General features: G+C 43.4%; 2 long non-coding RNA genes across 2 annotated transcripts; both read left to right on the forward strand.

Annotated features, from left to right (window-relative positions):
* Positions 1 to 2,997: 2,997 nt before the first annotated feature.
* On the forward strand, positions 2,998 to 18,764 carry LOC123726640 (uncharacterized). The gene is made up of 5 exons (XR_006758698.2): positions 2,998 to 3,092; positions 3,268 to 3,306; positions 10,653 to 10,827; positions 16,826 to 17,046; positions 17,627 to 18,764. It is a non-coding gene; the product is annotated as an uncharacterized LOC123726640 (long non-coding RNA).
* A 30,895-nt stretch (positions 18,765 to 49,659) lies between these two features.
* On the forward strand, positions 49,660 to 50,077 carry LOC145860306 (uncharacterized). Its single transcript, XR_014380277.1, has 2 exons — positions 49,660 to 49,866; positions 49,985 to 50,077. It is a non-coding gene; the product is annotated as an uncharacterized LOC145860306 (long non-coding RNA).
* Positions 50,078 to 72,089: the final 22,012 nt, after the last annotated feature.

Below are 72,089 nucleotides of genomic sequence, written 5' to 3' on the forward strand. Positions count from 1 at the left end.
ATTATCTGGAGTGGTGTTCACATTTCATTAAAGATGACCACATTATCTTTCTATTGTCCTTACAGGGGGCTCAGGCCGCACAAGGAAATACTCTAGAACCGGTAAATAGAACACACCAATAACATCACAGTATTTGTTTCCTGAATAACGACACATGAAAGCACAATTCGGTTCAGCTGATTTAAAACCTGATTGTACTGTCCTTATGGTAGTTAGGCTTCTGTCAATTCACTTTAGGAGACATCTACAGAACATGACTACCAGTAATTCAGCATAGATTCACTTTAGGAGACATCTACAGGACATGACTACCAGTAATTCAGCATAGATTCACTTTAGGAGACATCTACAGGACATGACTACCAGTAATTCAGCATAGATTCACTTTAGGAGACATCTACAGGACATGACTACCAGTAATTCAGCATAGATTTTTACTGAAAGTCATTGAGAAGTTACTTTTTTATTATGAATATAAAACAAACTTGATAAACCAATATGTCAATTACTTTCAGTAGGTGTACATTGTCTACCAGTGAAATAATTTCCTGGCCTAATTTGACATCTTTATCCATATTGTATCCATATTTTAATCAATCAATACAATTTATTTATAAAGCTCTTACATCAGCTGATGTCACAAAATGCTGTACAGAAACCCAGCCTGAAACCCCAAACAGCAAGCTATGCAGGTGTAGAAGCACAGTGGCCTTGTGAAAAAGGTTTGAAAGAAATAAGCTTTTTGTGCATATGGAACATTTCTGGGATCTTTAATTTCAGCTCATGAAACATGGGAGCAACACTTTTCATGTTGCGTTTATATTTCTGTTCAATGTATATACCAGAAAAACAACTTTCATTTAGATATTTTTTTTTCCCAAAATAATTTATCACAATTTCTTTATTTAATCCCTTGAATGAAACTTGAAACATGTCCAATTATACAGAATGTGAAAGACTAATGTCACCATATTAATGACAAGAAGTATAATTCCTAAAGAGATACATTATTACATGTTCTATTGTGATTGCAGTCCAAGACTTTGACAACATATATTCTTTATTAGACTGCACCATCATGTCTCTCTCCCTCTGTACCTCCACCTGCACCATCATGTCTCTCTCCACCTGGGCCTCCACCTGCACCATCATGTCTCTCTCCACCTGGGCCTCCCCCTGCACCATCATGTCTCTCTCCCCCTGCACCTCTACCATCATGTCTCTCTCCACCTGGGCCTCCACCTGTACCATCATGTCTCTCTCCACCTGGGCCTCCACCTGCACCATCATGTCTCTCTCCACCTGGGCCTCCACCTGCACCATCATGTCTCTCTCCACCTGGGCCTCCACCTGCACCATCATGTCTCTCTCAACCTAGGCCTCCACCTGCACCATCATGTCTCTCTCCACCTGGGCCTCCACCTGCATCATCATGTCTCTCTCCACCTGGACCTCCACCTGCACCATCATGTCTCTCTCCACCTGGGCCTAATATCAGAACATATTCAAAGCAGCTGATAACTAGTTCACGTGCTACAATTGTTAGGGTTAGAGCAGGTGGAGTGAGACTGAGGCTGGTCAGAACAGTATTTAAAGCGTCACCTCTCCCAGCTTCAGTAGGCTCTGACCATCACAAAGAAGATCCTTCACTCACCTCTCAACAGGGAAGACCCTTCACTCTCACCTCTCAACAAAGACCCTTCACTCTCACCTCTCAACTCAAGGTCCACTTGTCTGACTCTCCGGTGGTAAGTGATAGTTCATGTCTTATCAGAAGAGAGTCGTCTCTTCATCTGGCTGTCTCAGCTGCAGACCTGGGAAGAAATACCTGCTTATTTAAGTATTTAGTATTTGTTTGAGTATTTTCAAATAATGTGGCTGAATTCAATTACTTCAATTTGAAGGTATTCAAATGTATTTTCAAAAAACATAATATAAATGCTAGGCAATTTGTAACATTACAAATACCTCTAGTACCAAACAAACCTGGGTCCAAATACATGGAGTATTAAAGTACTTGTATGAAAGTTTATAAAAACATTTTAGAACGTTCTTCTCTGTTTTTACAAACAATCTATTTACACGTATTGCTTTTGGAGGTTGTGTTGTATTACTGTGATGAACTTAAATATTCTATTCCTGTTTTAGTCACTGTCTGTCTGACAGTTAACAAATCTGCTACAGTTGATCTCTCAGCTAACCAACTCCAGTGAAAGCTACCCGATAGTTAGAATACGAGTGTTTGAACACTGAAATTGCTTCTTGAGATAAGAATGTCATATAGAAGAGATAGCAGTAGAGATATACATTAGCCTAAATGAATGCTAGGACATTTGGTCCTCATCAGTGGGCTTTCAAGAATAAAATGTTCATGACTCCTCTGTGTATTTTGGGATGTTGTTATGGCTTTGAAGTCGGAATTCAATCATAAAATATGTTTTTCCGCACTATACATTCAGAGGTGTGTTTGATTTGAAAAGCAGTGTTTCTGGGATGTTTACACTTGATTTAGAAATAAACAGTCCTGTGGTGTGACCAGTTCAGTACTGACAGAAAGTTAGGCCAATTATTAAATCATATGTCAATTCTGTCACGCCTGCTCCCAATGTCCCTCCCATGCGCTCAAAAGCGCCAGGCTCCCCAGCATTACTCACTCCTGCCACCATCATTACGCACACCTGCCTTCCCCCGTCACGCGCATCAGCAAATTATTGGACTCAATCACCTGTTTATTACCTCCGCTATATTTGTCAGTTCCCCAGCTCTGTTCCCCACTGCTGCATTGATTGTCGTTTGTGGTTGTGTATCCATGTGCTGATGCTGGTTCTGGCTTGCTCTTTGTCTGTTCTTAATTAAACGTCAACTCCCCATAACTGCTTCTCGACTCCAGCGTCGGTCCTTACAAATTCACACAATCTGTAAAAGAATTGGTGAAAACCAAGCACACTTCGGAAGGAACAGTGCAGCAGAGTCACATTAACTGATATTTTTCTTTCCAGCATTTCCCCTGGACTGCCATGATGATGAGAATGAAGCTGACCTTCCTTTTGGCCATCTTACTTTTTCAACTGACCATCTCCGTTAAAGGAGGGGTAAGTGACTTAAAATAAATGCTTTTAAAACACACAATTCAGCGGTTAATCTTCTACTCTACCAGTATGATATTTACCATCTTGTTAGTATGTGTCAACAAAAGTGATCTTTTTTTATTGCAAGCCATTGAAATAGTTTGTTTTGTTCTGAAACAATTCTCTGTTATACTAACAGGGATCTGCTTCTAAGCCAGCTCAACAGGCAGATAAACAGGTAAAAATAAAACATTACACACATTGTAAACTTTAGTTATGTGATTTGTGTCTGGTTATATTGTCCGTATGATATTTGACCTACTATATTGCTAACATTGGTGGGCACCAATATTGATAATAATATTATATTGATATGAGGAAGACGTATCGTGATATCGGTTTATTCTTCCTATTAATGTAAAAAAGGATACATGACTGTTCCTGCATGCACAAAACCCACTCAGACCTTCTCACAGGCTTCCTATTGTTTTCAAACTGTATGAAAGATATGATTGGGTAGGTTATGGCTTCCAGGGCCAGTAACCACATCTATGGCCCGGGGCACCTACCTGTTTTGTTATGAAATAATTGTCTCTGTGTACTCGTGGTCCGTGTACCTCACGGCCATTCCCTATCCCAATCTGTCTGGTAATAGGAAAGACAAGAAGTGTGATGTAATTATATATAAATAAAGCATTTTATTTTCAATGTATGTTCCAATTGAAGTTTAACCTGGAAGTTTATATGAACCAGGAAGTTCAGTTAACTGTGCTGAAACAGCTGCAGGATCTATAGGATCTATACACGTAGTCCCGTGTAGCTCAGTTGGTAGAGCGTGGTGTTTGCATTGCCAGGGTTGTGGGTTTGATTCCCACGGGGGACCAGTACAGAGAAAAAACATTTTGAAATGTATGCATTCACTACTGTAAGTCGCTCTGGATAAGAGTGTCTGCTAAATGTAAAAATGTATAGCAGCAGCAGGAGGGAAACATCTTAATATTGGAAGGTTAAACATAAGCTTCAGCTAAAATATTGTACTTATCATGAAGGTAACTTGCTACCAGAGTGAATTCATCAACTGGACAACTAAACTCTAGTTAGCTAGCTAGTGCTTAAACCTGCTTACTGCCAATGCCATTCTCTGCAGCAGTAGTGATGGAGGCTTGCCACAAACTTACAAGGTTGTGGGGCTCTGTTCAGAAACAACCCCTAGACACTTGTGGAGATCTTAGAGGATTGGGAAGGTTTAAGCAATAGGGCCAGAATTCCATCTAGCATATTAGAGGGTAGGTATCACTACATCATCACCCATCAAACCCTCTCAGATTACCATGTAACTAGAGGTTAGGGGCTGAGTTTTTTTTCTGGACAGAGCCTGGGTTGTAAATGTATATTATATTTCACAGCAAATCTTAAATGATTATTTCATCCTATATCCTTTACCTTTGTGAAATTGATGAATCTAACAGCAAATGTAATGTCCTAAATGTAATATGACTCTGCGTCTGCAATTCTCTCAATGCAATGACGGATACTTTGGATGTAAAATGCTGCCATTCACTCAATATTGACAGTTGACAGGTTAATAATTTTGATACCTACAGAAAGCTGAGACTCTCCTCTCTTCAACTGTAATATCATTAATTGCTTTCAAAACTGTTTTATTCTGTGATTGCATTTTAAAATGTCGCACAAACTGTATCTTTAGCGCACAGATTATTATCATGCAATGAACGTATGTAAAGTTCTTTACAGCCTTGTACATCTATTTTCTAATCTATATTCTTTATTCATAGCAGAATCCTCCTTTTCCCCTCCGGAATTCTGCTACTGCCGACCAATCGAGCGCTGTTTTGTTCAATACCTGTCTTGTTATCTGATACTGTACGTCAAATAACACTAAAGACCAATTGAAGTGTCAAAAAAGCCTTTTGACCAATCAGGACTAGATTATCACTTAACAATTTAACACGTACATAATTTTTTCACATTGTGATTACACTATCACCAACTATTACTAGTAATTCATTTAAAAAAAAAATTTTTTAACCTTTATTTAACCAGGTAGGCCAGTTGAGAACAAAGGATGCAAAGGAGCAAGATAAATAAATAAATACAGTATGGGGATGAGGTAGTTGGATGGGCTGTTTACAGATGGGCCATGTACTTGTGCAGTGATATGTGAGCTGCTCTGACAGCTGGTGTTTAAAGCTAGTGAGGGAGATATGAGTCTCCAGCTTCAGTGATTTTTGTAGTTCGTTCCAGTCATTGGCAGCAGAGAACTGGAAGGAAAGGCGGCCAAATGAGGTATTGGCTTTGGGGGTGACCAGTGAGATATACCTGCTGAAGCAGGTGCTACGGGTGGGTGCTGCTATGGTGACCAGCGAGCTGAGATAAGGCGGGGCTTTACCTAGCAGAGACTTGTAGATGACCTGGAGCCAGTGGGTTTGGGGACGAGTATGAAGCGATGGCCAGCCAACGAGAGCGTACAGGTCGCAGTGGTGGGTAGTATGTGGGGCATTGGTGACAAAACGGATGGCATTGTGATAGACTGCATCCAATTTGCTGAGTAGAGTGTTGGAGGCTATTTTGTAAATGACATCGCCGAAGTCAAGGTTCAGTAGGATAGGCAGTTCTACGAGGGTATGTTTGCAAAATAGGAAGCGGATTCTAGATTTAATTTTGGATTGGAGATGGATTGGAGATGCTTAATGTGATTTAATTATTATTTTTTTTTTACCTTTATTTAGCTAGGCAAGTCCCCTGTTGGGGATCTTATCCCGGTATAGGGATTCATTGTCAAGAGACCATGGCGGGAAATTCAAAACTGCAAGAATCTAATAATTTCAATTTCTCAAACAATCAACTATTTCTCACAATTTGAAAGATAAACATCTCCTAAATCCAACCACATTGTCCGATTTCAAAGAGGCTTTACGGCGAAAGCATAAAGTTAGGTTATGTTAGGAGAGTACATTGAAAATAGCTGTGTGTAATGTTTTGTCAATTCAAAGACAGGCGTCACCAAAAGCGGATAACCAGCTAGAATTACGCACTAACCTTTGACAATCCTCCTCAGATGACACTCCTAAGACATTATGTTATACAATACATGCATTTTTTGTTCCATCAAGTTCATATTTATATCCAAAAACAGCATTTTACAGTAGCGGTGAAATTCAGATTTTTTTTTTCTCTCAAATGCTTCCGGTGAACAACGTTACAAATTACAAAATTACTATTCGATAACATTGGTAAATTATAATATTGTCATTCTAATATTCATAGTTTAACATTTCGTAAATGCTACTGCATTGCCAGATTTCAAAATAACTTTACTGGGAAATCACAATTTGCAATAAACCGGGTGCTGTGCTAAGAACAATAGGCTAGGCTATACAGGTTAGCACCATCTTGTAACCATGTAATATCAAAATTACTATTGTCAATATTCCCTTACCTTTGATTATCTTCATCCATTGGCACTTCCAGGAATCCCATGTTCACAACAAATGTGGTTTCTTTCAACAAAGTTCATAATTGATGTCCAAATAACTCCAAGTTGTTAGCGCTTCGGTAGGCTACTAAAAAGTAGCGCGGGGGGGGAAGTCACGGCGAAAAGTAAAAAAAATTATCTATTTACGTTCGTTCAAACATGTCAAACGTTGTTTAGCATCAATCTTTAGAGCCATTTTTAACGTGAAACATCAGTAATGTTTCAACCCGACCTCTCCTGTGTCTTGAAAAACGTATTTGAAAAATGTATCGCATCACATGATTGCGCAGGTGCAGCAAATAATGAAGTGACGACATCCCAGGGAGGTCAACTTCTCTTCCTTGTCATCCGGTCTCTGTTCATCATAGACGCATCAAACAACTTTATAAAGATCGTTGACATCTAGTGGAAGCCGTAGGAAGTGCAAAATGAATCCTTTCTCACTGTGGTATCTAATAACAATGACAACAACAAAAAATAGTACAGCCACAATTTTTTTTTTCCTCAGGTTTTTGCCTGCCATATGAGTTTTGTTATACTTACAGACACCATTCAAACAGTTTTAGAAAATTCAGAGTGTTTTCTATCCAAATCTGGTAATAATATGCATATCCTAGCTTCTGAGTTGGTGTAAGAGGCAGTTAAAAATGGGCACATCTTTTTTTCAAAATTCTCAATACTGCCCCCTAGCCCCAACAGGTTTAAGAACAAATTCTTATTTTCAATGACACCCTAGGAACAGTGGGTTAACTGCCTTGTTCAGGGGCAGAAAGACCGATTTTTACCTTGTCAGCTCGAGGATTTGATCTTGCTAGTCCAATGCTCTAACCACTAGGCTACCTGCCGCCTTTTGAAGGAGAGTTTACAGTCTAACGAGACACCTAGCTATTTGTAGTTGTCCACATATTCTAAGATCCGTCCAGAGTAGTGATGCTAGTCGGGCGGGCGGGTGCGGGCAGAAATTGGTTGAAGAGCATGCATTTAGTTTTACTAGCATTTAAAGTAGTTGGAGGCCATGGAAGGAGTTTTGTATGGCTTTGAAGGTCGTTCGGAGATTTGTTAACACCCTGTCCAAAGAAGGGCCAGATGTATACAGAATGGTGTCATCTGCGTAGAGGTGGATCAGAGAATCACCAGCAGCAAGAGCGACATCATAGATATATAGAGAGAAAAGAGTCGGCCCGAGAATTGAACCCTGTGGCACCCCCCATAGAGACTGCCAGAGGTCCGGACAACAGGCCCTCCGATTTGACACACTGAATTCTGCCTAGCCTGGTTCACCAACTACTTTTCAGATAGTAATTTGAGAAACCGAGGCTATTGAGTATGCCGATAAGAGAGCGGTGATTGACGGTGTCGAAAGCCTTGGCCAGGTCAATGAAGACAGCTACACAGTACTGTCTTTTATCGATGGAGTTTATATCGTTTAGGACCTTGAGCATGAGTATAGACTGTTTCCCACTTTGAAGAGGGGCATGACCGTGGCAGCTTTCCAATCTTTGGGGATCTCAGACGATATGAAAGAGAGGTTGAACAGGCTAGTAATGGGGTTTGCAACAATTTTGGCGGAGAATTTTAGAGAGGGTCCAGATTGTCTAGCCCAGCTGATTTGTAGTGATCCAGATTTTGTAGCTCTTTCAGAACATCAGCTGTCTGGATTTGGGTGAAAGAGAAGTGGGGGTGACTTTGGAAACTTGCTGTGGGGGTGCAGAGCTGTTGGCCTGGGTAGTGGTAGCCAGGTGGAAAGCATGGCCAGCCGTAGAAAAATGCTTATTGAAATGATCGATTATTGTAGATTTATCAGTGGTGACAGTGTTTCCTAGCCTCAGTGCAGTGGGCAGCTGGGAGGAGGTGCTCTTATTCTCCATGGACTTTAGTGTCCCAGAACTTTTTGGAATTAGTGCTACAGGATGCAAAAGCTTTCCTAACTGACTGTATATTTGTTCCTGACTTCCCTGAAAAGTTGCATATCGCTGGGGCTATTCGATGCTAATGCAGAACGCCACATTATGTTTTTGTGCTAGTCAAGGGCAGTCAAGTCTGGGGTGAACCAAGGGCTATATCTGTTCTACATTTTTTTAATGGGGCATGCTTATTTAAGATGGTGAGGAAATTACTTTTAAAGAACAACAAGACATCCTCTACTGACGGGATGAGGTCAATATACTTCCAGGATACCCGGGCTAGGTCGATTAGAAAGGCCTGCTCGCTGAAGTGTTTTAGGGAGCGTTTGACAGTGATGAGGTGTGGTCGTTTGACCGCAGACCCATTACGGACACAGGCAATGAGGCAGTGATCACTGAGATCCTGTTTGAAGACAGCAGAGGTGTATTTAGAGGGCAAGTTGGTCAGGATGATATCTAAGAGGGTGCCCATGGTTAAGGTTTTAGGGTTGTACCTGGTAGGTTCCTTGATAATTTGTGTGAGATTGAGGGAATCTAGCTTAGATTGTAGGATGGCCTGGGTGTTAAGCATATCCCAGTTTAGGTCACCTAACAGTACGAACTCTGAAGATAGATGGGGGGGGCAATCAATTCACATATGGTGTCCAGGGCACAGCTGGGGCCTGAGGGGGGTCTTTAAACAAGCAGCAACAGCGAGAGACTTGTTTCTGGAAAGGTGGATTTTTAAAAGTAGAAGCTTGAATTGTTTGGGCACAGACCTGGATAGTATGACAGAACTCTGCAGGCTATCTCTGCAGTAGATTTCAACTCTGCCCCCTTTGTCAGTTCAATATTGTTGGAAAATGTTGTAGTTGGGGATGGAAATTTCCGAATTTTTGGTGGCCTTCCTAAGCCAGGATTCAGATACGGCTAGGACATCAGGGTTGGCGGAGTGTGCTACAGCAGCGAATAAAACAACCTTAGGGAGGAGGCTTCTAATGTTAACATGCATGAAACCAAGGCTTTTACGGTTACAGAAGTCAACAAATGAGAGCACTTGGGGAATGGTGCTGGGGACTGCAGGGCCTGGGTTAACCTCTACATCACCAGAAGAGGAGTAGGATAAGGGTACGGCTAAAGGCTATAAGAACTGGTCATCCAGTGTGTTCAGAACAGAGAGTAAAAGGAGCAGATTTCTGGGCGTGAAAGAATAGATTCAAGGCATAATGTACAGACAAGGGTGTGGTAGGATGTGAGTACAGTGGAGGTAAACCTAGGCATTGAGTGACGATGAGAGGTTTTGTCTCTAGAGGCACCAGATAAGCCAGGTGAGGCCACTGCATGTGTGGGGGTGGAACAAAAGGGCTATGTAAGGCATTTTGGGCAGGGTTGGGGGCTCTACAGTGAAATGAGACAATAATCACTAACCAAAACAGCAGTAGACAAGGCATATTGACATTAGGGAGAGGCATGTGTAGCCGAGTGATCATAGGGTCCAATGAGTAGCAATAGATGAGTCAGGGAGCCAATTCAGTAGTCGCTACTACGCTAGGCGAGCTGGAGACACGGCGATTCAGACAGCTAGCGGGCCGGGGATAGCAGATGGGAACGCAACGGAAGAGCCTGTTCTGACATTATTCTGACATTTCACATTTTTAAAGTGGTGAGCCTAACTGACCTAAGACTGTGAATTTTTACTAGGATTAAATGTCAGGAAATGTGAAAAACTGAGTTTAAATGTATTTGGCTAAGGTGTATGTAAACTTCTGACTTCAACTGTAGCTAGTTAGTTTGTTACTTTTTATGTGTCCTCTGGAATACCCCAATTTGATTGTTGGTCGGACCCGGTCCCCCGTGTGGTAGTATGTTGACTAATCTAAATGCACTAAAACTAAATATAAACTGCTTCATAACCCGCACTCATATTACATAAAGTGTACGTAAAGTGTATATGTGAGCGTTATACTGTCTACACCCTAAGGCCCAGCCTAATGTCCATTAGAATCTCAGTTCTGCACTGAACTAAGGTCTGAGTCCCAGTTGCAGCTCTCACTCCATTATTATTTAATTACAAAGCCAATGTGAAAGTGCATGTCACAGCATTTACAGCATGTTAATTAACACAATGTCATTACTAACTACAGCATTATTACACAGCAACTTAATGTGTGACCTCACTATTTCCCTATATGCATTTTTTTACAGTTTAGATTTGGAGATATCATTCGAACCAAAATGAAGTGGAAAGATATGACCTATCTGTCCGAATACAAAAAGAGGGGGATCCCTCCAGGATATCACTTTGCAATCTGGGTTGATAACCCACCAACGAACGTTGTGATGTCTAATCAAAACAATCGCACCATTTTTCACTTTGATGGTAAGTCAACATAACATTCTTTACTTTCCCATAATTAATTAAGTAATAACATTCCCTATCCAGTAGGGTTGTGTCAATTCAACAAATTCAGCACCCCAAAAAATTATATTGTAATTCAGACTGAATTGAATTCCTCTCAAATCCAATGTTAGAGAAATGTAAAACAATTAAAACTCACAATTCAATATTACCACCAGCAATTCCACAAAGTGCAATTCAAATCCAATTCCCTCTGGCTTTCAGGGTGATCATGTCACTGTTGAGACAGCATAGCTATACTGGAAATTCAAAATTACATATACAATATGTAAGCTAGTGTGTACTTATTACTATGAAATTATTAACGGGTCACCACCTTTCTCGGAGAAAGCCTGACTTATGAGTTATTTACAATAACTCTATAAGACTGAAATGTGAATACTAGTAATAAATTGTTTAATCTGAAGGTATGAATTATTTGAGAATCAATTGGAGTTCTTTCACAGAATAACAAGACAAACACAAGTTCTAACGCCAACCAAAGTATTTACACACATAATGAGAGTGATCATGAAAAGGCAGGAAATAGAATGAAAGACAAGAAGAGAAACAAGATATCTGAATATTAAAAATATGATACTCAGTCTGTGAACAAAGTCTGTTGGCCCTGGCTCTGGTTAGGCCACATAGAGGTGAACAAAGGCAAGAGGGAGATATGTCCTCCTTTGTCCTGAGTTGAGAGGTTCCTTGGTGGTGGTTTCTTTCTCCTTTCCTCTGAGTTTGGAAGGTCCCTCGTGGGCTTATCTTCTGGGTTGTGACCCTGGTTGCTCTGTCTGCTGGCTCTTCCTTTGAGTTGCAGAGGGTGTGCTCTAAATTGTATTCTCCTTCTATCAGGCTACACTTGCTCTTTAAAGATTGTCTCCTTCTGAGACTGTTTAGTGTATGGACTCTCCCGTCCCAATTTCTGTACTGGATTACAGGTACTATTCCCTAAAAGGTGCTTTCCTTAACTTATCAGTTCACTAGTTCTTGCCATTAAAGGCAAAGGTCCGGGCCCTATGGTCAGCCTACTGAGGATGGAGGTTCTTCTCCCTCGAGAGGTCCAGCTTGAGAGGTCCAGCTTGAGAGATCCAGCTTGAGAGGTCCAGCAGGATCAGTGAGCTAAGAGAGGAGCAGTACTTTTATAGTTCTGCTAGGTCACATTATATCACACCTAGGTTTGAAGAGCCACTTTTATGACCCTTTGTCTTGGAAAGCTTGGAGGAACTCAGTAGTCCAGTTCAGCATTATAGACAGACAGGAAAAGGATGTTCAACATATGACATTAAAACAACACGTCGGTACACATAGTATAAATTATTTAAAACAATTCCTGCAGTCAATTGTCATACTAAAGCCATTATTTCCATTACCTGGAGAAAAAAAATGTGGGATGTCGAAATTCAATTCCATTCTTTTTAAAGAACAACAGTAACAATAACAGTATTACTAACTATAACAAAAACATCAAAATGTTCACAATCTGTCAATCAATGGTGGTTACATTTTGTGTGTTCTCATGCACTTGTTGGACAATACGTGGTAGTTGTTGCATGTGCCTTGCAAATATATGCACTGCATTTATGGAACATCATGGTCGTTTTGACATCTCTTGGTGCACACAGATTGCACCTCTTCCTTAAGTCTCTTCTGTCTGTGGCGGCCGTAGATCTTGCTTCTGGCCCTTGTATATCTCTCACCAATCCAGCAGAGGATGGTATTTGAGGAAGGTGTTGGCGCCTTTGAATGAGGGGTGCCACCATGGCTTGCCCCAACTCTTCTAGGGATAGTCTCCTCTTGAAGAATTTCCCCTGCTTCCAGCCTTGATTCACCTCCATCCACACCACAAACGCGTTGTAGGCCGACACGTCTAGGATGTTGAAGAACACCACCATGGTCCAACGTGCCGTCATCCTCTTACAAGACTATGTGACAGTAACCTGCAAAAGTGCAACAATCAGTAAATAAAATGAGTACATAGAAGTGATACTTCATGTCTTGCATAGTAACGTGAAAAATTGCATCAAAGCTTTGTTTTAATTTATCACATCTAAAACATATTTACAAATTCAAATGAATAGATTTGACTCCATATTGTTCACAAATTCAATGAGCATTTCACCAAACAACAACATGTCTTATTTTTATGGTGCAGATAAAACAATCTAGTAATTGAAAAAGTACATGAGTACATGAGACTTGAAAGATAAAAAGTAACATACTTTATCAAGGTTGTCAGCTCCTCTTTGTTCTTGTTGTAATCCAGGACAGCGTTGGGCTTCTTGTCCTCCCTGGTACTCACAGCTGCATCCCTGTGCAGAGTTGTCATCAGGAGCACATTCTTCTTTATCTTCGGGCAGTAGGACACAAAAGTGTGTGTATCAATGAAGGCAAATTTAGAGGAAAAACAATCCCTGTCCTTGGTAGTAAGGCAGGAGGCAACTCAGGCTTGTTCCTTTATTTTGGAACAGCTCCTGACCAAGAGCATATGAGGTGAATAAATTGTCACATGTTATGTTGTGCCCCTGGAGACCTACAGTCATTTCCAGGACCACCCGCTTCCCCTGGTTCCTTTCAGGAACACCGTCTGCAGGTTTCCCTGGTTCCTTTCAGGAATACCGTCTGCAGGTTTCCCTGGTTCCTTTCAGGAATACCGTCTGCAGGTTTCCCTGGTTCCTTTCAGGAACACCGTCAGCAGGTTTCCCTGGTTCCTTTCAGGAACACCGTCAGCAGGTTTCCCTGGTTCCTTTCAGGAACACCGTCAGCAGGTTTCCCTGGTTCCTTTCAGGAACACCGTCAGCAGGTTTCCTTGGTTCCTTTCAGGAACACCGTCAGCAGGTTCCCCTGGTTCCTTTCAGGAACACCGTCAGCAGGTTTCCCTGGTTCCTTTCAGGAACACCATCTGCAGGTTCCCCTGGTTCCTTTCAGGAACACCGTCAGCAGGTTTCCCTGGTTCCTTTCAGGAACACCGTCCTGCAGGTTTCCCAGGTTCCTTTCGGGAACACCATCTGCAGGTTTCCCTGGTTCCTTTCGGGAACACCGTCCTGCAGGTTTCCCTGGTTCCTTTCAGGAACACCGACCTGCAGGTTTCCCTGGTTCCTTTCGGGAACACCGTCTGCAGGTTTCCCTGGTTCCTTTCAGGAACACCGTCCTGCAGGTTTCCCTGGTTCCTTTCAGGAACACCGACCTGCAGGTTTCCCTGGTTCCTTTCAGGAACACCGTCCTGCAGGTTTCCCTGGTTCCTTTCAGGAACACCGACCTGCAGGTTTCCCTGGTTCCTTTCAGGAACACCGTCCTGCAGGTTTCCCTGGTTCCTTTCAGGAACACCGACCCGCAGGTTTCCCTGGTTCCTTTCGGGAACACCGTCTGCAGGTTTCCCTGGTTCCTTTCGGGAACACCGTCTGCAGGTTTCCCTGGTTCCTTTCAGGAACACCGACCTGCAGGTTTCCCTGGTTCCTTTCGGGAACACCGTCTGCAGGTTTCCCTGGTTCCTTTCAGGAACACCGTCCTGCAGGTTTCCCTGGTTCCTTTCAGGAACACCGACCTGCAGGTTTCCCTGGTTCCTTTCAGGAACACCGTCCTGCAGGTTTCCCTGGTTCCTTTCGGGAACACCGTCAGCAGGTTTCCCTGGTTCCTTTCCGGAACACCGTCAGCAGGTTTCCCTGGTTCCGTTCGGGAACACCGTCAGCAAGTTTCCCTGTGTGAACCTGCATGTTCCAGGCATAACTTGTCCTGGCATCACATGCTGCCCATATCTTTACTCCATATTTAGAAGGTTTGCTTGGCATGTACTGTTGAATGGGCAGCATCCCCTAAAAGCGATCAGACGCTCATCCACTGTGATGTCTGGACTTGGGTTATAGATGAGTGGCAGGTGCTCCACCCACTTGTGCCAAACCTCTCTGATCGCTGCCAGCTTGTCTTGTTGGCGGCGGCCTGGTCTTGTATCACGGTTGTCGACACGTGAAACGTCTGGAGTGACAGTGGCACGAAAAATTGCCTGACCAGACTCTGCATCCCATAAACTGGTGGTAGATTATTTTCTGGATCTGTACACACCAGCCAAAATCAACAGATCCACGTATGCTTGGACGTGTGTCCAGTGGTCCTCCTTCCAGTTGTCTTTGTAAATGCTTCTCCCCTCCAATGTCTGTCCGGTCTACCTCCTTCCAGTTGTCTTTGTAAACGCATCTCCCCTCCAACGTCTGTCTGGTCTACCTCCTTCCAGTTGTCTTTGTAAACGCGTCTCCCCTCCAACGTCTGTCTGGTCCACCTTCTTCCAGTTGTCTTTTTAAATGCTTCTCCCCTCCAAGTTGGTCATGTTTATCACTATAGTTTTGATCGACTCTGTCAGGAACGGTTCGAAGCAGGATTTTCTGTCATCAACCCGGGATATGGCGTATCTCGTTGGCCCTGGGGTCATCCTGATAACATTTTCAGCAGACAGCCGACCTCTCCTCTCAGCTGGGGATGAAGATCAGGATAAATTCCCATTCTTTGACCGGAATGTAACAACCTCAGCAGGGCCCTCTTCCTCATCACTGCATTATTACACATCGGTTGTCTCTTGGTCTGGATCATATTCTGTGTTGTCTTCAACTTCTGACACGTCTTCCTCTTATGCATCTTCAATGTCAGTTTCCTGGCCTCTCTCCTCTTCACCAGTGTCATGATCAAAGATATGATCAAGATCCTCACATACAGTATATCGTTTGGTCATTGTGCTGCCACAGAATGAATTGTGAGCAAGGCCTCAAAAAAGCTTTACATACCAGAGCTGCGAGAAAAGTTATATATTTTTAAACAATGTTGCGATTATTTGTGAGAATGCCAACAGGTGTGGTTCCCGTAGGGGAAAGATTCTACTGGGGAAAGGTTCCAGTGGGGGTTGCCATGGAAACCAAGAAGGGGAGTGAGGAGTGTGTGTGTGTGTGTGTGTGTGTGTGTGTGTGTGTGTGTGTGTGTGTGTGTGTGTGTGTGTGTGTGTGTGTGTGTGTGTGTGTGTGTGTGTGTGTGTGTGTGTGTGTGTGTGTGTGTGTGTGTGTGTGGGTGTGTGTGCTCAAACACACATGCATGTGGGTCTGGGAGAGGAAGTGTGTCCATCTGATGAATGGGCATGTGCCATAACTACATTTTATACATTAATTGTAGTCTCTCCCATTCATTTCTAATGACTGGTCATTTTTTTACCGGGAACACCACAGGTGTACAAAAGTTAAATGAAACATCCAAAATGTAATGAAAATCATCAAAATGTATGTTGTGTGTTCAGATGCCCTGTGTGGACAAAGTCATGGAACCTCATGACAATCAGATTAAATGAACTACATTTTTCAGAGAGAACTTGTTTCACGTCCTGGCCAGTATAAGGGTTAATTGTTATTGTAGTTTGGTCAGGACGTGGCAGAGGGTATTTGGTTTATGTGGTTCGGGGTGGTGGTTTTTCTAAAAAGGGCATTTGATTTATCTATTCCGGGGTTTTGGGCACTGTTCCTTGTTTATGTAATTCTATGTTTAGTCTAGGTAATCTGTTTCTATGTTGAGTTCATTGGGGTGGACTTCCAATTGAAGGCAGCTGTTTGGTGTTGCCTTTGATTGGAAGTCCTGTATTAGTTGGATGTGTTTGTCTGTGTATTTGTGGGAGATTGTTTCTTGTTTTGCCGAGTGAGCCTTTCAAGACTGTTTCGTTGTTCATAAGTTTGGTTCGTTTTGTTGTTTTGGTGTTCACTTAGTTTGTAAATAAATACACAAGATGAGCATCAACATTCCTGCTGCGTTTTGGTCCTCCATTTCCAGGAGGGTTAAAAATGTATTTGTATTCCAGTTCAAACAGTCTAATTCCAATTAACTTCCAATTCCAGATGTATATTCAAGAATTGGATTGAAATGGACTCCAACTCCGCTATCCAGATCAATACACCTTTACTTATCTATTAGTGGCAGTTGTTAAAAATATGTTCTATTCTGTTTCTTGTTTCAGGAAAAAAAGTAAACTGTACATATGCCTATATTGAAGATATCAATAAGTGGCAGCAGTATAATGTTCGTGACAACACGCCTGGTTTTAATGTCCAACCACTAAAACAAATAGCCAGTAATGTGGAGGAAAGATTTCACAATTGTGGTGACTATTCAGTTTTGAGAAACAATTGTGAACATCTTGTGACATGGCTCCGATATCATAATAAGGTATCAAAACAGGTAAGTTTTAATCTAGAATTGAATGTTTATAAACAGACTACATTTTATATTCATACTTTCATGCGTGTCAGTTCATCTAAAAGGGCTACAGTATTCACCATGGCGACAGGTCTTAAATAGCAGTCTAAAGATGGAAACCAGGCTAATAATAGTAATAGGTCTTTAGTTCTTGGGTTATGATAATGTCAGACAGTTGTACTCATATGAATATCTCATATTATTCCAAGGCAGAGGGTATATTTTAAATATTTAAAGTTACTATACATGTTGCAGTCTGGCTTTATATTAAAGTAATAATGGGGACGGTAAGTTTCATGTTTTAGCTTCATTTTGGTGTTCAATTCCCCCACTGAACAGAACATTGTCATATTTGGATCTGATGCAATCAATTAGTAAATCTCACCCTTAGTTGTAAATGAAAGTTGTAAGCAGAACCGTCAGTTTATTTCACCTGAACAACTTCTTGTTATTTAAATCTTGTTTCCAGGTTTTGTTGAAATGTGAATAACTATGAATATATGACTTACAGTATTTACAAACATTTGAGTGTTGACATGTTCTTCCCTGTTCCTCTTGTCAGGATGGAGCTGTTGGAATCTTTTTACATTACTTTAAACCCGCTGAATGGCCTGCTACACTGCCACCAGTTATTGAACCAACGACTTGAGTTCTAAACCTCTCAGATGTTCTCTCTCTCTTCCATCCTCTCTGTCTCTGTATGAAGTGAGGTCTAACCCTCTCAGATGTTCTCTCTCTCTCTTCCATCCTCTCTGTCTCTGTATGAAGTGAGGTCTAAACCTCTCAGATGTTCTCTCTCTCTTCCATCCTCTCTGTCTCTGTATGAAGTGAGGTCTAAACCTCTCAGATGTTCTCTCTCTCTTCCATCCTCTCTGTCTCTGTATGAAGTGAGGTCTAAACCTCTCAGATGTTCTCTCTCTCTTCCATCCTCTCTGTCTCTGTATGAAGTGAGGTCTAACCCTCTCAGATGTTCTCTCTCTCTTCCATCCTCTCTGTCTCTGTATGAAGTGAGGTCTAAACCTCTCAGATGTTCTCTCTCTCTTCCATCCTCTCTGTCTCTGTATGAAGTGAGGTCTAAACCTCTAAATGTTCCCTCTCTCTTCCATCCTCTCTGTCTCTGTATGAAGTGAGGTCTAAACCTCTCAGATGTTCTCTCTCTCTTCCATCCTCTCTGTCTCTGTATGAAGTGAGGTCTAAACCTCTCAGATGTTCTCTCTCTCTTCCATCCTCTCTGTCTCTGTATGAAGTGAGGTCTAAACCTCTCAGATGTTCTCTCTCTCTTCCATCCTCTCTGTCTCTGTATGAAGTGAGGTCTAAACCTCTCAGATGTTCTCTCTCTCTTCCATCCTCTCTGTCTCTGTATGAAGTGAGGTCTAACCCTCTCAGATGTTCTCTCTCTCTTCCATCCTCTCTGTCTCTGTATGAAGTGAGGTCTAAACCTCTCAGATGTTCTCTCTCTCTTCCATCCTCTCTGTCTCTGTATGAAGTGAGGTCTAAACCTCTAAATGTTCCCTCTCTCTTCCATCCTCTCTGTCTCTGTATGAAGTGAGGTCTAAACCTCTCAGATGTTCTCTCTCTCTTCCATCCTCTCTGTCTCTGTATGAAGTGAGGTCTAAACCTCTCAGATGTTCTCTCTCTCTTCCATCCTCTCTGTCTCTGTATGAAGTGAGGTCTTAATAATAATAAAACATGAGCAAGAATTCTGTTTTCAGTCTGTTTTATTGTCTGTTGACTGCATCCACATCCATGTTTTGGAGTGAGACTGCTGAAACAAGTTGAAGATGGTACAACTTTAAAATATAACATGATATATAACACATATATATATATATATATATATATATATATATATATATATATAAGGTAGTCTTCAAAAGGATTGCCAACTGTTAACATTAGAAATGTTGTAACTCACTAATTAGCATTCAACATAAGTCAGTTCTATGATCACACAAATTCACAAGCTATGAAATGTTTACAAATTGATTTATTGGTAATATGGTGTTTTACTGTAAGATAAGGAAATGTTGGTGAATTTACAGTAAGATGAGGAAATGTTGGTGAATTTACAGTAAGCATGTTGGCATGAGCATCACTGATGTATTTTCTTTATTTTTTGGGGGCCCATCTTCGGAGGACAATAAACTTTGTCTAACAGCTTTTATTTTGTTAGTACATAAACATTTCACATACATGGCACTTTATCATATATTTTTATTTCAGTAGTTACATAGCAAGAATAAAGTAATTTGATATTTTGATATACATTACATCTGGATAGATAGTACCTATATATTATACATCGTGTTTTCAGTCATAACTATTATAAAACATGAGCTTTTAAATCCACCCCTCAGCTACTCTCAGTCCATCCCACCTATCTCCCTAACCCCACCCCTCAGCTACTCTCAGTCCATCCCACCTATCTCCCTAACCCCACCCCTCAGCTACTCTCAGTCCATCCCACCTATCTCCCTAACACCACCCCTCAGCTACTCTCAGTCCATCCCACCTATCTCCCTAACACCACCCCTCAGCCACTCTCAGTCCATTCCACCTATCTCCCTAACCCCACCCCTCAGCTACTCTCAGTCCATCCCACCTATCTCCCTAACCCCAACCCTCAGCTTCTCTCAGTCCATCCCATCTATCTCCCTAACCCCAACCCTCAGCTTCTCTCAGTCCATCCCACCTATCTCCCTAACCCTAGCCCTCAGCTTCTCTGTCCATCCCACCTATCTCCCTAACCCCACCCCTCAGCTACTCTCAGTCCATCCCACCTATCTCCCTAACCCCACCCCTCAGCTACTCTCAGTCCATCCCACCTATCTCCCTAACCCCACCCCTCAGCTACTCTCAGTCCATCCCACCTATCTCCCTAACCCCACCCCTCAGCTACTCTCAGTCCATCCCACCTATATCCGTAAACCACCCTCTTATGATTTCCATGTGCCATAGATTTTTCAACTGTGCTGTGATAAATTCTGAACTTGTCTAATTGCATACTACAGTTGAAGTCAAAAGTTTACATACACTTAGGTTGGAGTCATTAAAACTTGTTTTTCAACCACTCCACAAATTTCTTGTTAACAAACTACAGTTTTGGCAAGACGGTTAGGACATCTACTTTGTGCATGACACAAGTAATTTTTCCAACAGTTGTTTACAGACAGATTATTTCACTTCTAATTCACAGTCTCACAATTCCAGTGGGTCAGAAGTTTACATACACTAAGTTGACTGTGCCTTTAAAGAGCTTGGAAAATTCCAGAAAATTATGTCATGGCTTTAGAAGCTTCTGATAGGCTAATTGACATCATTTGAGTCCATTGGAGGTGTACCTGTGGATGTCTTTCAAGCCCTACATTCAAACTCAGTGCCTCTTTGCTTGACATCATGGGAAAATCAAAAGAAATCAGCCAAGACCTCAGAAAAAAATTGTAGACCTCCACAAGTCTGGTTCATCCTTGGGAGCAATTTCCAAACGCCTGAAGGTACCATGTCTGTACAAACAATAGTACCCAAGTATAAACACCATGGGACCACGCAGCTGTCATACCGCTCAGGAAGGAGACGCGTTCTGTCTCCTAGAGATGAACGTACTTTGGTGCGAAAAGTGCAAATCAATCCCAGAACAACAGCAAAGGACCTTGTGAAGATTCTGGAGGAAACAGGTACAAAAGTATCTATATCCACAGGAAAATGAGTCCAATATCGACATAACCTGAAAGGCTGCTCAGCAAAGAAGAAGCCACTGCTCCACAACCGCCATAAAAAAAAGCCTGACTACGGTTTGCAACTGCACATGGGGACAAAGATTGTACTTTTTGGAGAAATGTCCTCTGGTCTGATGAAACAAAAATAGAACTGTTTGGCCATAATGACCATCGTTATGTTTGGAGGAAAAAGGGGGAGGCTTGCAAGCCGAAGATCACCATCTCAACCGTGAAGCATGGGGTGGCAGCAACATGTTGTGAGGGTGCTTTGCTGCAGGAGGGACTGGTGAACTTCACAAAATAGATGGCATCATGAGGATGGACAATTATGTGGATATATTGAAGAAACATCTCAAGACATAAGTCAGGAAGTTAAAGCTTTGTCGCAAATGGGTCTTCCAAATGGACAAAGACCCCAAGCATACTTCCAATGTTGTGGCAAAATGGCTTAAGGACAATAAAGTCAAGGTATTGGAGTGGCCATCACAAAGCCCTAACCTCAATCCCATAGAACATTTGTTGGCAGAACTGAAAAGCGTGTGTGAGCAAGGAGGCCTACAAACCTGACTCAGTTACACCAGCTCTGTCAGGAGGAATGGGCCAAAATTCTTACTTATTGTGGGAAGCTTGTGGAAGGCTACCTGAAACATTTGACCCAAATTAAACAATTTAAAGGCAATGCTACCAAATACTAATTGAGTTTATGTAAACTTCTGACCCATTAGGAATGTGATGAAATAAATAAAAGCTGAAATAAATAATTCTCTCTCCTATTATTCTGACATTTCACATTCTTAAAATAAAGTGGTGATCCTAACTGACCTAAGACAGGGAATTTTTACTAGTATTAAATGTCAGGAATTGTGAAAAAATGAGTTAAAATGTATTTGGCTAAGGTGTATGTAAACTTCCAACTTAAACTGTATCTGTAAGTTAAAGATAATTATTATTATATTGTTGTTTGATTAACTATGGCTTTCCAGGTCTCCCAATAGTGCTATTTGTAGGGTTAATATTTGATAAATGTTGTGATTTTTCAGCCATTCCTGAACCTGTGACCAGAAACAAGCTACATAGTGGTAATACCAAAATACCGTAGGTGATCTAATGATTCTGTCTCTTCGTAGCAAAATCTGCAGTGCTGAGATGGTTGCATGCCTCATATACATAACATTCTGTTCGTGGCAAGAATTTTGTATAACAACTAAAGTTGAAAAACTACGTTTGAATCAAGCGTTGTTTTGCGTATCAATTCATAAACCATGTGCCATGGAATTGGGACATCGAAAATCTCTTCCCAACTATTTTGCAACCTGTATGGCGCCGCGGTCAACATTTTGGTACTCAAGAAAAAAATGATGTATTTTTTATTTATGACTTTTTTTGTGTGCCAATTTTGGTCTTTAATAAAATGCAGACAACAAGTTCTCAACCTTCTCCCCCTTCCACTTGCCTCCTCCATTTTTGCTGTAATGTTTTAATCAGTTGGTTGTAATTTTTGTAATTTGTAATTTTGGATAGAGCAAACATTTCCATGTATGTTTGTTAATTGCACATGTGACATAACTCCACCATTCCGATTCATGATATCACTTAAAAAAAATAATTGTTATGTTTTTTGTAAACGTTTATCGTGAGTAATTTAGTAAATTCACCGGAAGTGTTCGGTGGGAATGCTAGTTCTGAACGTCACATGCTAATGTAAAAAGCTGGTTTTTGATATAAATATGAACTTGATTGAACAAAACATGCATGTATTGTATAACATAATGTCCTAGGAGTATCATCTGATGAAGATCATCAAAGGTTAGTGCTGCATTTAGCTGTGGTTTTGTTTTTTATGACATTATATGCTAGCTTGAAAAATGGGTGTCTGATTATTTCTGGCTGGGTACTCTGCTGACATAATCTAATGTTTTGCTTTCGCTGTAAAGCCTTTTTGAAATCGGACAGTGTGGTTAGATAAAGGAGAGTCTTGTCTTTAAAATGGTGTAAAAATAGTCATATGTTTGAAAAATTGAAGTTTTGGGATTTTTGAGGAATTTGTAGTTCCAAATAATCCATAGTCCATAGTTATTCCATTACCGTACTTCGAAGCATGTCAAACGCTGTTTAAAATCAATTTTTATGCGATTTTTCTCGTAAAATAGCGATAATATTCCGACCGGAAGACATCATTTTCGTTCAAAGACTGATCATGTAAAATGGACTCTTCACGTGCATGCGCACACCCGTTTCATTGTTCTCAGATCGACCACTATCCAAATGCGCTACTGTTTTTCAGCCAGAGTCATCATTCAACGTTCTGGCGCCTTCTGATAGCCTATGGGAGTCTTAGAAAATGTCACGTTACAGCAGAAATCCTCTGTTTTCGATCAAGAGGGTATAGAAGGCCAAGAAATGGTCAGAGAGGGCACTTCCTGTTTAGAATCTTCTCAGGTTTTGGCCTGCCATATGAGTTCTGTTATACTCACAGACACCATTCAAACAGTTGTAGAAACTTTAGGGTGTTTTCTATCCAAATCAAACAATTCTATGCATATTCTAGTTTCTGGGCAGGAGTAATAACCAGATTAAATCGGGTACGTTTTTTATCCGGCCGTGAAAATACTGCCCCCTATCCTAAACAGGTTAAAATAGTGTAAAATAGTTGTATGTTTGAGAAAGTTGAATTATGACATTTTGTTGTTTTTGAATTTGCTGATATTTCCTGATATTTTACTGCCTGTGTGGGACGCTAGATTGTGGCAGGGCCTGCAAACTATTTCAGACTACAAAGGGAAGCACAGCCGCGAGCTGCCCAGTGACACGAGCCTACCAGACAAGCTAAATAACTTCTATGCTCGCTTCGAGGCAAGCAACACTGAGGTATGCATGAGGGCATCAGCTGTTCCGGATGACTGTGTGATCACGCTCTCCATAGCCGATGTGAGTAAGACCTTTAAACAGGTCAATATTCACAAGGCGCAGGTTCAGATGGATTACCAGGACGTGTGCTCTGAGCATGTGCTGACCAACTGGTAGGTGTCTTCACTGACATTTTCAACATGTCCCTGATTGAGTCTGTAATAACAACATGTTTCAAGCAGACCACCATTGTCCCTGTGCGCAAGAACACTAAGGTAACCTGCCTAAATGACTACATACCCGTAGCACTCATTTCAGTAGCCATGAAGTGCTTTGAAAGGCTGGTAATGGCTCACATTAACAACATCATCCCAGAAACCCTAGACCCACTCCAATTTGCATACAGCTCAAATAGATCCACAGATGATGCAATCTCTATTGCACTCCACACTGCCCTTTCCCACCTGGACAAAAGGAAGACCTATGTGAGAATGCTACTATTCATTGACAACAACTCAGCGTTTAACACCATAGTGCCCTCAAAGCTCATCACTAAGGGAGCGTGATCACACAGTTGTCCATAGCAGCTGATGCTCTCATGCATACTTCAGTGTCGCTTGCCTTGAAAAGAGCATATAAGTTATTTATCTCTTCTGGTAGGCTCGTGTCCCTGGGCAGCTCGTGGCTGTGCTTCCCTTTGTAGTCCGTAATAGTTTGCAAGCCCTGCCACATCCATCGAGCGTCGGAGCCGGTGAGGTATGATTCAATCTTAGTCCTTTATTGACGCCGCCTCTGGATGAGCATTTTCTTGTTTGCTTACGGCCTTATACAGCTTGTTGAGTGCCGTCTTAGTACCAGCATCGGTTTGTGTTGGTAAATAGACAGCTACGAAGAATATAGATGAGAACTCTCTTGGTAAATAGTGTGGTCTACAGCTTATCATTAGATACTCTACCTCAGGTGAGCAAAACCTCGACATTTCCTTAATATTATATTTTGTACACCAGCTGTTATTGACAAATAGACACAGACCGCCAACCCTTATCTTACCGGAGGCAGCTGTTCTGTCCTGCCGATGAACGGAAATCCCAGTATGTTATCCATGTCGTCGTTCAGCCACGGCTCAAGGAAACATAAGATATTACAGTTTTTAATGTCCCGTTGGTAGGATAGTCTTGATCGGAGCTCATCCATTTTGTTGGCTAATAGGACTGATGGTAGAGGGGGATTACTCACTTGCGTCGGATCCTTACAAGTCACTCCGACCTACATCCTCAATATCTCGTTTCTTCTTCATGCGATTGATGGGGATTTGGCTCTTGTCGGGTGTCTGAAGTAAATCATGTGCGTCCGACGCGTTACAGAAAAAATCTTTATCCAGTACGAGGTGAGTAATCGCTGTCCTGATATCCAGAAGCTATTTTCGGTCATAAGAGACGGTGGCAGAAATATTATGTACAAAATACGTTACAAATAACACGAGAAAACATACACAATAGCACAATTGGTTAGGAGCCCGTAAAACGGCAACCATCCCCTCCGGCGCCTTCAATCAATGAAGGTAACAATGGCATCTTAAGAGCAGACAGTGTGTCATTCATTCATATACACAATGAATACAGTGACAAGAAAAAGTATGTGAACCCTTTTACCTGGATTTCTGCATAAATTGGTCATAACATTTGATCTGATCTTCATCTAAGTCACAAGAATAGACAAGCACAGTGTGCTTAAACTAATGACACACAAATTGTTGTATTTTTCTTGTCTATATTGAATACATCATTTAAACATTCACAGTGTAGGTTGGTAAAAGTATGTGAACCCCTAGGCTAATGACTTCTCCTAAAGCTATGTGGAGTCAGGAGTCAACTAACCTGGAGTCCAATCAATGAGACGAGATTAGAGTTGGTTAGAGCTGCCTTGCTGTCACGTCCTGGCCAGTATAAGGGTTAATTAGTATTGTAGTTTGGTCAGGACGTGGCAGAGGGTATTCGTTTTATGTGGTTCAGGGTGGTGTGTTTGTTAAAAGGGTGTTTGATTTAGTATTTCCGGGTTTTGGTTTAGGTATTTCTATGTTTAGTCTAGTGTGTCTGGTTCTATGTTGAGTTAATTGGGGTTGGACTTCCAATTGAAGGCAGCTGTTTGGTGTTGCCTTTGATTGGAAGTCCTATATTAGTTGGGTGTGTTTGTCTTGTATTTTGTGGGAGATTGTTCTGTGTTTAGCCTATGCTTTGCCAGACTGTTGGTTGTTCGTTCATTTTCGTGTTTTGTTATTTTTGTACGTTCATTTTGGAAAGTTAAATAAACAGCAAAATGAGCATACACATACCTGCTGCGTATTGGTCCTCCTTAACCGACAACGACCGTGACACTTGCCCTATAAAAAACACACAAAATTTGAGTTTGCTATTCACAAGATCAATTGCCTGATGTGAACTGCAAATGCACTAACAATCTTTATTAGAGTGTACTGCAGCTTCTCTCTCTTCAATTTCTGCACCTAATATCACAAAATATTCAAAGCAGCAGATAACACCAATGTAAACTGAGATTTTTTTTTATATATAATTTGACCTTTATCGAACAAAACATGCATGTAATGTGTAACATGAAGTCCTATGAGTGCCATCTTGATGAAGATCATCAAAGGTTAGGTGATTAATTTTCTCTATTTCTGCTTTTTGTGACTCCTCTCTTTGGCTGGAAAATGGCTGTATGTTTTTTTGTGACTAGGCACTGACCTAACATAATCGTATGGTATGCTTTTGCCGTAAAGCCTTCTTGAAATCCGACACTGTGGCTGGATTAACAAGAAGTATATCTTAAATGGTGTATAATACTTGTATGTTTGAGGAATTTTAATTATGAGATTTCTGTTGTTTGAATTTGGCACCCTGCACTTTCACTGGCTGTTGTCAAATCAATCCCGTTAACGGGATTTGATCCCTAAGAAGTTTTAATCTGTTAGTGAGGAGTAGGTGTAACCGATGTGAAATGGCTAGCTAGTTAGTGGGGTGTGCGCTAATAGCATTTCAATCGGTGACGTCACTCGCTCTGAGACCTTAAGTAGCTGTTCCCCTTTCTATGCAAGGGCCACCGCTTTTGAGGAGCGATGGGTAACGAGGGTGGCTGTTGTCGACGTGTGCAGAGGGTCCCTGGTTTGAGCCCAGGTAGGGGCGAGGAGAGGGACGGAAGCTATACTGTTACATTGATGCTGTTGACCCGGATCACTGGTTGCTGCGGAAAAGGTTAAAACCTGTTTGGGATAGACGTTCCGCTAGCGGAACATCTCGACAACATCCGGTGAAATTGCAGAGCGCCAATTTCAAATGAAATTTCATAAAATCACAAGTGCAATACATCAAAATAAAGCTTATCTTGTTGTTAATCCAGCCACCATGTCAGATTTCAAAAATACTTTACGGCAAAAGCATACCATGCGATTATCTGAGGACAGCGCTCAGCACACAAAACATTACAAACAGTAACCAGCCAAGTAGAGTAACAAAAGTCAGAAATAGCAATAAAATTAATCACTTACCTTTGATCTTCATATGGTTGCACTCACAAGACTCCCAGTTACCCAATAAATGTTTGTTTTGTTCGATAAAGTCCCTCTTTATATTCAAAAGGCACTCGCACATCTGAGCAATCTTTTTGCAGGTGCATGGCAACAGTTGAAACAGGATGACGGAAAAAGGAAACCGCACACTGCTCTTGATAGTATCACTGATATTTAGTAAGCTTACGTATCGGCCTCACGGCCTTCGTCAGAGCTTTTATGAATTATTTTAAATCAGCACCCCTATGTAGACCTAGCCCCACCCACATCCGTTCCACGCATGGAAAGAGGTTGGAGGCAAAGGAAAAATAAATAAGTGCTACCAAACATAACAATATGCATTTCACAAACACTACAAAAGTGTATAAGACGCATTAAACACGTCCATAAAACCACAATGAGGACATAACAAGTTTTCATTAATGATTGGGTACATCATACGAAAAAAATCTGAGTAATCTTAAATAGGCACATCATTCATGTTCAAATTCACAACATAACATACATAGGCATTTCATCATTAAGTCCTTTAGGAAAAGTCCTTTATTCAAAAACATTCTCTTTTGCTCAGGGTATTATTAACTTCTTGGTGACAGGGAGCCGTATTCGGATATTCAGATGAATAACGTGCCCAAATCAAACTGCCTGCTACTCGGGCCCAGAAGGTAGGATATGCATATCATATTATTACGCAGGCGCGCCGTTCCTTCTTTTTCCTCTGTAATGAATACGCTATTGTCCGGTTGGAATATTATAGAAGATTTATGTTAAAAAGACCCTAAGGATTGATTGTAAACATCGTTTGACATGTTTCTACGAACGGTAATGGAACATTTTGACTTTCTGTCTCGGGTTTTGCGCTCGCACATTATGCCTTTGGAATAGTGATCTGAACGCGCGAACAAAACGGAGGTATTTGGACATAAATATGGAGTTTATCGAACAAAACAAACATTTCTTGTGGAAGTGGGAGTCCTGGGAGTGCATTCCGACGAAGATCAGCAAAGGTAAGTGAAGATTTATAATACTATTTCTGAGTTTTGTTGACTCCAGAACTTGGCGGGTAACTGTATAGCTTGCTTTGATGGCTGAGCTCTGTACTCAGAATATTGAACAATGTGCTTTCGCCGTGAAGCTATTTTGAAATCTGACACAGTGGTTGCATTAATTAAGGAGAAGTGTATCTATAATTCTTTCAATAACTGTTGTAAATTTTATCAACGTTTATGATGAGTATTTTTGTAAATTGATTTGCTCATTTACTGGAAGTTTTGGGAGGCAAAACATTTCGGAACATCACGCGCCAATGTAAAATCGGGTTTTTGGATATAAATATGAACTTTATCGAACAAAACATACATGTATTGTGTAACATTGAGTCCTGGGAGTGTCATCTGAAGAAGATCATGAAAGATTAGTGATTCATTTTAGCTGTATTTCTAGTTTTTGTGACGCCTCTCCTTGCTTGGAAAATGGCTGTGAGGTTTTTCTTGTCTCGGCGCTGTCCTAACATAATCTAATGTTATGCTTTCGCCGTAAAACCTTTTTGAAATCGGACCATGTGGTTGGATTAATGAGAAGTGTATCTTTAAAATGGGATATAATAGTTGGATGTTTGAGAAATTTGAATTATGAGATTTTTGTTGTTTTGAATTTGACGCCCTGCTATTTCACTGGCTGTTGACTAGTGTGTCCTGCGGGTGGGATGCTAGCGTCCCACATGTCCCAGAGGTTTTAGTATCACCTCCCCTGTCTGATATCTTGACTTTCTCTATGCCACAAAATCTAAAGATAGAAATGTCATGTTTTAGGTCATTAAAATGTACTGCGACTGGATAATCCCTGTCGTTTCGCCTGATTGAACTTTTATGTTCACTAATTCTCTGTTTGAGAGAGCGGGAGGTCTTACCAACATAGCAGAGCCCACATGGACATTTAATAATGTAAATAACATGGGTGGTGGAACAATGTAATGATATCATTTATTTGGAACCGTTTTCCTGTGTGGGGGTGGCAGAAATATTCATACTTCATCATATTGTTGCACTGTGCGCATCCTCTGCATTTATAGCTACCATTTGGTAGAGGGCGTAAAAGAGCCTGGCTGATTTTCTTTTGTGGCTGGCAGTTGGCATGAACCAATTTATTGCGTAAATTGCGACCTCTACATTTACATTTTACATTTAAGTCATTTAGCAGACGCTCTTATCCAGAGCGACTTACAAATTGGTGCATTCACCTTGTGATATCCAGTGACCACTTTACAATAGTGCATCTAAATCTTTTAAGGGGGGGGTTAGAAGGATTACTTTATGCTATCCTAGGTATTCCTTAAAGAGGTGGGGTTTCAGGTGTCTCCGGAAGGTGGTGATTGACTCCGCTGTCCTGGCGTCGTGAGGGAGCTTGTTCCACCATTGGGGTGCCAGAGCAGCGAACAGTTTTGACTAGGCTGAGCGGGAACTGTGCTTCCACAGAGGTAGGGAGGCGAGCAGGCCAGAGGTGGATGAACGCAGTGCCCTTGTTTGGGTGTAGGGCCTGATCAGAGCCTGAAGGTACGGAGGTGCCGTTCCCCTCACAGCTCCGTAGGCAAGCACCATGGTCTTGTAGCGGATGCGAGCTTCAACTGGAAGCCAGTGGAGAGAGCGGAGGAGCGGGGTGACGTGAGAGAACTTGGGAAGGTTGAACACCAGACGGGCTGCGGCGTTCTGGATGAGTTGTAGGGGTTTAATGGCACAGGCAGGGAGCCCCGCCAACAGCGAGTTGCAGTAATCCAGACGGGAGATGACAAGTGCCTGGATTAGGACCTGCGCCGCTTTCTGTGTGAGGCAGGGTCGTACTCTGCGAATGTTGTAGAGCATGAACCTACAGGATCGGGTCACCGCCTTGATGTTAGTGGAGAACGACAGGGTGTTGTCCAGGGTCACGCCAAGGTTCTTAGCACTCTGGGAGGAGGACACAATGGAGTTGTCAACCGTGATGGCGAGATCATGGAACGGGCAGTCCTTCCCCGGGAGGAAGAGCAGCTCCGTCTTGCCGAGGTTCAGCTTGAGGTGGTGATCCGTCATCCACACTGATATGTCTGCCAGACAAGCAGAGATGCGATTCGCCACCTGGTTATCAGAAGGGGAAAGGAGAAGATTAATTGTGTGTCGTCTGCATAGCAATGATAGGAGAGACCATGTGAGGATATGACAGAGCCAAGTGACTTGGTGTATAGCGAGAATAGGAGAGGGCCTAGAACAGAGCCCTGGGGGACACCAGTGGTAAGAACACGTGGTGCGGAGACAGATTCTCGCCACGCCACCTGGTAGGAGCGACCTGTCAGGTAGGACGCAATCCAAGCGTGGACCGCGCCGGAGATGCCCAACTCGGAGAGGATGGAGAGGAGGATCTGATGGTTCACAGTATCAAAGGCAGCAGATAGGTCTAGAAGGATGAGAGCAGAGGAGAGCAGTGCGGAGAGCCTCCGTGACACAGAGAAGAGCAGTCTCAGTTGAATGACCAGTCTTGAAACCTGACTGATTTGGATCAAGAAGGTCATTCTGAGAGAGATAGCAGGAGAGCTGGCCAAGGACGGCGCGTTAAAGAGTTTTGGAGAGAAAAGAAAGAAGGGATACTGGTCTGTAGTTGTTGACATCGGAGGGATCGAGTGTAGGTTTTTTCAGAAGGGGTGCAACTCTCGCTCTCTTGAAGACGGAAGGGACATAGCCAGTGGTCAAGGATGAGTTGATGAGCGAGGTGAGGTAAGGGAGAAGGTCTCCGGAAATGGTCTGGAGAAGAGAGGAGGGGATAGGGTCAAGCGGGCAGGTTGTTGGGCGGCCGGCCGTCACAAGACGCGAGATTTCATCTGGAGAGAGAGGGGAGAAAGAGGTCAAAGCGCAGGGTAGGCCAGTGTAAGCAGGACCAGCGGTGTCGTTTGACTTAGCAAACGAGGATCGGATGTCGTCGACCTTCTTTTCAAAATGGTTGACGAAGTCATCCGCAGAGAGGGAGGAGGGGGGGGGGGGAGGGGGAGGAGGATTCAGGAGGGAGGAGAAGGTGGCAAAGAGCTTCCTAGGGTTAGAGGCAGATGCTTGGAATTTAGAGTGGTAGAAAGTGGCTTTAGCAGCAGAGACAGAAGAGGAAAATGTAGAGAGGAGGGAGTGAAAGGATGCCAGGTCCGCAGGGAGGCGAGTTTTCCTCCATTTCCGCTCGGCTGCCCGGAGCCCTGTTCTGTGAGCTCGCAATGAGTCGTCGAGCCACGGAGCAGGAGGGGAGGACCGAGCCGGACTGGAGGATAGGGGACATAGAGAGTCAAAGGATGCAGAAAGGGAGGAGAGGAGGGTTGAGGAGGCAGAATCAGGAGATAGGTTGGAGAAGATTTGAGCAGAGGGAAGAGATGATAGGATGGAAGAGGAGAGAGCAGCAGGAGAGAGAGAGCGAAGGTTCGGACGGCGCAATACCATCCGAGTAGGGGCAGAGTGAGAAGTGTTGGATGAGAGCGAGAGGGAAAAGGATACAAGGTAGTGGTCGGAGACTTGGAGGGGAGTTGCAATGAGATTAGTGGAAGAACAGCATCTAGTAAAGATGAGGTCAAGCGTATTGCCTGCCTTGTGAGTAGGGGGGGAAGGTGAGAGGGTGAGGTCAAAAGAGGAGAGGAGTGGAAAGAAGGAGGCAGAGAGGAATGAGTCAAAGGTAGACGTGGGGAGGTTAAAGTCACCCAGAACTGTGAGAGGTTAGCCATCCTCAGGAAAGGAACTTATCAAGGCGTCAAGCTCATTGATGAACTCTCCAAGGGAACCTGGAGGGCGATAAATGATAAGGATGTTAAGCTTGAAAGGGCTGGTAACTGTGACAGCATGGAATTCAAAGGAGGCGATAGACAGATGGGTCAGGGGAGAAAGAGAGAATGTCCACTTGGGAGAGATGAGGATCCCAGTGCCACCACCCCGCTGACCAGAAGCTCTCGGGGTGTGCGAGAACACGTTGGCAGACGAGGAGAGAGCAGTAGGAGTAGCAGTGTTATCCTATACACAATAAGTGGTGGATTTTTAAATTCGGCCGGCAAAGTTGGGTCCGATGATAAAATATGGCAGTGTTTCTTTACCACACCTCCCACTTTTCACGAATTCAAAGTATATGTGGTTGTGAACATTACGGGGTGTTCTTTGGCTTTAGCAGGTCTTTTTTGTAACAATTCATCTCGTGTTTTTCCCAATGCCAAATTAAGAGCTTCATCCACACATTGTGGCGAATAGCCTCTTCTTAGAAACCTAATGCGCATCTCCGCTGCTTTTGCTAGATAATCCTCTGTGGAGTGGCATATACGGCGCAGTCTGAAAAATTGGCTTCTTGGAAGTCCTCTTTTTAATGGCTCAGGATGGAAGCTGTCCCCCTGTAATAGAGTATTTCTGTCCATTTCTTTTCTTTACAGAGTTGTAAACAGGGTTCCATTTGATTTCGCAATCCACATATCGAGGTAATGAACGCGTTGAGTGTCACATTCAATAGTGAATTTGAGATTGTGGTCAATGTCATTGAGTAGTGCCATAAAATCTGACAGCTCTTGTTCAGTTCCTTCCCATATGCAAAAAATGTTGTCAATATATCGAAACCACTTCAGGACTTTATTCAAAAATAGGTTTTCGTTTTCATTATTGACAAAACGTTCTTCAAATAGACCCACATAAAGGTTAGCATAGCTCGGAGCGAATGTGGAGCCCATCGATGTTCCATTCGTTTGGAGGTAGTATTCATCATCAAACCTAAAATAGTTATACTTCAAAACATATTCTGCCAGCTATAGAATTAAGTTTGTTGGTGGATATTCATTAGTATCTCTGTCTCCCAAATAGTGTGCTAGTGCTGCCAGAATACAGTCTTCTTTTATTAAACCCGTTACTGGTGAGATCTTGTTTATGAAGTCTATAGAGTCTTTTAGATATGATGGCAATGCTTGCACATGAGTTTTAATAAAAGAGTCTACAAAGTTCGACAATGGCTGTAGCATTGAGCCTATTCCTGCAACCACTGGTATGCCTGGATAGTTGCCTTGTTGTGTTTTCGGTTGTGTTGTCGGTTGTGAAATTTCGGTAAAATGTACAGGCATGGACGTATGGCACATTTACAGCAAAGATATTCATACTCAGGTTTTGAGATAAGGTGGTTTAATAGGGCTTGCTCCAGATTAGAGCATGTATCCCTTTGGAACACCTGTGTGGGATCAACACTCAGTTTTCTATACAAACGTTCATTACTGAGTTGTCTCTGAATTTCTTTATATTTTTCATAGTCTAAAACAACCACAACGCCCCCCTTGTCTGCAGGTTTAATAATCAAAGATGAATCTGTCATTAATTCATTAACCTGTCTAGGATAGGGGGCAGTATTTGCACAGAAGGATAAAAAACATACCCGATTTAATCTGGTTACTACTCCTGCCCAGAAACTAGAATATGCATATAATTAGTAGATTTGGATAGAAAACACTCTAAAGTTTCTAAAACTGTTTGAATGGTGTCTGTGAGTATAACAGAACTCATATGGCAGGCCAAAACCTGAGAAGATTCCATACAGGAAGTGGCCTGTCTGACAATTTCTGGTCCTTCTGTTGCCTTTCTATCAAAAATACAGTATCTCTGCTGTTACGTGACAATTTCTAAGGCTTCCATTGGCTGTCTGAAGGTGCCAGAAAGTGGATTGGGGCGTCTGCTATCTCTGGGCAAAGAACAGCAGGAGATTTTGTGAGTGGTCAGGCTAGGAACAGTGACACTGGAGATGCGCGTTCATGAGAATTCTCAATTTTTTCTTTCAGCCTTTGAATGAATACAACGTCGCCCGGTTGGAATATTATCGCTATTTTATGAGAAAAATAGCATAAAAATTGATTTTAAACAGCGTTTGACATGCTTTTAACCTGTTGGGGATAGGGGGCAGTATTTACACGGCCGGATAAAAAACGTACCCGATTTAATCTGGTTACTACTCCTGCCCAGTAACTAGAATATGCATATAATTATTGGCTTTGGATAGAAAACACCCTAAAATTTCTAAAACTGTTTGAATGGTGTCTGTGAGTATAACAGAACTCATATGGCAGGCAAAAACCTGAGAAGATTCTGACCAGGAAGTGGCCTGTCTGACAAGTTGCTGTTCATCTTGGCTCTGTTTATTGAAGACTGAGGATCTTTGCTGTAACGTGACACTTCCTACGGCTCCCATAGGCTCTCAGAACCCGGGAAAAAGCTGAATGACGTAATTCAAGGCCCAGGCTGAAACACACTAGCGCGTTTGGCAAGTGCTCTATCAGAGGGCCATTAGACGAGGCTCGTGCATGAGGGGATAGCATGCTTTTACTTTTTCTCTCGTTGAATGTAAACAGGCTTTGCCGGTCGGAATATTATCGCTTTTTACGAGAAAAGTGGCATAAAAATTGATTTTAAACAGCGTTTGACATGCTTCGAAGTATGGTAATGGAATATTTAGACATTTTTTGTCACGAAATGCGCTATGCTCGTAACCCTTATTTACCCTTCGGATAGTGTCTTGAACGCACGAACAAAACGCCGCTGTTTGACCATAACTATGGACTATTTGGGACCATACCAACATTTGTTATTGAAGTAGAAGTCCTGGGAGTGCATTCTGACGAAGACAGCAAAGGTAATAACATTTTTCTTATAGTAAATCTGACTTTGGTGAATGCTAAACTTGCTGGGTGTCTAAATAGCTAGCCCTGTGATGCCGGGCTACCTACTTAGAATATTGCAAAATGTGCTTTCACCGAAAAGCTATTTTAAAATCGGACATATCGAGTACATAGAGGAGTTCTGTATCTATAATTCTTAAAATAATTGTTATGTTTTTTGTGAACGTTTATCGTGAGTAATTTAGTAAATTCACCAGAAGTGTTCGGTGGGAATGCTAGTCACATGCTAGTCACCTGCAAATGTAAAAAGCTGTTTTTTGATATAAATATGAACTTGATTGAACAAAACATGCATGTATTGTATAACATAATGTCCTAAGATTGTCATCTGATGAAGATCATCAAAGGTTAGTGCTGCATTTAGCTGTGGTTTTGGTTTTTGTGACATTATATGCTAGCTTGAAAAATGGGTGTCTGATTATTTCTGGCTGGGTACTCTGCTGACATAATCTAATGTTTTGCTTTCGTTGTAAAGCCTTTTTGAAATCGGACAGTGTGGTTAGATAAAGGAGAGTCTTGTCTTTAAAATGGTGTAAAATAGTCATATGTTTGAAAAATTGAAGTTTTCGGATTTTCGAGGAGTTTGTATTTCGCGCCACGCCCTATCATTGGATATTGGAGTGGTGTTCCGTTAGCGGAACGTCTAGATGTAAGAGGTTAACAGAGCTCTCAGCTTCCCAAAAGCCCTGTCCGCCTCAGCCGACCACTGCAACCGTACAGGACCCCCCTTCAGCAGTGAGGTAATGGGAGCAGCCACCTGGCCTAAACCCCGGATAAATCTCCGGTAGTAATTGGCAAACCCAAAAAATTGCTGCATCTCCTTTACCGTGGTGGGAGTCGGCCAATTCCGCACGGCTGCAATGCGGTCACTCTCCATCTCCACCACTGATGTGGAAATGCGATACCCTAGGAAGGAGACGGCCTGCTGGAAGAACTCTGCCTTGACGTACAGGTCATGCTCCAACAGTCGTCCAAGTACCCTGCGCACCAAGGACACATGCTCGGCGTGTGTAGCGGAGTATATCAGAATGTCATTGATATACACCACTACACCCTGCCCATGCAGGTCCCTGAAAATTTCGTCTACAAAGGCTTGGAAAACTGATGGAGCATTCATCAACCCGTACGGCATGACGAGGTACTTATAATGCCCTGAGGTGGTACTAAACGCTGTCTTCCACTCGTCTCCCTCCCGGATACGCACCAAATTATACGCACTCCTGAGATCCAGTTTCGTGAAGAAGCGCGCCCCATGCATTGACTCAATCGCCGGGGCGATAAGAGGTAGCAGGTAACTGTACCTCACCGTGATCTGATTGAGACCTCTATAGTCAATGCACGGGCGTAGACCTCCATCCTTCTTCTTCACAAAAAAGAAGCTCGAGGAGGCGGGTGAAGTGGAGGACCGAATGTAACCCTGACGCAGGGATTCAGAGACATATGTCTCCATTGCCACCGTCTCTGCTTACACGTGACTCCTGGGAAACAGAGCGTCTGCCAGGAGATTTATCACACAATCCCCCCGTCGGTAATTGAGTCGCCTTCTTTTTACAGATGGCGAGAGCCAAATCGGCATATTCTGGGGGGATGCGCACGGTGGAGACCTGGTCTGGACTTTCCACCGTGGTAGCACCAACGGAAGCTCCTACACACCTCCCCGAGCACTCTCGTAACCACCCTGGGAGAGCCCTCTGTTGCCAGGAAATAGTGGGGTTATGATGAGCCAATGAGGGAAGGCCTAGTACCATGGGAAACGCAGGGCAGTCAATAAGGAAGAGACTGATCTTCTCCTCGTGACCCCCCTGCGTCTCCATGGCCAGGGAGATGGTGGCTTCCCTGATTAGCCCGGACCCTAATGGTCAACTCTCCAGAGCGGGAACCGGGAAAGGTCTAACTACAGGAATGATGGGGATCCCTAAACTAAGGGCTAATGCTCTGTCTATAAAATTTCCATCTGTGCCTGAATCGACGAGCGCCTTATGCTGAGAATGCGGGGAAAACTCAGGGAAACAAACAGGTACAAACAGGTGGCTCAAGAGAGGACTCTGGATGAGTGTGGTGCAGACTCACCTGGGGTGACGCCAGAATGCCCTGCCTGTTGCCTCGACTCCCAGAGGGACCGACACGGCACCGACCGGCAGTGTGCCCTATTCTGTTAACCTCTCTAGGGTAGGTGGGACGAAATCGTCCCACACTATTCAACAGCCAGTGACACATCAGAGCGCCAAATTAAAAACCACAAAATGTCATAATTCAAAGTTCTCAAACATAGGACTATTTTAAAGCATTTGAAAGATAAGACTCTCGTTAATCTAACCACATTGTCCGATTTCAAAAAGGCTTTACAGCGAAAGCAAAACATTAGATTATGTCAGGAGAGTACCCAGCCAGAAATAATCACACAGCCATTTTCAAAGCAAGCATATATGTCACAAAAAACCAAACCACAGCTAAATGCAGCACTAACCTTTGATGATCTTCATCAGATGACACTCCTAGAACATTATGTTATACAATACATGCATGTTTTGTTCAATCAAGTTCATATTTATATCAAAAACCAGCTTTTTACATTGGCATGTAATGTTCAGAACTAGCAACTAGCATACACACCCAAAACTTCCGGTGAATTTACTAAATTACTCAGCATAAAACGTTCACAAAATACATAACAATTATTTGAAGAATTATAGATACAGAACTCCTTTATGCAATCGCAGTGTCAGATTTTAAAATAGCTTTTCGGCAAAAGCACATTTTGCACTAATCTGAGTACATAGCTCGGCCATCACGGCTAGCTATTCAGACACTCGACAACGTCGAGGATCAGTAAACTCAGAATTACTATTACGAAATTTGGATTACCTTTGTTGTTCTTCATCAGAATGCCCTCCCAGGACTTCTACAAATGTTGTTTTGGTTCAAAATAATTCATAGTTATATCCAAATACCGCTGTTTTGTTCGTGCGTTCAGGTAACTATCCAAACGGTGACACTCGAGTGCATTTCGTGACAAAAAAATGTCAAAATATTCCATTACCGTACTTAGAAGCATGTCAAACGCTGTTTAAAATCTATTTTTATGCTACTTTTCTCGTAAAATAGCGATAATATTCCAACCGGGCAACGTTGTATTCATTCAAAGGCTGAAAGAAAAAAATGAAGAAGTCTCGTGCGCGCGCATCTCAGTCTCACTGTCCTCAGGCTGACCACTCACAAATTCTGCTGCTGTTCTTTGCCCAGAGACAGCAGACACCCCATTCCACTTTCTGGCGCCTTCAGAGAGCCAATGGAAGCCTTAGAAAATGTCACGTTACAGCAAAGATGCTGTATTTTCGATAGAGATGCAACAGAAGGACAACAAATTGTCATGGCCTGCCATATGAGTTCTGTTATACTCACAGACACTATTCAAACAGTTTTAGAAACTTTAGATTGTTTTCTATTCAAATCTACTAATTATATGCATACTCTAGTTTCTGGGCAGGAGTAGTAACCAGATTAAATCGGGTACGTTTTTTATCCGGCCGTGAAAATACTGCCCCCTACCCTAGAGAGTTTAACTATTGTGAGTGTGTGTGTTCTACTGAGGATGGGCCTCTATGAGATAACACTGACAGAGGAGATTTACGATGTCTTGGGGTGATAAAACCTAAAGAGCATTCCAGAGAACATGAGCTAATGGTTCTGTTCTATACCCTACCAGGAAGAGACGGTTCCAGTTTGGAGTAGGCGGGCCAGACACTGGTCTATACAATGAAAACTGTTGACATAGCAGATGCTGTCTGCTATGTATTATAGATATCTTTCATACAAATTTTAACCTTGTGACCATTCTATGTGTCTGTTGTTCATCATGTAGGTTGAAAGGGGTGTATCTTGGTTATAAAAGATCTCAGTAGCCATTGTGTTGTCACTCTCAATGGTTCATTAGAAATAGGGAATCGTTGAAAGTCATTGCTATTGCAAAGCTCTTGTTATTAACCTCTTGGGGCTAGGTGGGACGCTAGCGTGCCACCTGTGGTGCACTCCATCAACAGCAGGTGCATTTCAAGAGCGGCAAATTTGAATCCAAATAAATGTCAAAATTCAAATTTTTCAAAAATACAACTATGTTACACCATTTGAAAGATAAACATCTCCTTAATCTAACCACGTTTTACGATTTCAAAAAGGTTTTACGGCGAAAGCATAAATTTAGAGTATGTTAGGACAGTACATTTACAAGAGTTGTGTGTAATGTTTTGTCAAGTCAAAGACAGGGTCACCAAAACCATAAAACCAGCTAAAATGATACACTAACCTTTTACAATCTCCATCAGATGACACTCCTAGGACATTATGTTAGACAATGCATGCATTTTTAGTTCTATCAAGTTCATATTTATATACAAAAACAGCGTTTTACTATGGCATTGATGTTGAGGAAATCGTTTCCCTCCAATAACCGGCAGTCAAGTCAGCGTCACAAATTAAATAATTAAAATTAGAAAACATTGGTAAAATATTATATTGTCATTTAAAGAATTATAGATTTACATCTTTTGAACGCAATCAACTTGCCAGATTTAAAAATAACCTTACTGGGAAATCACACTTTGCAATAATCTGAGCACTGTGCCCAGAAAAATACGCGTTGCGATACAGACTAGACGTCATGTTGGGGAGATCTAAAATCGAAAATACTATGTAAATAATCCATTACCTTTGATTCTCTTCATCAGATGTCACTTCCAGGTATCACAGGTCCATAACGAATGTAGTTTTGTTCAAAAAAGCTCATCATTTATGTCCAAAAATCTCCGTCTCGTTAGCACATGATGTAAGCCAGCCGGACTTCTCGTCATGAACGAGGGGAAAAAATATATTTCCGTTCGTTCAAACATGTCAAACGTTGTATAGCATAAATCATTAGGGCCTTTTTTAACCAGAACATGAATAATATTCAAGGTGGACGAATGCATAGCCTTTTATAACGTATTGGAACGAGGGTACCCAACATGAAGTAGCGCGCCAGGTGTCTAATGGGACATCACCGTTCCATGGCTCTTGTTCGGTCAGATCTCCCTCCAGAAGACTCAAAACACTTTGTAAAGGCTGGTGACATCTAGTGGAAGCAATAGGAAGTGCCAAAATATTCCTAAACCCCTGTGTTTTTCAATGGGAGAGGTTTAAAGTCAATACAACACATCAGGTATCCACTTCCTGTCAGAAAATGTCTCAGGGTTTTGCCTGCCAAATGAGTTCTGTTATACTCACAGACACCATTCAAACAGTTTTGGAAACTTTAGAGTGTTTTCTATCCATATATAATAAGTATATGCATATTCTAGTTACTGGGTAGGATTAGTAACCAGATTAAATCGGGTACATTTTTTTTATCCAGACGTGCAAATGCTGCCCCCTAGACCCAACAGGTTAAAGATGTAGTTTAAGTATAACTCTGTGAAGTATGTGAAGTTTGTCTCTCCTCATTTGGTAATACAGTAATTAACCACAACAGTGGGCAGAAAAAAATAAGCAAACATGTTTGGTGTTTGCCAAAAGGCATGTGGGAGACTCCCCAAACATATGGAAGAAAGTACTCTGGTTAGATGAGACAAATGTAGCTTTTTGGACATCAAGGAAAACGCTATGTCTGGCGCAAACCCAACACATCATCACCCCGAGAACACCATCCCCACAGTGAAAGATGGTGGTGGCAGCATCATGCTGTGGGGATGTTTTTCATCGGCAGGGACTGGGAAACTGGTCAGAATTGAATGAATGATGGATGGCGCGAAATACAGGGAAATTCTTGATTGAAACCTGTTTCAGTCTTCCAGAGATTTGAGACTGGGATGAAGGTTCACCTTCCAGCAGGACGATGACCCTAAGCATACTGCTAAAGCAACACTCGAGTGGTTAACTATTTTACACCATTTTAAAAAAGGTACACGTCTCCTGAATGTAACCACATTGTCCGATTTCAAAAAGGCTTTATAGCGAAAGCATAAAGTTGGAACTGTCCTAACATAATCTAACACAAGCAAAAGCACACAGCCATTTTCCTAGCAAGGACAGGAGTCGCAAAAACCAGAAAAACAGCAAAAATGATTCACTAACCTTTGACGAGCTTCATCAGATGACACTCCTAGGACATCATGTTAAACAATACATGCATTTTTTGTTCGATAAAGATCATATTTATATCCATAAACCCCATTTTACATTGGCGTGTGATGTTCAGAAAATATTTTGCCTCCAATACTGCCGGTGAATCAGCACAACAATTTACAAAAATATTCACCATAAACGTTGATAAAATATTAAACTGTTATTCAAAGAATTATAGATGAACATCTCCTTTATGCAAACGCTGTGACAGGTTTCAAAAAAGCTTCACGAGGAAAGCACACTTTGCAATAATCTGAGTACTGCGCTCAGAAAAATACACTAGGCAATACAGATACCCGCCATTTTGAAGTCATCTAAAATTTACATTTACATTTAAGTCATTTAGCAGACGCTCTTATCCAGAGCGACTTACAAATTGGTGCATTCACCTTAAATATCCAGTGGAACAACCACTTTACAATAGTGCATCTAAATCTTTTAAGGGGGGGGGGGGTTAGAAGGATTACTTTATCCTATCCCAGGTATTCCTTGAAGAGGTGGGGTTTCAGGTGTCTCCGGAAGGTGGTGATTGACTCCGCTGTCCTGGCGTCGTGAGGGAGCTTGTTCCACCATTGGGGTGCCAGAGCAGCGAACAGTTTTGACTGGGCTGAGCAGGAACTGTGCTTCCTCAGAGGTAGGGAGGCGAGCAGGCCAGAGGTGGATGAACGGAGTGCCCTTGTTTGGGTGTAGGGCCTGATCAGAGCCTGAAGGTACGGAGGTGCCGTTCCCCTCACAGCTCCGTAGGCAAGCACCATGGTCTTGTAGCGGATGCGAGCTTCGACTGGAAGCCAGTGGAGAGAGCAGAGGAGCGGGGTGACGTGAGAGAACTTGGGAAGGTTGAACACCAGACGGGCTGCGGCGTTCTGGATGAGTTGTAGGGGTTTAATGGCACAGGCAGGGAGCCCAGCCAACAGCGAGTTGCAATAATCCAGAAGGGAGATGACAAGTGCCTGGATTAGGACCTGCGCCGCTTCCTGTGTGAGGCAGGGTCGTACTCTGCGAATGTTGTAGAGCATGAACCTACAGGATCGGGTCACCGCCTTGATGTTGGTGGAGAACGACAGGGTGTTGTCCAGGGTCACGCCAAGGCTCTTAGCACTCTGGGAGGAGGACACAAGGGAGTTGTCAACCGTGATGGCGAGATCATGGAACGGGCAGTCCTTCCCCGGGAGGAAGAGCAGCTCCGTCTTGCCGAGGTTCAGCTTGAGGTGGTGATCCGTCATCCACATGTCTACCAGACATGCAGAGATGCGATTCGCCACCTGGTTGTCAGAAGGGGGAAAGGAGAAGATTAATTGTGTGTCATCTGCATAGCAATGATATGAGAGACCATGTGAGGATATGACAGAGCCAAGTGACTTGGTGTATAGCGAGAATAGGAGTGGGCCAAGAACAGAGCCCTGGGGGACACCAGTGGTGAGAGCACGTGGTGCGGAGACAGATTCTCGCCACGCCACCTGGTAGGAGCGACCTGTCAGGTAGGACGCAATCCAAGCGTGGGCGGCGCCGGAGATGCCCAGCTCGGAGAGGGTGGAGAGGAGGATCTGATGGTTCACAGTATCAAAGGCAGCAGATAGGTCTAGAAGGATGAGTGCAGAGGAGAGAGAGTTATGCCCAGTCTTGAAACCTGACTGATTAGGATCAAGAAGGTCATTCTGAGAGAGATAGCAAGAGAGCTGGCCAAGGACGGCACGTTCAAGAGTTTTGGAGAGAAAGGAAAGAAGGGATACTGGTCTGTAGTTGTTGACATCGGAGGGATCGAGTGTAGGTTTTTTCAGAAGGGGTGCAACTCTCGCTCTCTTGAAGACGGAAGGGACGTAGCCAGCGGTCAAGGATGAGTTGATGAGCGAGGTGAGGTAGGGGAAAAGGTCTCCGGAAATGGTCTGGAGAAGAGAGGAGGGGATAGGGTCAAGTGGGCAGGTTGTTGGGCGGCCGGCCGTCACAAGACGCAAGATTTCATCTGGAGAGAGAGGGGAGAAAGAGGTCAAAGCACAGGGTAGGGCAGTGTGAGCAGGACCAGCAGTGTCGTTTGACTTAGCAAACGAGGATCGGATGTCGTCGACCTTCTTTTCAAAATGGTTGACGAAGTCATCCGCAGAGAGGGAGGAGGGGGGGGAGGGGGAGGAGGATTCAGGAGGGAGGAGAAGGTAGCAAAGAGCTTCCTAGGGTTAGAGGCAGATGCTTGGAGTTTAGAGTGGTAGAAAGTGGCTTTAGCAGCAGAGACAGAAGAGGAAAATGTAGAGAGGAGGGAGTGAAAGGATGCCAGGTCCGCAGGGAGGCGAGTTTTTCTCCATTTCCGCTCGGCTGCCCGGAGCCCTGTTCTGTGAGCTCGCAGTGAGTCGTCGAGCCACGGAGCAGGAGGGGAGGACCGAGCCGGCCTGGAGGATAGGGGACAGAGGAAATCAAAGGATGCAGAGAGGGAGGAGAGGAGGGTTGAGGAGGCAGAATCAGGAGATAGGTTGGAGAAGGTTTGAGCAGAGGGAAGAGATGATTGGATGGAAGAGGAGAGAGTAGCGGCAGAGAGAGAGCGAAGGTTGGGACGGCGCAATACCATCCGAGTAGGGGCAGAGTGAGAAGTGTTGGATGAGAGCGAGAGGGAAAAGGTTACAAGCTAGTGGTCGGAGACTTGGAGGGGAGTTGCAATGAGATTAGTGGAAGAACAGCATCTAGTAAAGATGAGGTCAAGCGTATTGCCTGCCTTGTGAGTAGGGGGGGAAGGTGAGAGGGTGAGGTCAAAAGAGGAGAGGAGTGGAAAGAAGGAGGCAGAGAGGAATGAGTCGAAGGTAGACGTGGGGAGGTTAAAGTCACCCAGAACTGTGAGAGGTGAGCCATGAACTGTGAGAGGTGAGCCATCCTCAGGAAAGGAACTTAATAGCACTAGAAATATTCACTTACCTTTGATGATCTTCATCAGAAGGCACTTCCAGGTATCCCAGGTCCACAATAAATGTTGTTTTGTTCGATAAAGGCCATAATTTATATCCAAATAGCTCCTTGTTGTTAGCGCATTCAGTTAGCTACTCCAAATGTAGGAAGCGCGCGGAAAATGTCACGACGAAAAGTTTAAAAAAAGTTATATTTACGTTCGTTCAAACATGTCAAACGTTGCATAGCATCAATCTTTAGGGCCTTTTTCACTTAGAACTTCAATAATATTCCAACCGGACGATTGCAATGTCTTGAAAAATGTTTTGGAACACAACTCTCACGTGAACGCGCGCCATTGAATGCCAGTACTTTCCTGAGTCAACAACTTCCAACTTCCTCTGTTCGCTCTCTGTTCATCATAAACGCCTCAAACAACTTTCTAAAGACTGTTGACATCTAGTGGAAGCCTTAGGAAGAGCAAAATGAACCCTAAGTCACTGTGTGTTCGATAGGCAATGACTTGAAAGGACTACAAGCACCAGAATTCCCACTTCCTGTTTAGATTTTTCTCAGGTTTTTGCCTGCCATATGAGTTCTGTTATACTCACAGACATCATTGAAACAGTTTTAGAAACTTCAGAGTGTTTTCTATCCAAATCTACTAATAATATGCATATTCTAGTTCCTGGGCCCAAGTAGTAGGCCGTTTAATTTGGGTACGTTTTTCATCCGGCCGTGAAAATACTGCCCCCTACCCTGGAGAGGTTTTAATCAGCTGGTGACTTATCAGAACATAACCCCACATCACAAACCCCACCAGTCCAGTCCAGTCTGGAACCAAACCATTATAATCACCTGAAGCTTCTTGGTTTTCGGCTCTGAGACTTTTCCCTGTAAAAGATGAGTGTCTCCCAGCCATTGGAATTTCTCCCATCTGACTTTGGAAGGTGTAGTTGAGATGATTTAACCTGTTCAGTCTTTACCACTTAAAGATAATGGAGATTTAACCTGTTCTCTTCAGTCTTTACCACATTAAGATAATGGATGATTTAACCTGTTCTCTTTAGTCTTTACCACATAAAGATAATGGATGATTTAACCTGTTCAGTCTTTACCACATAAAGATAATGAATGATTTAACCTGTTCAGTCTTTACCACATAAAGATAATGGGAAGACATTCCACTGGCGTTTTCCCCCAGAGTGGGCCATTTATCGTAACATGCCCGGGTGCCCCTCGTGTGTGTGTGTGTGTGTGTGTGTGTGTGTGTGTGTGTGTGTGTGTGTGTGTGTGTGTGTGTGTGTGTGTGTGTGTGTGTGTGTGTGTGTGCCAAGGTTTTATAGTTTTGTGTTTTCTGATTTAATGTTTTTATTTAATTAAAGTCTTATAAAAACATATATTTTGTTTTAAAATTGTTTAATTGGATAACCACATCATGGTCACATTCTCCCGAGTGGTGCAGCGGTCTAAGGCACTGCATCTCAGTGCTAGAGGCGTCACTACAGACACCCTGGTTCGATCCTGGGCTGTATCACAACCGGCCGTGATCGGGAGTCCCATAGGGCTGCGCACAATTGGACCAGTTGATGCAGGGGAAGGCGACCAATATCGGTGGTGTTGCTCGTGGCAATGTCATCTCGCGAAGACTGTCTTTAAATAAAATGTATCTCAATGTGACCCACCTGATTCTGACCCACCTGAGTCCGACCCACCTGATTCGGACCCACTTGAATCTGACCCACCTGATTTTGACCTACGGTATTATAAGTTAGCATCCTAACTGACCTAAGACAGGGAATTTTTACTTGGATTAATTGTCAGGAATTGTGAAAAACTGAGTTTAAATGTACTTGGCTAAGGTGTATGTAAACGTCCGACTTCAACTGTACTTTATGAAGTGTAGAACGAGTGTACCCACTTAAAAAAAAGGGAAAATGTGCTTAACTGAGCGACTTAAGAAACCAAAAAATGGTCTTACCTGAGGACACTTCACATGTTGACCAGCCCAGAAAATGAGCATTCAGATTCTAATGATCTTTAATGTCATTGCAGTCACTTACACGCCTGTCTGTTTATGCTTCAAATATACAACATTGTATATATCTGAGTGGACTTTATTTTTCTGGGATACATGTGAAGTGTCCTGGGGTAAGATACTGTATGAAGTGCTCTCCTCAGGTGATAAAGTATATTTATGTTATATTAACAGGGGATTCCATCAAAGACAGAACAAGGAAATACTGCAGAGAAGGTAAAACAGTTTAAATTCCAAATTAATCATCCTAAATGTTTATTATTATTTTCAGGGCAAAAATGGAAAGAAAAATAAAGTTGTCAACATTGCTACAGTCCATTTGTACTGTATGAATTTGGCGATATGATTGCCTTCCCACGTGAACCTGTTTATACACGCAAACGAATAAAATATTCCTACGCACACTATGCCATTTATGTGGGTGAAATAAAATTCCCTGGAACAAGTAAAGAAGATGGTTAGGATATATTTCATATAACAGGTAAAACATTCTTTTTTACAAACAAAGTATTTATATATATCATTTTTTTGCTGACAGGTTTAGGTCTAGAACCTTTCTTCTGAATCTTTTGTTTCCATGTCAATATGAAAAACTCAATTTAACTGATTCCTGGAGTACTACTGTGATGTTTTTCCATTCTTAAAAGGGTTATTTTATCATTTGGATATCATTTGCATCATTATCACAGTTTCTGCTCTGTATTGAAAGTGCTCTTAAACTCGACTGCTGACATGCAACATTTTGGGGATTCTATTAAGAGTGGACAAATGAACAAAATGCTAAAAGATCATGTTTGACTATAATATCCCTTTAACCCTATTTCTTTGGCAGGTGTCCCAATCCAGAAGTTTAAGGAGTATGGCTTAACTAATTGCATATTTGGCAAGCTAAGTGATGACAAGTACTGACATTTCAAAGATAATTATCTTGATAAAGAGGGCTTTCAAAAGAGGACTGACGCTGAAATAATTACGGATATTTCAAAACTCTACAACAATTGTGGAAGATGGCATCCTGAAAAAACATATTGTGAACACCTTGCCACATACCTCCGCTATGGTGAAAAACACTTTAGACAGGTAATGTCATTTGATTCCTAATTTAATTCCTAGCTAAAGTAACTGCTATTGGAATTAATCATTTCGTTATGACAAAAGTACTGTGTTGGGTGGACACAAAATGTGTATACCTGAAGTTGGCAGTGGGGTATTCCAAAACTAGAGATTAGGGACGATTCGAGGAGTCATACAAAAAAAATGTGCCCACCTCCCCAACGTTAAAAATATTCTAGCATGATCCTCCCCTTGAACTGCATATTGTTTAGCATACCCTCCCCCCTCATAGAATTAACTCAAAATATTATTCACAACCACAAATGACAATAACTGTAGCTACCCTGTGTTTATAAACGTGGATATCGACTTTACCACTTCAGCATGATTTTTGTGGCACAGGGCTACAGATCAGAAGGTTGAGTGTTCGCCGACCACCACAGATGAGCTCACTCTCCCTGCCGGTTTCATTACACTTCGATCAGCTGGCTGCAGACAATCATCAGCAAGGGAGAAATCCGTTTTTCAACATTTTGATACGATATTTATAATTCTATAAGATATAGCCTATGCAACACATTTTCTATCAACAGGTTTCTGTGCCAATAAGCAAATCATTCCGACTTCGTGCTCTTCAATATCATGGTTTGCATTTTCAGCAACACCACAATAGACTGTCAATCTAAACACACAGAAAATACATCCCTCCCTAGCTTGTAGGCCTCCCAAGTATTGAAGGCTTGGCTTGACAATCTCCGAATGTCATTAAACCTTTTGGTGTTTTGTAACAGATGTCTCTTTCTATTCATCAAATAGCTGCTGCACAGTTTGTATTCTGGAATAATATTTTGGACGAACGTGCACAGACCTTTGAAGGAGCATAATCAGATTTAAACATTGACTACCTGGTTGTGTTTGTCACATACAAAAGTTAATACATTTTTAACATGAAATGATAAATATTTAGACTATATTGAAGCGTTAGGTTCTAGGTGCACGAGGAATAGCCGCTTTGCTGAATAACTGTGCCTGCTGGGATCATATGTGGACACATTATTATAGGACGACTTGGGAGAATGATGCTCCACAACAGAAAACACATCTCAGAATCGAAAGTAAAAATACAGCCAGACTGGCCTGCTACTGTCCCTTTCCACCATAGAAATGGTCTCGAGTCGACCCACAACTGATCCAAATGGAATGAATGAAATGAAACATTCAAATCATTGCTTGTCTCACTGTTATTTTCTGCACAATGATGCACCTGGCCTCTCTGCTGCCTATCAGCTATACCTACTGTATTTGTTCTTGTGGATTCATATTGAAAATGTGTGCAGTTTTAAATTATTTGATGTGTGGTATGATTGATTGATTGTTAGACAAATGATCCACCTACCACTACTGTCACTATTAATAGTGGATATAAGGCAGCATAGACAGTTAGACTGGAAGAGTATTGGCCTGTGGTATAGTAATAGTAAGCACTGCGGGAAAAGCGTAGTTCATAAGGGAAGTACCATAACACCTTGATATAGGGGAGGAGCATGCAAGCAGATGAGAAAATGTGGATGGATAGAATAAATTATATAGTAAAACCTGAAAAGAGCGAATGTAAAACATTGAAACTCACTTCCTCCAACGATCAAGTTCAAACTGTCCCTTGATGTTAGCCAGCTAAATTTGGTCAGATCTTGAAGCAACTCCAAAAAGAATTGAAGGTATAGTCAGATCAGAACCTATGGCATTGAATCCTCCACATCTTTTCATTTTTGCTGGCACTTTTTGACCCTCTAAACATTGATTCTTGAAGAATATTAGTGTTTTTAGTTCAAATGTCTTACCCTACGATAACCTGAAATATAATGTTGTTTTACTCTATTGTTTGTAAACAATGTTTAGGTAAACAAACTGTTTAGATTGAAAATGGTCAAAACTACCATGTTGACCTCAAGGACTGTTAGTTCTTGTCTCCTTAGTTACATCTATGAATATTATAGTTCTTGACTGGGACACATCAGTTAAATACCGTGTGAGAAATATGTGAATGAATCATGTGACAATCAATTTTTAAATTTTGTTCCTAACAGGTAGATACATTTCTGGCACGTCTTCTCAAATTTGTCAGGAATCAAAATCGTTTCTAATGGAAGGTTAAACGTGTCTTTGCTGACTGGCTCATCGAAACCCACGCCAACCAGGGTGCACCAGCTGCTTGAGTTCTAAACCTCTAAATGTTCCCTCTCTCTTCCATCCTCTCTGTCGCTGTATGAAGTGAGGTCTAACCCTCTCAGATGTTCTCTCTCTCTTCCATCCTCTCTGTCTCTGTATGAAGTGAGGTCGAAACCTCTCAGATGTTCTCTCTCTCTTCCATCCTCTCTGTCTCTGTATGAAGTGAGTTCTAAACCTCTCAGATGTTCTCTCTCTCTTCCATCCTCTCTGTCTCTGTATGAAGTGAGTTCTAAACCTCTCAGATGTTCTCTCTCTCTTCCATCCTCTCTGTCTCTGTATGAAGTGAGGTCTAAACCTCTCAGATGTTCTCTCTCTCTTCCATCCTCTCTGTCTCTGTATGAAGTGAGTTCTAAACCTCTCAGATGTTCTCTCTCTCTTCCATCCTCTCTGTCTCTGTATGAAGTGAGGTCTAACCCTCTAAATGTTCCCTCTCTCTTCCATCCTCTCTGTCTCTGTATGAAGTGAGGTCTAAACCTCTCAGATGTTCTCTCTCTCTTCCATCCTCTCTGTCTCTGTATGAAGTGAGGTCTAAACCTCTCAGATGTTCTCTCTCTCTTCCATCCTCTCTGTCTCTGTATGAAGTGAGGTCTAAACCTCTCAGATATTCTCTCTCTCTTCCATCCTCTCTGTCTCTGTATGAAGTGAGGTCTAAACCTCTAAATGTTCCCTCTCTCTTCCATCCTCTCTGTCTCTGTATGAAGTGAGGTCTAAACCTCTAAATGTTCCCTCTCTCTTCCATCCTCTCTGTCTCTGTATGAAGTGAGGTCTAAACCTCTCAGATGTTCTCTCTCTCTTCCATCCTCTCTGTCTCTGTATGAAGTGAGGTCTTCATAATAATAAAACATGAGCAAGAATTCTGTTTTCTGTCTGTTTTATTGTCTGTTGACTACATCCACATCTATGTTTTAGAGTGAGACTGTACACTGCTGAGAGAAGCAGAATATATTAAGGCTTTACTTTAGGGAAGAATCTACACATAGTCTATAAAGGGTTTGTCAATTAACTGTTAACTTTTTAGAAATAAGGGGTTATCCAGTGTTACTAAGTTTATGGTCACATCATTTCAGTTGTGAATGTAGAAAGGTTTAGAAAGTACTATAATGGTAATATGGTGTTTCCATAGAAATATAATCAACTAAAACTGACTGGATAATATTTCTATGTGTGTTTTACTGTAAGATGAGGAAATGTTGGTGACTTTACTGTCAGCAGCATGTGGACATGATTATCACTGATGTAATAGTTGAATCCCAACACTAGATGGCAGACGATGTACAACATAAAGACCTTTGGACTAGTCTAGTGTATTACAGTAGCCTACTCCTCTTTAACCTCTCTGGGGTAGGAAGGGGGTATTTTGACATCCGGATGAAAAGCGTGCCCAAAGTAAACTGCCTGCTACTCAGGCCCAGAAGCTAGGATATTCATATAATTGGTAGATTTGGATAGAAAACACTAAGTTTCTAAAACTGTTAAAATAATGTCTAGTATAACAGAACTGAAATGGCAGGCGAAACCCCGAGGACAAACCATCCCCCTCAAAAAATTCAGCATAACACTGATTTCAATGGCTGACACTTTTATTATAGGGCAAAATCCTCCCTGATTGCAGTTCCTAGGGCTTCCACTAGATGTCAACAGTCTTGAGAAAGAGTTTCAGGCTGGGGTTTTTTTTAAATGAGGGAGAAGTTGTAGTTTTTCTAAGTGGCTCCCATTTTGGCTGTAGTGTTTCCAAGCGCGTGGAGGAAAGCACATTCTTTGTTATTTATCTCCGGTAATGAACATACTATGCTCTGTCTTAAATTGTATCATTTATTTGCGTATTAAGGTACCTAAGGTTTGACTATAAACATTGATTGCCTTGTTTGGATACGTTTATTGGTAACATTTGGGATTTATTATGTATGCATTTTGAAGAAGGGAAATCGGTGGATTATTGACTGAAGCGCTCCAGCTAAACTGAGTTTTTATGGATATAAAGAAGGACTTTATCGAACAAAAGGACCATTTGTAATGTAACAGACCTTTTGGAGTGCCAACAGAAGAAGATCTTCAAAGGTAAGGCATATATTATATCGCTATTTCTGACTTTCGTGTCACAACTGCCTGGTTGAAAATGATTTGTCATGCATTTGTATGTGGTGCGCTGTCCTCAGATAATCGCATGGTTTGCTTTCGCCGTAAAGGCTTGGCTGGATTAACAAGAAGTTAAACTTTATTTTGATGTATTGCACTTGTGATTTTATGAAAGTTAAATATTTTTAATACTGTATTTTGAATTTGGCGCTCTGCAATTTCACCGGATTTTGGCCAGGTGGGACGCTACCGTCCCACGTACCCTAGAGAGGTTTTAAAAACCTATTGTCTAGAGTCAGTGCATCAATCTAAGTAACATAATAAAAAATGTCAGTTTTAAACTAGAAATATCAGTAGTTTTGGGAAAAAATATATATAACGTGTGTCCTAATAAATATGACCCTATGGCGGCCTTCCACATATGTGTACCAGTCAAAAGTTTAGATCACCTACTCATTCAAGGATTTTTTTTATTGTTATTATATTCTACATTGTAGAATAACAGTGAAGACATCAACTATGAAGTAACACATATGGAATCATGTAGTAACCAAAAAAGTGTTATACAAATAAATACATTTTAGTAGCCACCCCTAGTAGCCACCCTTTGCCTTAATGACAGCTTTGCACACTCTTGGCATTCTCTCAAACAGCTTCATGAGGTAGTCACCTGGAATGCATTTCAATTAACAGGTGTGCCTTGTTAAAAGTTAATTTGTGGAATTTCTTGCCTCTTAATGCATTTGAGCCAATCAGTTGTGTTGTGACAAGGTAGGGGTGGTATACAGAAGATATCCCTATTTCGTAAAATACCAAGTCCATATTATGGCAAGAACAGCTCAAATAAGCAAAGAGAAACGACAGTCCATCATTACTTTATGACACGAATGTCCATCAATACGGAAAATTTCATGAACTTTTAAAGTGCAGTGGCAAAAACCATGAAGCGCTCTGATGAAACTGTCTCTCATGAGGACCGCCACAGGAAAGGAAGACCCAGAGTTACCTCTGCTGCAGATAAGTTCATTCGAGTTACCAGCCTCAGAAATTGCAGCCCAAATATATGCTTCACAGAGTTCAAGTAACAGATAAATCTCAACATCAAATGTTTAGAGGATACTGCTAAATCAGGCCTTCATCAAATCAAACCGGTGCAAAGAAACTATTACTAAAGGACACCAATGTCACGAATCCCACCGAAGGTGGCTCCCCTGCCTGCTCGGGCGGCGCTCGGCGGTCGTCGTCACCGGCCTACTAGCCACCGCTGATCCCTTTTTCCTTTTCGTTTGGTATGTCTTATTGTTTGCACCTGTTCCTCATTTGGGTCTTTTGATTTTGGTTATTTAAGCCTGGTTAGCCCACCCAGGTTTGTGCGGGATTATTTAGCATCAGGTTGTGTTTTGTATTTGGATGTGCTGGCGATCTACTATTGTTATATTTTATGCATGCTGTGCACCTGTTCTGGGCACTTTGCATTTTTCCACTCCGGTTGTGTTGGCGTTCGATCGTGTTGTGTTTTATTTCATAAACACACAGTTCTTTACCTCTGCTCTCTGCGCCTGACTCCTACCACCACTCCTAGCAACTATTGACAGAATCCCGCACAAACCTGGGCGGGCTAACCAGGCTTAAATAACCAAAATCAAAAGACACAAATGTCCTTTTATCTGATTATCCAAATTTGAGATTTTTGATTCCAACCTCCGTGTCTTTGTGAGACGCAGAGTAGGTGAACAGATGATCTCTGCATTTGTGTGGTTCCCACCATGAAGCATGGAGGAGGATGTGTGATTGTGTGGGGGTGGGGGTGCTTTGCTGGTTACACTGTCAGTGATTTATTTCGAATTCAAGGCACACTTAACCAGCATGGCTACCACAGGATTCTGCAGTGATACATCATCCCATCTGGTAACACTTTTTTTGGTTACTACATGATTCCATATGTGTTATTTCATAGTTTTGATGTCTTCACTATTGTTCTACAATGTATAAAATAGTAAAAATAAAAAAAAACCTGGAATGAGTACTGTAGATGTGTACTAACTTTTAACTGGTACTGTATATATTTATGCCTAAAAGGGTCCTAAATTTCAAAGTTAAATAGCTAAATGATCCATGGAAAACCACATGATAACTATTTCTATGATCTAGGTGCTTTCTGATTCTAAATCAAAACGCTGACCCCTACCTTCCTTTATCCTATTCAATGAAAATACCACCTAAGATGGAGTTATGACCGTATTGGTTAAAACCACCAATTGTGCACCGCCCTTTGGGACTCCCAATCACAGCCGGTTGTAGGGAGTTTTCATGGGAGTTTTTCCAGCCACTGTGCTTCTACACCTGCATTGCTTGATGTTTGGGATTTTAGGCTGGGTTTCTGTACAGCACTTTGTGACATCAGCTGATGTAAGAAGGGCTTTATAAATACATTTGATTGATTGAATTTGATTGATACAGCCTGGGATCAAACCAGGGACTGTAGTGACACCTCTAGCACTGAGATGCAGTGCCTTAGACTGCTGCGCCACTCGGGAGCCCCAGATCAGATGGTGATGTCATGGAATAATCAGATCAGATTGGGATGTCATGCTGTGGGCCAAAAACCCCAACCCACCTGAACAGGCTGAAATTGAAGGGTTAGCAGATGTTACTGTGAGTGTAGCGAAGTGCTTGTGCTTCTAGTTCCGACAGTACAGTAATATCTAACAAGTAATCTAACAAATTCACAACGACTACCTTATACACACAAATGTAAAGGGATGAATAAGAATATATACATATAAATATATGGATGAGCGATGGCCGTGCGGCATAGGCAAGATGCAGTAGATGGTATAGAATTATAGAATACAGTATATACATATGAGATGAGTAATATAGTATATGTAGACATTATTAAAGTGGTGTTATTTAAAGTGATTAGTGATACCTTTATTAAATCCATTTATTAAATGTATTAAAGTGGGCAGAGATTTGAGTCTGTATGTTGGCAGCAGCCACTCTATGTGCTAGTGATGGCTGTTTAACAGTCTGATGGCCTTGAGACAGAAGCTGTTTTTCAGTCTCTCGGTCACAGCTTTGATGCACATGTACTGACCTCGCGTTATGGATGATAGCGGGGTGAACAGGCAGTGACTCGGGTGGTTGATGTCCTTGATGATCTTTTTGGCCTTCCTGTGACATATCGGGTGCTGTAGGTATTCTGGAGGGCAGGTAGTTTGCCCCCGGTGATGCGTTGTGCAGACCACACTACAAGGAGAGCCTTGCAGTTGTGGGGGGAGCAATTGCCGTACCAGGCGGCGATACAGCCCAACAGGATGCTTTTGATTGTGCATCTGTAAAAGTTTGAGTGTTTTAGGTGACAAGCCAAATTTTGTTGCGCCTTCTTCACCACGCTGTCTGTGTGGGTGGACTATTTCAGTTTGTCCGTGATGTGTACGCCGAGGAACTTAAAACTTTCCACCTTCTCCACTACTGTCCCTCCCTCTGCTGTTTCCTGAAGTCCACAATCATCTCCTTTGTTTTGTTGACGTTGAGTGTGAGGTTATTAGTGTGAGGTTGATTAGTGTAATGTTAGCTAGCTACATAGCTACATAGTTGTCTCTGTATCAAAGATAAAAGGTAAAGGTTAACGCAGCCACTGCTAGCTAGCCAACTCTACAGCTAGCAGTACTGTATCATTTTTAGTCAATAAGATTTCTGCAATGTAAGCTTAACTTTCTGAACTTTCGAGTTGTGTAGTCCACTTGTGTAGCTAGCAGGACTGACTTTGTGTTAGCTAGCCAACGTTTAATTACTTCTGCGTTATGAAAGGAACTAGACACAGACACAAATGGTCCATTGTTAGTTTGTTGTAACCAAGTATTGGTGCTAACCGTGTGTTATTGGATGCTAGCATGCTAGTTAGCTACGGTGTCATAGGACACGGTGCACTGGGTGGGTTTCACGGAAGAATACTGTACCAAGTTACCTAGCTGAATAAACTAAGTTTGAGCCTATTCCTGGAAACATTGAACCACTGTAGTTTACATCAATTATAATTTCTAAAGTGGAAGTTGGAAAAGTTATATTTGAGTGTTTCAGTGAATGGTTAGTGAGGGAGGCCCTGCTCTCTCGCTTCACCAGTTGTTTAGTTAATTTTCATTCCAATCTCCTTTGCGTTAGCGTAGCCTCTCCTGTAGCCTGTCAACTATGTGTCTGTCTATCCCTGTTCTCTCCTCTCTGCACAGGCCACACAAACGCTTCACACCGCATGGCCGCTGCCACTCTAACCTAGTGGTCCCAGCGCGCAGGACCCACGTGGAATTCCAGGTCTCCGGCAGCCTGTGGAACTGCCGGTCTGCGGCCAACAAGGCAGAGTTCATCTCAGCCTATGCTACCCTCCAGTCCCTCGACTTCTTGGCGCTGACGGAAACATGGATTACCACAGAAAACACTGCTACTCCTACTGCTCTCTCCTCATCTGACCACGTGTTCTCGCATACCCCGAGAGCATCTGGTCAGCGGGGTGGTGGCACTGGAATCCTCATCTCTCCCAAGTGGACATTCTCTCTTTCTCCCCTGACCCATCTGTCTATCTCCTCCTTTGAATTCCATGCTGTCACAGTCACGAGCCCATTCAAGCTTAACATCCTTATCATTTATCGCTCTCCAGGTTGCCTTGGAGAGTTCATCAATGAGCTTGACGCCTTGATAAGTTCCTTTCCTGAGGATGGCTCACCCCTCACAATTCTGGGTGACTTTAACCTCCCTACATCTACCTTTGACTCATTTCTCTCTGCCTCCTTCTTTCCACTCCTCTCCTCATTTGACCTCACCCTCTCACCGTCCCCCCCTACTCACAAGGCAGGCAATACGCTTGACCTCATCTTTACTAGATGCTATTCTTCTACTAATCTCACTGCAACTCCCCTCAAAGTCTCCGACCACTACCTTGTATCCTTTTCCCTCTCGCTCTCATCCAACACTACTCACTCTGCCCCCACTCAGATGGTATTGTGCCGTCGCAACCTTTGCTCTCTCTCTCCTGCTGCTCTCTCCTCTTCCATCCTATCATCTCTTCCCTCTGCTCAATCCTTCTCCAACCAATCTCCTGATTCTGCCTCCTCAACCCTCCTCTCCTCCCTTTCTGCATCCTTTGACTCTCTATGTCCCCTATCCTCCCGGCTCGGTCCTGCCCTCCTGATCCGTGGCTTGACGACTCATTGCGAGCTCACAGAACAGGGCTCCGGGCAGCCGAGCGGAAATGGAGGAAAACTAGCCTCCCTGCGGACCTGGCATCTTTTCAATCCCTCCTCTCCACATTTTCTTCCTCTGTTTCTGCTCCTAAAGCCACTTTCTACCACTCTAAATTCCAAGCATCTGCCTCTAACCTTAGGAAGCTCTTTGCCACCTTCTCCTAACTCCTGAATCCTCCTCCCCCCTCTGCCCCCTCCTCCCTCTCTGAGGATGACTTTGTCAACCATTTTGAAATGAAGGTTGACAACTTCCGATCCTCATTTGTTAAGTCAAACGACACCGCTGGTCCTGCTCACATTGCCCTACCCTATGCTTTGACCTCTTTCTCCCCTCTCTCTCCAGATGAAATCTTGCGACTTGTGACGGCCGGCCACCCAACAACCTACCCGCTTGACCCTATCCCCTCCTCTCTTCTCCAGACCATTTCCGGAGACCTTCTCCCTTACCTCACTGTCCTGGCGTCGTGAGGGAGCTTGTTCCACCATTGGGGTGCCAGAGCAGCGAACAGTTTTGACTGGGCTGAGCGGGAACTGTGCTTCCTCAGAGGTAGGGAGGCGAGCAGGCCAGAGGTGGATGAACGCAGTGCCCTTGTTTGGGTGTAGGGCCTGATCAGAGCCTGAAGGTACGGAGGTGCCGTTCCCCTCACAGCTCCGTAGGCAAGCACCATGGTCTTGTAGCGGATGCGAGCTTCAACTGGAAGCCAGTGGAGAGAGCGGAGGAGCGGGGTGACGTGAGAGAACTTGGGAAGGTTGAACACCAGACGGGCTGCGGCGTTCTGGATGAGTTGTAGGTGTTTAATGGCACAGGCAGGGAGCCCCGCCAACAGCGAGTTGCAGTAATCCAGACGGGAGATGACAAGTGCCTGGATTAGGACCTGCGCCGCTTTCTGTGTGAGGCAGGGTCGTACTCTGCGAATGTTGTAGAGCATGAACCTACAGGATCGGGTCACCGCCTTGATGTTAGTGGAGAACGACAGGGTGTTGTCCAGGGTCACGCCAAGGTTCTTAGCACTCTGGGAGGAGGACACAATGGAGTTGTCAACCGTGATGGCGAGATCATGGAACGGGCAGTCCTTCCCCGGGAGGAAGAGCAGCTCCGTCTTGCCGAGGTTCAGCTTGAGGTGGTGATCCGTCATCCACACTGATATGTCTGCCAGACATGCAGAGATGCGATTCGCCACCTGGTTATCAGAAGGGGGAAAGGAGAAGATTAATTGTGTGTCGTCTGCATAGCAATGATAGGAGAGACCATGTGAGGATATGACAGAGCCAAGTGACTTGGTGTATAGCGAGAATAGGAGAGGGCCTAGAACAGAGCCCTGGGGGACACCAGTGGCGAGAGCACGTGGTGCGGAGACGGATTCTCGCCACGCCACCTGTGAGGAGCGACCTGTCAGGTAGGACGCAATCCAAGCGTGAGCCGCGCCGGAGATGCCCAACTCGGAGAGGGTGGAGAGGAGGATCTGATGGTTCACAGTATCAAAGGCAGCAGATAGGTCTAGAAGGATGAGAGCAGAGGAGAGAATTAGCTTTAGCAGTGCGGAGAGCCTCCGTGACACAGAGAAGAGCAGTCTCAGTTGAATGACCAGTCTTGAAACCTGACTGATTTGGATCAAGAAGGTAATTCTGAGAGAGATAGCAGGAGAGCTGGCCAAGGACGGCACGCTCAAGAGTTTTGGAGAGAAAAGAAAGAAGGGATACTGGTCTGTAGTTGTTGACATCGGAGGGATCGAGTGTAGGTTTTTTCAGAAGGGGTGCAACTCTCGCTCTCTTGAAGACGGAAGGGACGTAGCCAGCGGTCAAGGATGAGTTGATGAGCGAGGTGAGGTAAGGGAGAAGGTCTCCGGAAATGGTCTGGAGAAGAGAGGAGGGGATAGGGTCAAGCGGGCAGGTTGTTGGGCGGCCGGCCGTCACAAGACGCAAGATTTCATCTGGAGAGAGAGGGGAGAAAGAGGTCAAAGCACAGAGTAGGGCAGTGTGAGCAGGACCAGTGGTGTCGTTTGACTTAGCAAACGAGGATCGGATGTCGTTGACCTTCTTTTCAAAATGGTTGACGAAGTCATCCGCAGAGGGGGAGGGGGGGGGGGGGGGGAGGAGGATTCAGGAGGGAGGAGAAGGTGGCAAAGAGCTTCCTAGGGTTAGAGGCAGATGCTTGGAATTTAGAGTGGTAGAAAGTGGCTTTAGCAGTTGAGACAGAAGAGGAAAATGTAGAGAGGAGGGAGTGAAAGGATGCCAGGTCTGCAGGGAGGCGAGTTTTCCTCCATTTCCGCTCGGCTGCCGGAGTCCTGTTCTGTGAGCTCGCAATGAGTCGTCGAGCCACGGAGCAGGAGGGGAGGACCGAGCCGGCCTGGAGGATAGGGGACATAGAGAGTCAAAGGATGCAGAAAGGGAGGAGAAGAGGGTTGAGGAGGCAGAATCAGGAGATAGGTTGGAGAAGGTTTGAGCAGAGGGAAGAGATGATAGGATGGAAGAGGAGAGATTAGCGGGAGAGAGAGAGTGAAGGTTGGGACGACGCAATACCATCCGAGTAGGGGCAGAGTGAGAAGTGTTGGATGAGAGCGAGAGGGAAAAGGATACAAGGTAGTGGTCGGAGACTTGGAGGGGAGTTGCAATGAGATTAGTGGAAGAACAGCATCTAGTAAAGATGAGGTCAAGAGTATTGCCTGCCTTGTGAGTAGGGGGGGAAGGTGAGAGGGTGAGGTCAAAAGAGGAGAGGAGTGGAAAGAAGGAGGCAGAGAGGAATGAGTCAAAGGTAGACGTGGGGAGGTTAACCTCTATGGGCTAGGTGGGACGCTAGCGTGCCACCCGTGGTGCACTCCATCAACAGCAGGTGCATTTCAAGAGCGGCAAATTTGAATCCAAATAAATGTCAAAATTCAAATTTTTCAAACATACAACTATTTTACACCATTTGAAAGATAAACATCTCCTTAATCTAACCACGTTTTACGATTTCAAAAAGGTTTTACGGCGAAAGCATAAATTTAGAGTATGTTAGGACAGTACATTTACAAGAGTTGTGTGTAATGTTTTGTCAAGTCAAAGACAGGGTCACCAAAACCATAAAACCAGCTAAAATGATGCACTAACCTTTTACAATCTCCATCAGATGACACTCCTAGGACATTATGTTAGACAATGCATGCATTTTTAGTTCTATCAAGTTCATAATTATATCCAAAAACAGCGTTTTACTATGGCATTGATGTTGAGGAAATCGTTTCCCTCCAATAACCGGCAGTCAAGTCAGCGTCACAAATTAAATAATTAAAATTAGAAAACATTGGTAAAATATTATATTGTCATTTAAAGAATTATAGATTTACATCTTTTGAACGCAATCAACTTGCCAGATTTAAAAATAACCTTACTGGGAAATCACACTTTGCAATAATCTGAGCACTGCGCCCAGAAAAATACGCGTTGCGATACAGACTAGACGTCATGTTGGGGAGATCTAAAATCGAAAATACTATGTAAATAATCCATTACCTTTGATTCTCTTCATCAGATGTCACTTCCAGGTATCACAGGTCCATAACGAATGTAGTTTTGTTCAAAAAAGCTCATCATTTATGTCCAAAAATCTCCGTCTCGTTAGCACATGATGTAAGCCAGCCGGACTTCTCGTCATGAACGAGGGGAAAAAATATATTTCCGTTCGTTCAAACATGTCAAACGTTGTATAGCATAAATCATTAGGGCCTTTTTTAACCAGAACATGAATAATATTCAAGGTGGACGAATGCATACTCTTTTATAACGTATTGGAACGAGGGTACCCAACATGAACTCGCGCGTCAGAGTCTAATCGGCCATCACCGTTCCATGGCTCTTGTTCGGTCAGATCTCCCTCCAGAAGACTCAAAACACTTTGTAAAGGCTGGTGACATCTAGTGGAAGCAATAGGAAGTGCCAAAATATTCCTAAACCCCTGTGTTTTTCAATGGGATAGGTTTAAAGTCAATACAACACATCAGGAATCCACTTCCTGTCAGAAAATGTCTCAGGGTTTTGCCTGCCAAATGAGTTCTGTTATACTCACAGACACCATTCAAACAGTTTTAGAAACTTTAGAGTGTTTTCTATCCATATATAATAAGTATATGCATATTCTAGTTACTGGGTAGGATTAGTAACCAGATTAAATCAGGTACATTTTTTTTATCCAGACGTGCAAATGCTGCCCCCTAGCCCCAACAGGTTCACAGTGGGTACAACATCACAGATGCACTTTCTAATTAACTCGCTCACCGAATCAGCGTATACGTCAATGTTGCTGTCTGAGGCTACCTGGAACATATCCCATTCCACGTGATTGAAGTGATCTTAAAGCGAGGAATCTGATTGGTCAGACTAGCGGTTGGATTCCCCATGTAAATCTCCCCCATTTAGCATGTATTTAATTTCATGCCCAAATCATCTCTTAAATGGATTGTGTTACTCAATGAGCAGGCTAAAATATTTTGAGATACTACTCCTTCAATAGAGGTAATATGAATCAATGAAGGTAATGACAACTTAAGAGCAGACAGGGTGTCATTCATTTATGTTCTTCATGAATATCACTCATGTAGTTTCCATTATTCATTGCTAGATGGTAGTAAATTCATAAAACTTTGGTCACGGTGACGGGTAGTAACAGGAGTTACTAAACCAGGGTGTGTTCAGTTCAGAGAAAATGTTTTGAAACAGAGTGTGAACATCTGAACCTCAGTGAAGACCCTCAGATAGACTATAGAGAGAGGGGGACCCAGCACCTTCCTCTCTCCACATACAGGGTCTGACAGTTAATGGAAGACAGTCTTCCTCTCTCTACATACAGGGTCTGACAGTACAGGGAAGACAGTCTTCCTCTCTCCACATACAGGGTCTGACAGTACAGGGAAGACAGCCTTCCTCTCTCTACATACAGGGTCTGACAGTACAGGGAAGACAGCCTTCCTCTCTCCACATACAGGGTCTGACAGTACAGGGAAGACAGCCTTCCTCCATCCACATACAGGGTCTGACAGTACAGGGAAGACAGTCTTCCTCTCTCTACATACAGGGTCTGACAGTACAGGGAAGACAGCCTTCCTTTCTCCACATACAGGGTCTGACAGTACAGGGAAGACAGCCTTCCTCCATCCACATACAGGGTCTGACAGTACAGGGAAGACAGTCTTCCTCTCTCCACATACAGGGTCTGACAGTACAGGGAAGACAGCCTTCCTTTCTCCACATACAGGGTCTGACAGTACAGGGAAGACAGCCTTCCTCCATCCACATACAGGGTCTGACAGTACAGGGAAGACAGTCTTCCTCTCTCCACATACAGGGTCTGACAGTACAGGGAAGACAGCCTTCCTCTCCCCACATAAAGGGTCTGACAGTACAGAGAAGACAGCCTTCCTCTCTCCACATACAGGGTCTGACAGTACAGGGAAGACAGCCTTCCTCCATCCACATACAGGGTCTGACAGTATAGGGAAGACAGCCTTCCTCTCCCCACATACAGGGTCTGACAGTACAGGGAAGACAGCCTTCCTCTCTCCACATACAGGGTCTGACAGTTAATGGAAGACAGCCTTCCTCTCTCCACATACAGGGTCTGGCAGTACAGGGAAGACAGCCTTCCTCTCTCCACATACAGGGTCTGACAGTATAGGGAAGACAGCCTTCCTCTCTCCACATACAGGGTCTGACAGTGCAGGAAGACAGAGACATGAGAATCTCATATCACCCCTGTAGTGGCTGTACTCCAACACTAGATGGTAGTTCTTCCACTATGAAACTCATGGTCTCATCCATCCTCACACATTCACTGTAATGTTTCTCAATTACGTACGTACACTGTGGGTATCATCTCTCATGTCATTGGTGGTGTTTCGTGGCTATTGGGCATTAGACCAACCAGGGAAGGAGTCAGGTATTCTCATCAGTTCCTCTGTTCTTGACCCTAGAGTAAAGCGTGCACGATTTTTATTGGATGTTACATTTCAAGAACACTCCCCCCACATGCCCATTGGTGCTGCATGTTGTGTTAGTCATTGTTTTCAGACCGGGAAGGACACATTTTAAAGTTGTTTCGTATGCTAGTTTGGAACATTGCAGAAAATGGAAGACAACCTGAAGGAAAAACTGAATTCTATTTTGTCAGAAGTGTGCTCTATACACAACATAGACATCAACATATTTTGATGTGGTTCTAATCTGAGATTTCCTGGCTTCATCACTCACTCTTACATCTACGGCACTAACTTAGTGAGCACTATTGGCGCTCCACCCAATCAAGGCATTTCATTGGTTTTACGTGTTGCAAGGCGTCAATGATCTTCCCCAGGCATTCCCGTTTTAAGGAAGCCTGACTTGCGATGAGACTGTAGATTGTGCAATAGAAATGTTAATATAATTTCCAATTGAGCCGATTTATGCAGCGTTTACCATGCAGGCAAGTCTCCACCAACGCGGGAATATGTCCTTTTAAATATCTTTAGTGCTTCAGCGATACGGATTTAATAGAGCCCTAATCTGATTTTACTCCAATGTTTGTAAACAATGCAATTGTAAACAAACACTGTATAGCCTCAAAACAAGGCTAAAAATAGAGTTTTGATATCATGGATGGTCGTTCTTTGCATCCATAGCTCTGTCTATGGATTTGATAGGTGTCTTAGCCCGACATAAAATAACTACCATGGTACGTTTTGTGGGTTTTGACACTCTTATGTAAGTGTCATAACTAGCCATAAAATAACACGATATACAGAATGTCACAAGGTCTAAATATATGTGTCACGATAGTGTTATGACCATATTGTGACAAGTGATGTCAAGTTATGTCAGCTGTTATGATATATTATGACATAGTTATGACCGTGTCAATGTGTTATGACACTGGGTGTCAAGTAAAGTGTTACCTAATATTACATCCTATAGTGATGTCATAGATGAACTAGAATCCAACAAGTAAAGTGTTACCCATGTAACACCTTGTTAGTATGTCGTTATCTTATGTCTGTTGAGTTTTACTACTACAAGTGTTTAATAATGTTATCATGACATGTTCCATTCTCCGTTTAGACATCTGGTAATTCTCATTTGGATACCAACACTGTGGATATCACATCTCATCTCATTGGTCCGCTCAAATTGGCATTAGACCAATCAGCTGTGACCTGAGTAAAGTATGTTTATTATCTACCCTGTCTTCTCACCTCCTTGATTTCATGACAAACCTGTCTACTACAGTATATTACTGTATGAATATGCTCTAACATCTATCAATGTATACAGTGCATACGGAAAGTATTCAGACCCATTGACTTTTTCCACATTTTATTACGTTACAGCCTTATTCTAAAATGGATTCAATTGTTTTTTTTGCTCAATCTACACACAATATCCCATAATGACAAAGCAAAAACAGGTTTGTAGAAATGTTTGCTACTTTATTAAAAATAAAAAATGTAAATATCACATTCACGTAAGTATTCAGACCCTTCACTCGGGTACTTTGTTGAAGAAACTTTGGGAGTGAATACAGCCTCGAGTTTTCTTGCACAGCTATTTTCAGGCCTCTCCAGAGATGTTCGATTGGGTTCAAGTCCGGGCTCTGGCTGGGCCACTCAAGGACATTCAGAGACTTGTCCTGAAGCCACTCCTGCGTTGTCTTGGCTGTGTGCTTAGGGTTGCTGTCCTGTTGGAAGGTGAACCTTCACCCCAGTTTGAGGTCCTGAGCGCTCTGGAGCAGGTTTTCATCAAGGATTTCTCTGTACTTTGCTCTGTTCATCTTGGCCAGCAGCATACCACCCTACATCCCATTGCTGGCTTGCTTCTGAACCTAAGCAGGGTTGGTCCTGGTGTCACGTCCTGACCAGTAATAGGGGTTATTTTGTTATTGTAGTTTGGTCAGGACGTGGCAGGGGGGTTTTGTTTTATGTGGTGTGTTTGTGTATGGGTGTGTGTTTGTGTATGTGTTTATGTAGAGGGGGTATTTGGTTTATATGGTTTGGGGTGGTTGTTTATGTAGAGGGGTATTTGATTTATTAGTCCAGGGTTTTGGTTATTGTTCTATGTTAGTTTAGTTCTATGTTCAGTCTAGTCGTTTGTATTTCTATGTTTAGTTAATTGGTGTTGGGGCCTTCAGTTGGAGGCAGCTGTCTATCGTTGCCTCTGAAGGTCCTATAAATAGGTATGTGTTTTGTCATGGGATTTTGTGGGAGATTGTTGCTGTGTATAGCATTGTGCCTTAACGGCCTGTTCTTTGTCGTCGTGTTTTTTGTATACGTGTTTGTTTTGGTTTTTCCTTCTTTATCCTTTAATAAAAGAAGATGAGTATACATTTTCCCGCTGCGTCTTGGTCTAAACCCTACGACAACCGTGACACCTGGTCAGTCCCTGAATGGGAGACCAGATGCTGCTGGAAGTGGTGGTGAAGGGCCAGTAGGAGACACCCTTTCCTCAGGTCCAAAAAAAATATCCAATGCCCCAGGGCAGTGATTGGGGACATTGCCCTGTGCAGGGTGCCATCTTTCGGATGGGATGTTAAATGTGTGTCCTTACTCTCTGTGGTCACTAAAGATCCCATGGTAACTCTGGTGTCCTGGCTAAATTCCCAATCTGACCCTCATACCATCATGGCCACCTAATCATCCCCAGTTTACAATTGGCTCATTCATCCCCTGTAACTTTTCCCCAGGTTGTTGCTGTAAATGAGAATGTGTTCTCAGTCAACTTACCTGGTCAATCCTGACTTGTCTCCCTGTCAATGAAAAACATCCCCACAGCATGATGCTGCCACAACCATGCTTCATCATAGGGATGGTGCAGGCCTCCTCCAGATGAGACGCTTGGCATTCAGGCCAAAGAGTTCTATCTTGGTTTCATCAGACCAGAGAATCTTGTTTCTGAGAGTCTTTTGGTGCCTTTTGGCAAACTCCAAGTGGGCTGTCATGTGCATTATACTGAAGAGTGGCTTCCATCTGGCCACTCTACCATAAAGGCCTGATTGGTAGAGTGCTGCAGAGATGGTTGTCCTTCTCAAAGGTTTTTCAATCTCCACAGAGGAACTCTGGAGCTCTCTCAGAGTGACCATCGGTTTCTTGGTCACCTCCTTGACCAAGGCTCTTCTCCCCCAATTGCTCAGATTGGCTGGGCAGCCAGCTCTAGGAAGAGTCTTGGTGGTTCCAAACTTCTTCCATGTAAGTATTATGGAGGCCACTGTGTTCTTGGGGACCTTCAATGCTGCAGAAATGTTTTGGTACCCTTTCCCAGATCTGTGCCTCGGCACAATCCTGTCTCAGAGCTCTATGGAAAAATCCTTTGACCTCATGGCTTGGTTTTTGCTCTGACATGCACTGTCAAATGTGGGACCTTTTATTGACGTGTTTGCCTTTCCAAATCAATGTCCAATCAATTGAATTTACCACAGGTGACTTCAATCAAGTTGTAGAAACATCTCAAGGATGATCAATGGAAACAGGATGCATCTGAGCTCAATTTCAAATCTCATGGAGAAGGGTCTGAATACTTATGTAAATAAGGTATCTGCTTTTGTATTTAATAGATTTGCAAAAAAATCTAAAAACCTGTTTTCACATTGTCGTTATGGGGTATTGAGTGTAGATTGATGAGAATTTGTATTTATTTATTCAATTTTAGAACAAAGCTGTAACGTAACAAAATGTGGAAAAAGTCAAGGGGCCTGAATATTTTCAGAATTTTCCGAAATCAAATTGAATTTGTCACATGCGCTGAATACAGCAGGTGTAGACCTTACAGTGAAATGCTTACTTACAAGCCCTTAACCAACAACGCAGTTTTAAGAAATTTACCCCAAAAAATAAGAAATAAAGGAACAAATAAAAAAAAACAGCAGTAAAATAACAATAGCGAGCCTATATACAGCGGGTATCGGTACAAAGTCAATGTGCGGGACAACGGTTAGTCGAGGTAATTGAGGTAATATATACATGTGGCTGGAGTTATTAAAATGACTTATGCATAGATAATAACAGAGAGTAGCAGCAGCGTAAAATAAGGGGTGGGGGGTAGAGCAAGTAGTCTACGTAGCCATTTGATTAGCTGTTCAGGAGTCTTATGGCTTGGGGGTAGAAGCTGTTTAGAAGCCTCTTGGACCTACTCTTGGTGCTCCGGTACTGCTGCCGTGCAGTAGCAAAGGAAACAGTCAATGACTAGGGTGGCTGGAGTCTTTGACAATGTTTAGGGCCTTCCTCTGACACAGCCTGGTATAGAGGTCCTGGATGGCAGGAAGCTTGGCCCCAGTGATGTACTGGGCCGCAAGCACTACCTTCTGTAGTGCCTTGTGGTCGGAGGCCGAGCAGTTGCCATACCAGGCAGTGATGCAACCAGTCAGGATGCTCTTGATGGTGCAGCTGTGGAACCTTTTGAGGATCTGAGGACCCATGCCAAATCTTTTCAGTCTCTTGAGGGGGAATAGGTTTTGTCGTGCCCTCTTCAAAACTGTCTTGGTGTGCTTGGACCATGTTAGTTTGTTGGTGATGTGGACACAAAGGAACTTGAAGCTCTCAACCTGCTCCACTACAGCCCCGTCAATGAGAATGGGGGCGTGCTCGGACCTCCTTTTTCCTGTAGTCCACAATCATCCCCTTAGTCTTGATCACGTTGAGGGAGAGGTTGTTGTCCTGGCAGCACACGGCCAGGTCTCTGAACTCCTCCCTATGCCATGTATTGATGACAATGTAATGTGTTCATTAGGCCTAAACTTGAACCAAGAGTCAAACCTGCATTTTTGTCTGTACATTAACGACAGTACTCTAATTTGAGATCAGCATGCTTAACTTAATTTTTTCCACAATTCTGTCATTGAATGATTTATGTGAAAAGCGCACACATCTTAATAAGTCAGGATACCTGAAGGATCCATGTCACTATGTCGGTGGAGGAAAGGTTCTTCATCAAGAGAAAGGTCACATGCCTATGTTCAGCAATACTGTCATGCATAATAAAGCACAGGAAATATTTGAGTTTTTTGACAGCTATTTAACCCCTTATTTTTGTTGTCACAGAATTACCTCCATTCTTCCAGTAATTTGTATGGGTACCTTCAGAAGAGTCCCGTGATACTTGTGGGGGTCTTAGAGCAAAATGGAGAACACCATCGTGTTCATGATAGTTATGGGGTCATATTAGTTTGCAGCTGTAGATGGGTGGGTGTTCCACCAGGAGTCCTTTGATGTTGGCGCCCCCCCTTAGGTTGTGCTGTGGCGGAGATCTTCGTGGGCTGTACTCGACCTTGTCTCAGGATGGTAAGTTGGTGGTTGAAGATATCCCTCTAGTGGTGTGGGGGCTGTGCTTTGGCAAAGTGGGTGGGGTTATATCCTGCCTGTTTGGCCCTGTCCGGGGGTATCATCGTATGGGGCCACAGTGTCTCCTGACCCCTCCTGCCTCAGCCTCCAGTATTTATGCTGCAGTAGTTTATGTGTTGGGGGGCAAGGGTCAGTCTGTTTTATCTGGAGTATGTCACGTCCGGACCAGTAAAGGGGTTATTTGTTATTATAGTTTGGTCAGGACGTGGCAGGGGGTATTTGTTTTATATGGTTCGGGGTGTGTGTGTATGTAGAAGGGTGTTTGATTTATGTATTCCAGGGTTTTGGTCTTTGTTCTATGTTAGTGTATTTCTATGTTCCGTCTAGTCGTTTCTATTTCTATGTTTAGGTAATTGGGATTGGGGCCTTGAATTAGAGGCAGCTGTTTATCGTTGCCTCTGATTGAAGGTCCTATAATTAGGAGTGTGTTTGTCATGGGTATTGTGGGAGGTTGTTTTTTGCATAGCTGTGTGTTGCCTGCAAGACTGTTTGTCGTCTGTTTGTTTTTCTTGTTTTGTTTATTAAGTGTTCACATTAAACGTTAAATATGAGCACTCAACCCGCTGCGCCTTGGTCCATTCACTACGACGGCCATTACGGAACCTCCCACCAACCACGGACCAAGCAGCGGGCCCAGGAGGAGGAAGGATCCTGGGCCAGGGAGAAAAGGGAGTGGAGGACATCTTGGACATGGGAGGAGATAATGGCAGGGGACAAGACCCTGCCATGGAGACAGGTGGAGACAGCAAGAGAGGAACGGCAAAGGTGGAAGGAAGACCGGGACTGTTACAGGGGTACACGGTTGGCATTTAAGCCTGAGAGGCAGCCACAATAAAAAAAAATTGGGGGGGGGCACACGGGTAGTTTGGCTGGGCCAGGATTAAGCCACAAGCCAACTCCCCGTGCTTATTGGAGGCAGCCTATTACTGGTCAGGTCCCGTGCTTTGGAGTGATGTGCACGGCGTCGAGGCCAAGTATTCACAGGCCGGTGTGCGCGGTGCCAGCGCCCCGCATTTGCCAGGGGGAAGCGGGCATCCAGCCAGTAAGGGTGGAGCCAGTACTGCGCTCGAGACCGCCAGTGCGCCTTCACGGTCCAGTGTATCCTGTTCCCGCTCCTCGCACTAGCCGTGAAGTGCGTCTCCAGTCTGATACCTCCAGTACCAGCACCACGCACCAGGCTTCCAGTGCGTCAGCCCAGTCCAGTACGTCCTGTTCCTGCTCCTCGCACTAGCCTTGGGGTGCGTGTCTCTAGTCTGGTACCTCCACTACCACCCCACGCACCAGGCCTCCAGTGCGTCAGCCCAGTCCAGCTCGTCCTGTCCCTACTCCTCGTACTAGCCCTGTGGTGCGTTTCCTTAGTCTGGCGCATCCTAAGCCAGCCCTATGCACCAGGCCTTCCGGCAACAGTGCCTCGTCCAGAGTGTCCGGCAACAGTGCCTCGTCCAGAGCTTCCGGCGACAGTGCCCCGTAGAGAGACGGCCCACTGTCCGGAACCAAGAGAGACGGCCCACTGTCCGGAACCGAGTGAGTCGGCCCACTGTCCGGAACCGAGTGAGTCGGCCCACTGTCCGGAACCGAGTGAGTCGGCCCACTGTCCGGAACCGAGTGAGTCGGCCCACTGTCCGGAACCGAGTGAGTCGGCCCACTGTCCGGAACCGAGTGAGTCGGCCTACTGTCCGGAACCGAGTGAGTCGGCCCACTGTCCGGAACCGAGTGAGTCGGCCCACTGTCCGGAACCGAGTGAGTCGGCCTACAGTCCGGAGCTCCCAGAGGCGTCCTACAGTCCGGAGCTCCCAGAGTCGTCCTACAGTCCGGAGCTCCCAGAGTCACCCTACAGTCCGGACCTCCCAGAGTACAGTCCAGGGTCTACAGTGACAGGCTTCATGCCGAGGTATTCAGTGGGGGTGGACTGGTCAGGTAGGGGACTAAGGCCTGAGCCTGAGCCACCTCCACTGTAGGAGGTTTGGGGAGGGGGGGGTGTAGCACGGGAGCCGTCGGTGACGGCAGCCACCCTCCCTTCCCTCCCTTTTTTTGTTTAAGGGGTTTATTTTTGTAGTTATTTTTTGTTGTTGTCAGGTGCATCCGGGGTCTGCACCTTTGGTGGGGGTACTGTCACGTCCTGACCAGTAAAGGGGTTATTTGTTATTATAGTTTGGTCAGGACGTGGCAGGGGGTAATTGTTTTATATGGTTCGGGGTGTGTGTGTATATAGAAGGGTGTTTGATTTATGTATTCCAGGGTTTTGGTCTTTGTTCTATGTTAGTGTATTTCTATGTTCCGTCTAGTCGTTTCTATTTCTATGTTTAGGTAATTGGGATTGGGGCCTTCAATTAGAGACAGCTGTTTATCGTTGCCTCTGATTGAAGGTCCTATAATTAGGAGTGTGTTTGTCATGGGTATTGTGGGAGGTTGTTTTTTTGCATAACTGTTTGTCGTCCGTTCATTTTTCTTGTTTTGTTTATTAAGTGTTCACATTAAAAGTTAAATATGAGCACTCAACCCGCTGCGCCTTGGTCCATTCACTACGACGGCCGTTACAGAGTATTTATCCTGTCTTATCCGTTGTCCTGTGTGAATTTAAGTATGCTCCCTCTAATTCTCTCTCTCTTTCTCTGTCTCTTACTCTGGGAGGACCTAAGCCGTGCAGTGCAGACGTGTTTGTCGTTGCCCCATGTAAATGTTGCTCTAATTCCCACTTTCTCTCTTTCTTCCTTTCTTTCTTTCTTTCTCTTGGAGGACCTGAGCCGTAGGACCATGCCTCAGGACTACCTGGCATGATGACTCCTTGCTGTCCCCAGTCCCCCTGGCCGTGCTGCTGCTCCAGTTTCAACTGTTCTGCCTGCGGCTATGGAACCCTGTCCTGTTCACAGGACGTGCTACCTGTCCCAGACCTGCTGTTTTCAACTCTCTAGAGACAGCAGGAGCGGTAGAGATACTCTCAATGATCGGCTATGAAAAGCCAACTGACATTTACTCCTGAGATGCTGACCTGTTGCACCCTCTACTACCACTGTGATTATTATTATTTGACCCTGCTGGTCATCTATGAACATTTAAACATCTTGGCCATGTTCTGTTATAACCTCCACCCAACACAGCCAGAAGAGGACTGGCCACCCCTCATAGCCTGGTTCCTCTCTAGGTTTCTTCCTAGGTTTTGGCCTTTCTAGGGAGTTTTTCCTAGCCACCGTGCTTCTACACCTGCATTGCTTGCTGTTTGGGGTTTTAGGCTGGGTTTCTATACAGCACTTTGCGATATGAGCTGACGTAAGAAGGGCTGTATAGATACATTTGATTTGATGTCATGTAGTTTCTGTCCTCTTGTCGCACTGAAGAGTTAAGGGCTGCGGTGGCAACAGACGTCACATGCCAGCGCCTCAGAGAAGTCATTCTAAATGGCTGGCCAAAATCATCAAAGGACCTTCGCTTCTCCAAGACTTTAGCCCCTGCTATGCCATGAGAGAGGAGTTTACAGGACTTGATGGGCTCATACTGAGTGGTCAAAGGCTGCTGCAGGGTCAAAGGTTGCTGGTCCCCTTGTCCCTACCACAATTTTATGCAGGCCAACTGCATCAAGGGCACTCAGGTGATGAGGCAACAAAACGTAGAGCAAGGGAGACTATGTACTAAACCTCAATGTGTGCTGACATTAGAGAGGGAGGTGTCCTGCTGTGCTTCCTGTAATGATCTTAAACCCCACCAGGTTAAGGAGCCAATGCTGTTGCATGACATACCTCAACTGCCGTGGTCGATGACTGCTGCGGACGTGTTTGAATGGCAGGTTAAGATGCACTTGGTCCTGGTGGACTCTTTTTCAGGCTGGTTTGAACTGGACTACCTGCAGATATGAGGAGCAACACTGAGATTGTAAAACTGAAGAGGCACGTCACTGTCCAAGGGTTACGCCATCGTCTGATGACAGACACCGCAAACCTGTTTGTGTATGTTTAGTTGGCAGCAGCTACTCTTCCTGGGGTCCAGCAAAATGAAGGCAGTTATACCATTTTAGATATGTGGTGGTAGAGGCCTGAGAGCACACACTTAATATGTTGTGAAATCTGTTGTGAATGTATTGCAATGTTATTAAAACACAAAATCCATGCGTGCGTGTGTGTATAGTGCGTATGTTACTGTGTGTTTGTATGCATGTGTCTGTGCCTATGTGTCATGTCTACTCATGCTCCTCCCCCCCGGTGTTTGAGGTTGCTGGAGTTCTAACC

Source organism: Salmo salar, chromosome 14 (assembly GCF_965601325.2).
Source record: "Salmo salar chromosome 14, fSalSal1, whole genome shotgun sequence".
NCBI lineage: Eukaryota > Metazoa > Chordata > Actinopteri > Salmoniformes > Salmonidae > Salmo > Salmo salar.